Raw genomic sequence first — 72,089 nt, 5'->3', positions numbered from 1 at the left:
ATTTAAAAGAAACGGAAAATAAGTCGTATATAAGGTGCACAAATAAACTCTGATTAAATTTCATATATTTGCTTGTGTGTTTTCCCTCATCGTACCCTTATTTAATAATTATATATACATATGAATAACATCATTTGGGACATTCAAAGCAACATCCCGCATTTTTAAAAGGAAGAGGACAACTGAATGGAGAGAAATAGTGAAGAAAGGCTGATGGACACGTACTTAAACAGTAACTAAAGCATGATACCAACACTCGAATAGGTTAGTGCTCGTGATTTCTAGTTTTAGTTAGACTGTAAGTCTATGGCAAATAGAATTAAACGACTATGATTGATTCAGTTATTGTTATGATTATGATCAATGGTTTACATCAAAATACTGTGCATTTCACTTTTACTGTGTCATTATACATAAGCACAGAAATGCTATGCAGCTATAGTGTATCAACCTTTAGATTACAATCTAATGGCTGATAATAAATTTATATATGTAGATTTTCAATCTGAGGACTTGCATAGCAGACGCATCCGCTATATATATATATATTTATATAAGTTTTTGACATATAAGCGATAGGCACCCCCATTTAAGAGATTATAAAAAAGACAGACAAGTAAAGAGGTATACCAATTACAATATTGGCTTACAACCTCTTAAAAAAATCTCCCTATCTTGCAATCCTGAAGGAATGAAATCACTATTTCTCTCAGGGGTTGTATATATAATTGATATAATATTTTCAAATTATATATTAAAAATTATTTATAAAATTATCATGAATAGATAAGGGATAGTTATATTAATTCTTATAAAAAAAATCAAATATTTGACTCCTTTCAAAATATGTGATGGCTTGTAAATATTATGAAATATATATATATAATAAAAATAAAAATATAGTGAATATGTGATTTTAGAAACTTTTTTCATTAGGATAGAACAAAGTTTTGAGTACTCCCATGTTTATCACTGTGTCTAGTCACAAAATTTTATTAATTGTTTTGGTTGTTAGATTTGGCGGAACTTTGGTCAAACTTAATATCCCATCAAATTCTTTATCATCTTATTATACAACTATTTATTTGTAAAATGAAAAAGTATAAACAACCTCAAAAAATAAATTAGTGAGACATTTGCATATAAGCGATTAAAAAAATTCAACAAAGGTGGATGCTGAATAAATAAGTAATTTGTCCATTCTAGTTATTATTATTATTATTATTATTATTATTATTATTATTATCATTTTACATATCTATAATATATTAAATTATACTGCTATGTTACTTCAATAAATCTAGAGTGTAAACATGCTTAATGGGCAAATTTTTAGTTTTGTTTTAATTAAGTACTTTGGGGTTTTTGGTTCAGATTATTTCAAACTCATTCAAAATATATACTTTTCTTAAAAAAAGGGTAATATTTGGAAAGATAATGAATTTAGTTAGCATGAATTTCTTGAAAATTCAAGAGTAAATAGAATAATGTAAAGTTTTTGAATTTTTTACTATAATATAGTAGTATATAAAAAGCTTTTAGTTGGAGGAATCGCCTTAAATTCTCATTCATCATGTAAACACAACATGACAGCTTTAGGTAAACATTAATTTAGCAATATTTTATGGAATATAATAACTTAATAATTTCAACTTCCAAAAAATCATGATTAAGTAATTCTCATCCACCAACGGGTGAGGAGCCCAGTGGTACTCCGGGTCCCTTCGTGTTGGAGAGACACAAGTTCGATTCCTATAAACCGCGCTCCCGCTTTCCAGAGGGTGAGGACGTGGCGACGATACTCCTGCCCCACATACGCCCCTGACGCTTGTCGCCTTACCTCAAAAAAAATAAATAAAAAAAAAGTAATTCTCATCCTATATTTGTGTAATGTCGCATTTCTATTTAGTTGAAAAGTTTACATATGTTTTTATTTTAAAAATATATTTTTTTGACTAATGATCTATTAAACAGCTTTTTATTATATAATTAAAAAACTTACTTACATATCTTCAAAAGTAAAAAACCTTTATAAAAAATTATTTTTGCTTACACACTCCCTCTTAAATGTTTTCTTAAATGTTTTTATTATTAAAAAATCAACTTATGAATTTTTTGAAATATATATTTTTTAAATTTTGTTTCTCAAAAATGAATAAAGGGAAAGAAGTAAATGTCAGTTTTTTTTTATTTTTTAATTGACTTTTGATTAGAGGGGTGTATAAGTAAATAAGTAAAATATCATTTTTAAAGGAGCATATAAATAATTTCTCAATTTGCAAGGGCATGTAATATCAAATTTATTGCTTTACATCTAATATGTATAGAAAGAATTAGATAGACTCAATTTTATTATCCTAATAGTAATTTTATGAATTTTACTGTATCATCTTTTGAAAAGTGTACCTTTTCTTGTTATTTTATCAACAACCATTGGATGTTGTGCATCGACAATGCTTATCAAAGTACATGTGTTTATATGATTGATTTGAAGCTTCGACTGTTTCCATAATTTGGGGTGAATTTTGTTTTAAAATTTTAAACTCATTTCAACATCAATTTTATTTATATTTTTCACTATCCTAATATCCACATCAAATACATATTTGATATATTCTTATTACCCGAGAATCAGTACTTCATTTTCTTTTCAAAGTGGTATGAGTTTGAATTGATATGTTTTGATTTTTGTGGATATATTTCATAACTATAAAATAATAATAAGGTCAGGTTTCGATCGTATAGCAACATTAAAAACGGGCTCGATTCCATGGAATATTTTGTATGCAAAAATTTTACATGAAAAAAATAAAAATAATAGTCTTGATTGGCGATTATTTTCAAACCTAGATAGAAAAATTCAAATTTTTTGTTGTTTGATTGATCTTATTTTTTTCACTGAAAACGAAACATTTTTCACTAAAAACCCTCATTTGTTGCTTAATCAGATCAATCGGAAAAAGTCACATTTTTCCATGGAATTTTTTTAAAAATTATTAAAAATTATAAAAAGCGCTCACGTGAATTGAATCTTACCATCAAAATGCCATGGATCCGTTCTCATCGATCTAGATAAATTTATTTAAAATATTATCAAGTTATATAATTTATCTTTTTTTAAAAAAAATTTAAATGAAAATGAAAAACTTTTCTTTTAAATTTTTTTAAAAAAAGTTATTTTAAAATTATAACAGCGCTACGTAGAATTGAATCTTACTATCAAAATGTCAAGGTATCTGTTCACTAATCTGGATAAATTTATTTAAAATATTATCAAATTATATAATTTATCTATTTTTTAAAAAATTTGAAAGAAAAGAAAAAACTTTTCTTTTAAATTATTTTTAAAAAAATTATTTTAACTATTTCAATCGCACATTATTTTTTCACATAGCCCTTTACGTTTTCCCTGAAAAACTTTTTTCAGGGTGGAAGCAGGAAAAAATTTTAACTGGTTTGAGGGAAAATAGGGTCACATGACAGAGTTTGTGGAAAAATTTTCTACGAAAAATTTTGGCAAACAAACAACCTATTTAGCTGAAAAATGGCTCGTAGAAAATTTTTTCTAGAGAAAAAAGGCAATCAAACACAACCTAAAAGTTAAAAATTTGAATAAGACATATTTTGATTTTATGCATACATTTCGTGATTCTATAAGAAAAATTAAAGAATTTCTTTTAAATCTGTCACCTCTTTTTAATAGTATTGTTTAATATTTTAAGTGTCAAAATTATTATTAACATAAAAGCTAACTAGTTTAGCATTTAAGTTTGCAATACTATTATATTCAAATTCAAATTTTGTATAAATAAAACAAGTTAAAATAAAATATATAACAACTTTTGAACTAAATTATTTACAAAACCAAACATGGTGTTCTAACGTTCTCATGAATTATATTTTTAAAATTAAATTTACTGGTTGTGTAAAAGTATCTTGCAATCTATGAACCAAACCCTAAGAAAGTCTTAATTATGTTTTAAAAAAACACTTGATGATTTGTTCTAAATTTAGAAATTTTGTTTCAGTTAATTTGGTTTTTCCAAAACCAATTTTTATAAAATCAACCCGAAATGATCAAAGGATATATCACTCAACAATGAAAGGAAGTAAAAGTAAATCTTAAATAACTCAATGTATAATCAAGTTATGATAACCTTATTTTACCCGATTTTTGAAAATAATAAAAAAATTTATTTACAAAACTCTTTGCTTAAGATATTAACATCTTTCTAATATATATATATATTAACATCATATTTTGTTGAGTCATGATTTCCTTTTAATTTTAAAACATAAAAATATTTCAGAACCGGGATGTGATGATTTTTTTAAAAAAGTTGTGTTAAATTATATATATATATATATATATATTATAATATTTTTTTTGACAAGAGGATGAAGTGAGGGCCCGGCTCACACATAGCTACGAACTAACCACCCGACACAACCACCGCTTACATCTCCCGTGAATCGCCTCGACCGAGAATCGAACCTCACCACCGCTGAAGAAATTTATCGTGCGACCCATATACCAATGTAATCATTTTGCTATCGCAGATATATATTATAATTTTTGAAGAGAGAGATAGAAAGAAGAGTGTGAAGAGAGAGAGTGGATAATAAATAGGGATGGCAACGGGTCGGGTCGGGTGCGTGTATTACCATACCCGTGCACTGCACTCGACACCTCCATTAGTATACTCGAACCCGAACCCAACCCAACCCGAACCCGCAGTGTTTTAAAAACCCCAACCCACACCTCGGGACTCGACGGTAATTGGGTACCCATGGGTATACCCGCGCCTACCTAATATTAACAAAATTAATAAATAATATATTATTTTTATAAAAAAATAACTTAAAAGTAATTATAATTTTTTATAAAATAAAATAAAATAATTATAAAATTACAAGATCAAACAAAGAGAAAAAAATAAAAACCCTAAATCAGTTAAGTTGTAGAACATGTTAGATATATATGTGTGTATATATATATATATTATATAAATATTATAGTAATTTTAATTTTGAGATTCGAGACGGGTTCGTGAGTAGAATTCCCATACCCTCACCCGCACCCGTTCATACAAAGTCGGGTTTACCCAAACCCGACCAAACCCGATCAAATCGGTTTACCTCGCCAAACTCGGGTCGGGATCTGACGGGTCGGTATGGATATTATTGCTATCTCTTAATGGGCGTTTTGTCGCCTGTTTGTTAAAAAACAAAATGTTTAGTTTAACTATATATTTTTTAGATAAATGTGGTTAAATAACAAATACTCAAACTCTCATCCATTTCCTTGCGAGAGAGTGGAACCGTAACTTTTAACTTGGGAGAGTAATAAACTACCACTTCTGTTAAAGGGGTAATAAAAAAATTTGTGAATTTATAAACCAAATATTGGCATTTTACATGTACATCAAAACTTTTTCTGTCAAAACATTAATAAGGGGCACTAATCCAAAATGATTCCTGAGACTAATTAACAAGAAACTAAGATAATGACATGATATGAACTTGATATGAATAAGGAACTAATTGGCTGCCAAGTTTGGGAAGTTTAGTCAAAATATTATCATGAAATGGCGGCAAGACATCTCCCTCCACATCAATCCAAGTTTGGACTTTTCTGTTCTTGTCTCTCATGCAGTCAAATTTTCTACCCTGTTATATCTTCAATCAAGGATTTCAACCCGGAATATCCTTTTCTGTTATTATTATTATAATAAAAAATTTTACATTCCTTATGCATGTGAAAATTCATAAATTTTGAAAAAAAAAACTTATTATATATAATTGAGGCAAGTTAACTGTTATTTTCTGGTGTAACTTACTAATCTAATTTATTCTGCCTTTGCATTTGGATGGTTATTTTTTTTTATATATCCTTATTTTATATTTCATCAAACGCTTATCATGTAATTCAAAATTATTGTACTAAATTAATTCACAATTTTATTGGAAGGAAACATTCAAACATATCCCCTCCTATATATATATTGATATTCCAATACATAAAAATCTCATAACAAAAAAAAAATGTGATAAATTATAACGGCATTTTAAGGATTTTGAGGAATATATTAAAGCACGGCAATGAATAAGTTTCAGGGGTATGCTAACATGAATAATACTAATAAGTAGATTATAAAGAAAGTAACAACTTTTGTTTTTTTTAATTTCCCAAAAAAGAAAATTTCAAAGTTATGAAATCCCCAAAATATATTTGGTTTCTAAAATTCTTATTTAAAATTTAAAATAAAATTAAAATTACAAAATTATTCTTAGTTTACCCTCTTAGTGTTTTAGCATTTATTCATCTTTTTTACACTGGCTCGCTGGGTGTTTGCATCAGTGCATTTACACCCAATCTCACTCTACTCCTATTTTTACTGGTCATAATGGCTTACATGTTGTATTTTATTAAAATATCAGTAGCATAAGGCTACATAAAAAATTAAAAAAAAAAGATAAAAATAAATAAATAAGTTAGCAAGAACAATATCATCAAAATGAAAATATATAGCGAATTTTTAATAATTTTCCTATAAATCAATTTATATTATTTTAATTATATAGATGTAATATTAGATGGAGATTTTTGAATTTTTCAGTGCTTGATTTGTAACAAACACCTACGGGTGAAAAATCTCAAAAACAATGTTGGACAGATATCACTTGCTCCTTTCCAAAGGTGAAAAAAAATTACATGTATTTCCTTTCAATATCTACTAATAAAAACTAAAGTAGCAAAAAGAAAAAAATTTTTAATTAATCAAAAAGTTGAAGTATCTTTTGAAAATCAAGTAGCATATCAATGAGACCGTATCATTAAAAACAAAGATATGATATCAAAGAAGAGGAAGAGAGAGAAAGAGAGAAAGAAAGAGAGTCCTACCCAAACCTCTATCTATGATGCAGTGATATTTGTCCTAAGCTTTGACCCTTGTTATCTTTATAACATTACAAAACTGTGTCAATGACTCACTAAAAAGTGTGTATAAAAATGGTGCATGTTTGTATGTGCTTTCCCTTGCCTTTTTGTCTTGTTGGACTACTCACCGCCCAAGGAATGTGTTTTTGAAGTTTGGAACAGAAGCACAGTGTCTTCCTCTTCCTTATTCTCTTCTTGCTTGTTTCTCTTCATTTGTTTTGTTTTGATTTCATCAACTCAACAATGGCTTCTTCACAAGGTAAGCATCACATGTGTCAACTGTCTTCTGCTGTTTTTTTTAACTTGTTTTTGTTATTTTTATGTATGAGAAGTAATTTGGAGATTGATGGTAACATTATGGCTTTGTTGATGAGTTATAAATGTGAGAGTGTTACTCTTTTATTTATGGCTTAGATGATTGTTTGAAGTTTGGGGGAAAGCACTTTCTTGTTCTTCTCTTTCCCTTTCCTTTGCCTTGTTTGGTTTCAAGTCCTGGAAAAATGGTTTCTGTGCAAGGTAATTGAACATCATCCTTGTCAAAAGCTTTTCCCTTTTTTCTTGTTCTTCTTGATTTTGCATAATGTCTCTGTTCTTTGAGTTTTCTTTCTTCTTCTTTTTGTTTTTGTGTTTTTCTTTGATTTTAGATTTTAAAATTAGTGTTTTCAACACATTATGAATTTTTTTGGGGGTTTAGGATGATAAATAGAAAACAATCACAGACTTGTTGTTAATTGAACATTCCTTTGTTTTCAAGAAGCAGAAGCAATAGCACAACAAATCTCTGAAGAAGAAGAAAAGGAGAAGGAAGACGAAGAGGAAGAGGAAGAGGGGAAAGAAGGTAGCTTGATTGAACTATATAAAGTTTGAAATTTGTTTCTTATTCTAACATAGAAAACAATCACAGACTTGTTGTTAATCGAACATTCCAATGTTTTTAAAGAAGCAGAAGCAATAGCTCAACAAATCTCTGAAGAAGAAGAAGAAGAAGAAGAAGAAGAAGAAGAAGAAGAAGAGGAAGAAGAAGAGGAGGATGAAGAGGAGAAAGAAGGTAACTTGATTGAACTATATGAAGTTTGAAATTTGTTTCTTATTCTAACAATCCTTTGTGTTAATCTAGTTGTTAACAATGCTTCAAAGGCAAAAGCTCTTGATGAAATTGTTAGCTCTAATCAGACATCTCCAAGAGGAGTTCTTGAGGTTCCGGTCCCAAATACGGACTCAGACAACAGCAGTAGTAGAAGCGACAGTTGCAGAGCTGAGACAGAACCAACCGATAAACAACGTCCTCCAGCTTCAAATGAACCAGTATTGGTGGCCCAGGGGTTGCAATGGAAGAGCTTGATTACAGGGTTCTTGTTGAGGAGGAAGAGAGCTATGAGAAGGCTAGCAACTTTCCCTTTCACAGAAGAGAAATCAGACTTGAAACAAGAGTTGGTCAAAATTAACTGCTCTGAGGATCACATGGATTTGGAAGGACCACAACAACATGCCAAAAGAGGGAGACCTTCATGGAGGAATTTTGATTATCAAGAACTTGTTCTTGCTACTAATAATTTCAATCCAGGTAATAGCTTTTCACAATGTGTGGTTTTCGTATTGGAACATATTTCAATTCAAACTTGTTGCTATTAATGTTGTTAGAATTGGCCCGTTGTACTATTATTTATGAATAGTATTATTATGATTTTGCATTTATTATGTTTGAACTGTTCCTCAGTTCTGCATTGGCTTTCTATGACATCATTGTTGAACATTGAATTTCGAACTTTCTTAATTCTTCAATTTCAATCATAAGTTTAGTTTTGTGCTTTAAATGCTCACATTAAGATGCGATACTTTTGTCGCATGTGTTTTATATGTATATACTTCAGTTTAATTGCTATAAACCTGATGCCATCTAACATTTTTCAGGTAAGCTTGGGAAGTATCCAAATATCTTTTAGTGACTCTTGCTATTGAATGCATCAAATTAAAAGATAATTTCGATCACGTTGAGACAAGTCATACACGACAAAATAATGCTACTTCGACCCTTTTCTTTCCATCAAAACAAATGAATAATAAATTTTCTTTTCTGTGTTTATGTTTAATTTCCATATTTTGAATGTCTTCATTTGTATTCCCAATTAAACGGTTCTATTGCGGAATTATGGATTGATAAATAAACTTTGATCAACCAACACAGATATGCTGATCGGGAAGGGAGGACATGCGGAAGTGTACAAGGGTTGTCTCAGTGATGGGCAACTTGTAGCTGTGAAAAAGTTGACGAAAGGAAAATCTGAGGAGGAGAGAACTGGAGATTTTTTGACGGAACTTGGTATTATTGCTCACGTTGATCACCCAAATGCAGCACAACTGCTCGGATTTAGTGTGGATGAAGGCTTGCACCTTGTTCTTCAGTTCTCTCCACACGGCAGCCTGGCCACTGTTCTTCATGGTATATCTCCAACTAGTTTATTAGCACATGAATTATAATTTATGGTAAAAAAAGATGGCATAATTATTTCTGCAGCAGGTAAGATTTGTTATGGAAAATGTCAGTTGAATTTGGCAAAACAGTACTATTAACTGTCCTTGCTGTGCAAATTAAATGTACTGTAAATGTTAGGCCATTTTGATAGCGTACTAGGCAGCATTTTAAATTTTTAATCTTCAAGTTCTTGTTTGATGAACAGAATCAAAGTTATGTTGTATAAGTTATGGTTGTGCTGTTTCTGTAGTTGATTTCAATTTTTATAGGTTCGAAGGAGAAACTTGAGTGGGGAGTCAGATTTAACATAGCTCTCGGGGTAGCGAAAGGTTTGCTTTATCTTCATGAAGGTTGTCACCGGCGCATAATTCACAGAGATATAAAGGCTTCTAACATTTTACTCACTGAAGAATACCAACCACAGGTACACATGTCAGTAAATGCTTCTCTTGATTCTGTATTTATTTCACATAATGTTCCTTCTCTCTTTCTTTCTGTAGATCTCTGATTTCGGGCTCGCTAAATGGCTTCCTGACAAATTGCCTCATCATGTTGTATACCCGATCGAAGGCACATTCGGGTGTGTGATCTATATATGCATTATCTTTCAAATCCGCTTATAACTTTAAAAACTTTTCATTGTATGAATGCCAATTGTAGATATATGGCACCAGAGTATTTCATGCACGGCATAGTCAATGAGAAAACCGATGTCTTTGCCTTTGGGGTGTTGCTACTTGAGCTAATAACTGGAAGGCGAGCCGTGGATTCTAGCCAACAGAATCGACAGAGCCTTGTAATGTGGGTAAGGACAATTCCTCGAGCATAAAATTTATGATACTATTTGCTAAATATATGGAATTAACCTTGATACAATCTCTGCAATAGGTTAAACCCTTGCTCACCGACGACAAAATGCAAGAACTCATTGACCCTGCTATCGGCGATGCATACGATTCTAGTGAAATGAAACGAGCAGTGTCAGTGGCTTCTATGTGCATTCACCATCAACCAACTGCCCGTCCTAATATGAGCATGGTAAATTTCTTTTCTCGACATATGCTTATACATTATTCTTTCCCTATTTTAGAAATGAACGACAAACACGATTACATGCCAATGCAGGTAGTTCGTTTATTGATCGGCATAGACGTGTCTCTAGACCTCATGGATGAAGCAGCAAAGCCATTTGCTCGGAGATTGCCGATATTTGATGCATCGGACTTGGACGATTATACATGTTCACGGTATCTCAAAGATCTCAATCGGCACAAACAACTTGCTCTGGAGCAGTGAGAAGAGTTGCTGCTTATGGACATTGTAAATATTGGAGGAGGGATCATTTTAACATCATCTTCCTTTTTGTTGTTAGAAGCTTGGTTTTGCATTTCTAGGACTCTTTTTTTTTTTTTAAAGATTCCAGATGGTTTTGTTTCAATCTTTGTAGTGTTGGTTGATCTTTGAACTTGAATTGGGTTTTTAGATCCTCTTCATTTGGTAATCAATTGAATTGATAATCAATTGAAGGGACAATGTTTTATGGAAAGCTTTTGTTAATTGAAAGACTTTTCTAATTCTTGGTTGTTTATTAGACTAATTAATATTTAAATATAATTTATTAAAAGTTATATTTATTTAATTTATGATTATATATATATTATTTAAAATATTTTAATAAAAAACTTTTTTTTTTTCCGAAAATTTTGGTTTGTTAATTTTGATTTTTAAGTACTTTAATTTAGTTATTTGAAAGTTTATTTCAATTATATTTGAAATAACCCCTTGATTAGGAAATATAAAAATTCAATTGGTTAATATATAGTATATGCATCATTATGCATGATGTATGTATTTTTATTATAGTTTTTCAGTGTAATAAAGTAAATTGATTAAAAATAAAAAAATAAGAGTTATTTAAAAATTATATTATCATGTTGTACATATAAAATAGGGTAAATCACACAAATAGTCACTAAATTATAGTGCTAGTTGATCTTTATTTTTTTAAGGGTCTGCTTGGATGAAGGTTTTGAGAGGTTTTGTAAAGTAAGGTAAAGTTATGTAATGGGAGGTAAAGGAAGTTTTTAAACCCTTCTTTACTTGGGGCAAGGTAAGATAAATAGAGGTTTTGAAACCTTATTGTGTTTGGTTTGAAGTTAATTGGAGGTAAGGTTATATAGTAATATTACCAAATTACCCCTATACTGAAAGACAAAAGTTGATTCACAATTACGGTAATGTTTGTTTTGATACCACATCAAAAAAATATATGTATACACATACACATCAAATATACATACACATGAAATACACATACATGTACATATACATATACATATATACAAATACAAAATTATATATGTATACACATACACACAGGCATACATATATACATATATATACAGAAATATATACATAGACACATACACATATGCATAATGCACACATACATATACTTGTACACATGTATATTTATATAAATATACATAGGTATTTTTACACACATATACATCCATACATGTTTTGTTTCAATCTTTGTAGTGTTGGTTGATCTTTGAAGTTGAATTGGGTTTTAGATCCTCTTCATTTGGGGGTTCATTTCACTGGTGGCCACATAAGTTTCATAAGTATAACGTTATGGCCACAAAAGTTTTTTTTGTAACCCTGTGGCCTTTTATGTTTAATCCGGTCACGTGGGAGCCCACAATAGGCTGTTTCGGGGCTACTTTCTGCGAAATTGATGATGTGGCTGCCAGCGGGGTTTATTTAATTTATAAATCTATCTCGCATGGCAGTCTACCTCAACAGACAACTGGGTAATGCCATGTCAGCTCTACGTCGGCAGCACACGTGGCAGACCAAAGGGTAAAGTTGCCAGTTTAGGGCAGTCCACAGGGTCAATTGGTACCCAGCCTTGTCCGAGAGCACCCCCATTTGCTCTCCACAGTGAGCTTGCCTTCCCACCCGGCCATCTCATCCCTTCCCTTCCATCGATCTCAGCCACATTCTCCTATAAAAATCCCACCAACTAACCCGGTAAGCTTCTATTTTGGTTTTGTTTTAGTTAAACGATAGTGTATTAAAGTTCTTTCTTACATGTAGCTCAATTGAACAACATTCTTACAGGATTTACAAAGTTGAAGCTTTGATCCCACCAATCCTCCTCGGTAAGCTTCTATTTTGGTTTTGTTTGAGTTAATCGACTGTGTATTAAATTTCTTTCTTATATGTAGTTATTTGAACAACATTCTTACACTGTATTAATTGACAGTGTATTTTGGTTTTGTTTAAGTTAATTGACAGTGTATTAGTGTGTGTTTGATTTTTTGCATGCAGCTTAGAAGAATCAGAACAGGATATACAAAGCTGAAGCTTTGATCCTAAAGGTAATGTGTCTATTTTACTTGTATTCGAACTGAAAGAAATTACAAGTAAAGCTAATGTTTTTATCTGATTTTTTTTTTCAGTTGTTGGATTTTGGAAAGAGAGAGGTCCCAACTCTTCAGAGAAGTAATTTGGTGGTTAGTCTGTTAATAAACTTAATTAATCATTATTAGATTTGATAATTTGTACTTTTTTGGGCATGGATAAAGAGAGGTCCCATTATGCTTTAGACTATGATGAATCCCTGAAGTAATTTATTACTACTATAGATTTTGGCAAATTGTTAGTTTTTCATTTTATTGCTACTGTGTTGTGTGATCTAATAAAGTGTGAGAGTTTTTCATTTTATTCTTTTTTTGAAGGGTTTATTTTGCTGTTGAGGAAAACATAAAAAAATAATCATATGATTTATTGTGTATGAGAGTTTTATGTACATAAGTTGGTTATGAAAATAGGTTTGGAGTAAGTATAATGCTTGTTTCATTATATTAATATGTTGGTAATGTGCTGGTTTGTAGATTTTAATAATCTAAATCCTGATTTGTTATTTTATTCCCAAGTGATAGCGAGCAGCAAGTGTGCTATGGAAGATGATTTGAGTACTGGCTTGGTTGATGAAACAACATCTGAAAAAGAGGATTTCACAGATCCTGACTATGATATCTTAGATGGTGATGATGATTATGAGCAGGTCATGGGTGAACGAAGACAGTGGGACACTGACATCTACTCTTCTTCATAATTCAACAGTGCAAAAGAAAACCTTGATGCTGGTGGTGAACCAGATACTAGTGATGAAGAAAGTGACTTAGAAAATTGCAATTTTGAAGACTTGTTAACAGTGAAAGAACTAGATGATGATGGTGAAAGTAGATTTTTGGAGTTTAATGAAGAGCAGGATCTCTACAGCCCAAAATTAAGAGTTGGAATGGTGTTTAGGGACTTTGACCAATTGAAGAAAGCTTGTAGAAATTGGGGAATCAAGCAAAGATTCCAGATTTGGTTCCACAGAATGATAAGAAGAGGGTTATTTGTGCATGTCATAACAAGCAATGCTCCTTCAAGATATATGCAGCTCACATGAAGAAAGATGATCCATCAATGTAGATTAAAAGTGCCAACCTTGATCACAGCTTTGGGAAAGTCTTCAATAATTTTCATGTAACTTCAAAGTGGCTAGCCAACAAATACCTTGACTAATACAAGGTTGATCCAAATTGGAGTTGTAATGGTTTAATTAAACAAGTCAAGGATGACCATGGCCTCACAATTTCTGCTATGAAAGCTTGGAGAACCAAAAACTTGGCAATGAAGTGGGTCAATGGAGATGCATCTAAGTAATACACAAAATTGTGTAGGTATGCAGCTGAACTTAAACAAAGTAATCCAGGGAGCACAGTGATTTTGTGGAGAGATAAACAACACTTCAAAGGATTTTATGTCTGTTTGAAGCCATTAACGGATGTCTTTGGGTAAGGTTGTAGGCCATTTATAGGACTGGATGGTTGTTTCCTGAAAGGCCTCTATGCTGGCCAGTTACTATCAGCAGTGGGAATTGACCCGAATGACTGTATATTTCTCATTGCATATGCAGTAGTATTAGTGGAGAACACAGAAACATGGACATGGTTTATAGAGCTATTAAGGGATGATTTAGAGATTTGAAACAACAGATATGTCACCATAATGAGTTATCGGCAAAAGTTTAGTTTTCTGTCCTTAAACTACATTATAGTTATGGTAACTATGATTTAATTTATCCATTGTAACTTCAGGGCTTGAAAAGGGTTGTTCAAGAGATATTCCCAAATGCTAAACAAAGAAATTGTGTCAGGCATATCTACACAGATTTCAGGGAGAAGTTCAAAGGGAAGGCCCTAAAAGATTACTTATGAAATGCTACAAGGGCTTCATATGTTCAAAAGTTTAATTACTGGCTTGGAGAAATAGAGAAAGAAAACCCATATGCAAAAAGATGGCTTGTTTGGAGGATAGACCACATGCAAGCTGGACTAGGGCAATGTTTGGAACTTCATGCGAGTGTGACATCCTATTAAACAATATTTGTGAGTGCTTCAACAGGTATATACTTGATACAAGGGATAAGGGAATTATCACAATGCTTGAGATGATCAAAGTCAAATTGATGAGGAGGATGAAGAGGAAAAGAGATCAGATGCTGAAATATAAGGGAATTATATGCCCAAAGATCCAAAAAGGCTTGACCAAATGAAGGAAAAGGCTCAGTGCTACACGCCAGATTTTCAGGTGGACCCAAGGTTCAGGTCATAGGGATTGGAGGTTCCTTCGTTGTTGATATGATTGAGCATACTTGCACATATAGGAGGTGGGGATTAACAGGTTTCCTATGCCCTCGTGCAATCAGTGCCATATATGGCAATAATCAGCAACTAGAGGAGTTTGTACATGCTGCTTACTTGGTGTCCACATATCTAAGGGTCTATGAGTATTACATAAACCCCACCAACAGTGAAAAACTTTGGCCAGAGGTGAATGATGGCACAAGAGTGATCCCACCTCCAATAGGGAGAAGAAAAAGGGGAAGGAAAGCAACTGCAAGGAGAAAAGAGCCTGAGGAAATTGAAAAACCCTTGAAGAAATCAAATCAGATTCCAACACTTCTGGCAAAGGCAAACAAAAATTGGCAAGGAAGGGTTTAAGCACAATAAAATGTAGCATTTTCCATGCAATAGGCCACAATAAAAGGCACCATTATAAAGTAAGGGGTTTATGTCTTAATTCAGTTCCATTTCAACAAAAATTAATTTGTTTTAATTCTAATGCTATTAACATTATTTTTGTAATGCATTGCAAGGCAAAGGGGACACACCTTCAAATCTTGGCTTGAAAAGACAGAAATTACTTCGTATATTGTTTCTATATATATATTTGCATTTTTGATGAGTTGCAAAGATGCATTAATTATTTTATCTATGTTTTCTTTACAGAGGAGAAAGGTTGCTGCACCAGAAAATGCTTCAAAAGGCAGTGCTGCACCTCCTGATGTCATTGGTACCCAGCAGTCTCAGTCCATTCAACCTAGTGATATTACAAGCCAAGGACAAACTCTAAATGTGAGAATCAATAGGTGAAGCAATGTCAATGTTGCTAACTTGGGGAATGCCATGTACTGCACAAGTGCAACTCAATCTCCACTTGCAAACATGGCTTCTTCCCCAGTCAGAGCTGATCTTAATGCTAACCTAAGTCAAGTGTGAAGCTACAGATTGCCAATGTTTTAATATAAGCTGCTAATATTTTTCTTTAATGTAAAATGGGAAATGAATAGTTGGGAATTGTGTCAGTTTTCCAACTTTAATTTGGTTGTTATTTTGTGTTGTTTAATGTCTGAAATTCTATTATAAGCATTGTTATGTATTGACTAACTGTTTAATTTGGATATGTGTTGTTTAATTGTTCTGTGTTCTGTCTTCTTTAAATATTGTGTATTGTTAGTATTTGATAGGTTCATAATTTTCTGCAGCTCTTCCAAATTTCTGCAGATTTCTATTGTGCAGAATTTTTGTATTGCTTGTATTGTGTAGAATTTCTGCAGGTTTCTTCCAGATTTCTATTGTGCAGAATTTTTATATTGCTTATATTGTGCAAAATTTTTGCAGGTTTCTTCCAAATTTTCTGCATCTCTTTCCCAGATTTCTGTATTGTTTGTAATGTTTGTATTGTGTATAGGTTTTGCCAGGTTTAGTAGCCCTTCCCAGATTTCAGATGATCAGCAGATTTTGTATTGTGCAGTTTTTTCCCCAGATTTTTCCCCAAGTTTTAAGCTTTGCATGCAAATTAGGTTTTAGCTTTCCCAGATTTTAGTAACTCTTTCCCCAGGTTTCATGTCTAGCTTTTTTCCTATATTCTTTCCCCAGGTTTTATACAAATTATTGAACAAATTATTGTACAAATTGGTACAATAATTCTGCAGATTTTGAAGATTCTACAGATTTGATCTTCATTCAATTACACAACTGAAAATTGTACAATAATTTTGAGAAATTCTTAGGTGAAGGTTGCCAAGAATAATTCTCAGGTGAAAATTGCACAATTGAAATAATAATTTAAATGAAGAAACAAATGAAAAATAATAACTCAAATTAAGTTGCACAATAGAACTAATAACTAATACAAACACTGGAGAATTTCTCACGTTGAAGTAAATTAGGCTGTGAAGTAAATTTAACTTCTCACAATCTTGTAAGCATTCATTCAAAACAAAATTAAATTTGAATCTCACAATACAATACAAAGAGACAATCTCGACTGGTTGACAAACAGATTTAACTTCTCACAATCTTGACTCCTTTTACAAACAGACTAGGCGGAATCATGCTAGAGTCTGTCCAGAGTGATGCCGGGTTCTAGCCGGAATGGTGCCCGATTCTTGCCGAAGTGATGCCCTAGTTTGGCTGAGAGAAAAAAAGGGTTGGGAGTGAGGTTGTGAGACTCGAACTAGAGCTAGGGCATCATTTCGACATTGGGTATGGCCTTGTGGGAGGGGGAGAGAAGAAGATTGTCTACAGGGATGTCTACCACGTGTGCTGCCGACGTGGAGCTGACATGGCATTACCCAGCCATCTGTTGAGGTGGACTGCCACACTGGATAGAGTTATGAATTAAATAAACCTCGCTGGCAGCCACATCATCAATTTCGCTGGAAGTAGCCCCGAAACAGCCTGTTGTGGCCTCCCCTGTGACCGTAGTAAACATAAATGACCATAGTGTTACAAAAAAGACTTTTGTGGCCATAGCATTATACTTATGAAACTTATGTGGGCACAAGTGAAATGAACCCCTTCATTTGGTAATCAATTTAAGGGAAAATGTTTTATGGAATAGTTAGCAGGGAATTGTTAATTGAAAGACTTTTCTAGTTCTTGGTTGTTTACTAGCCTAATTAATATTTAAAAATAATTTATCAAAATTTATATTTATTTAATTTATGATAATATATATGTATATATATTACTTAAAATATTTTAATATTTTTTTTTCAAAAATTTTGGTTTGTTGATTTTGATTTTTAACTACTTTGATTTAGTTATTTGAAAGTTTAGTTCAATTATATTTGAAATAACCCCTTGATTAGGAAATATAAAATTTCAATTTATTAATATATAGTTATGCATCATTATGTATGATGTATGTATTTTTATTATAGTTTTTCAGTGAAATAAAGTAAATTGATTAAAAAAAAAAAAATAAGAGTTATTTAAGAATTATATTATCATGTTGTACATATAAAATAATATTTTATATATATATATATATATATGAGCATCGATCCTCTATGCACGTTCACATATTCGTAATCCGTGAACGTTGCTCTGGGCCGTTGGATTTCAATCCAATGGTTCTGCACTATTTCAATAAATAGTAATACCGTGCTTATAAACAGTGATACAGTAAAAAGTGGGATGAACAGTATTTTCCAAAATTAGACTAATTAACCCAATTAACATAAAATTAGCTCTCACTGTGCATTATCTTAATTTTACTGTTGCTGTCTGTGGACGTCGTCCATAGAAACCCTTTTCTCTCTCTCTATATATATATATATATATAACAAAAATATATAAATAAAATCATTGGATCAAAAGAACTACTCTATTCCAGCCACTATTTAACCGGGCTAGGTGATTAAAGTGGGATTCTACTTATAAGATATTATTCAATTCATATATATATATATATATATATATACATATGTATGTATAAATTATACCACCCACTTTCGTTTCTTCTGATTAAATTTTGTATTTTTTTTTTATTAAACGAGGTTGCTCAAAGTTTAGGTATTGTATTTCCTTGCACGCCTAGCCTTTTATACTTAAACATACTTAATTTACTTGAGAGAATAGGTTGTAGAAAGTATCATTTAGACAGAATATAAAAAGTTAATCAATTTTAGTCAAATCATGAACCATTAATTAGTACCATCATTAAATTAGATTAATACATATTGAAATTTAAAAGTACTTATTTTTTTATTTTTTTACTGTCAGCTAAAATTGTAAAGACTAATATATCATAATACCTCATTTTTGTTTTGTTTCAAAAAACCAGTTAGTTTAGTTTCAATGGATATTATAAATAATCTTCAAATTACCAATCACCAACAGCCAAAAAGAATAAAAAACAAAAACAAAGATACAAAAAAATTAGTAATGCAGCTTGACACAAAATACTTATGTTAGAGGGGTCAAAGCCCAAAGAATTGATTCATTTATAGAAATTATCTCACACAAATTTTTAAAGATAACTTCTTCAAAATTTGTTGCCCCTGACTTTTTAGTCATAACGGTGATCAATAAACGAGATCTCTCACACAAGTTCTGCCTAAACCAATCTCTTGTCAGTCTCAGTCGATGTTGATGATTTCATCATGATCTTGAAATACAATCACCATAAATAACAATCTTTCTCTTTCTCAAGATCAAACTGTGCTTTCGCCGTATTTTCTTGACCTAGAGCACAAAATTCTTAAGAAATGATTTATATAGAAGTCCAATTAATTAGTATGCTAAAATATCCTTTCTATCGTAATTTTCTATCGAACTCAGATTTGGAGTTATAACACAAGTTATGATTTAAGTTAAGACTTAGCCCAGGCCAGACAATATCATTTGGAAGGATGAGACAAATTTCAGGCAATGACTTACGCATCACCAACTAGTCATTAGTTAAATCTACAGTCAATCTTACCTGAATCTCAATTACCTACTATCAACTAAACCTAATAGCAATTGTGCTTCCAAAAACATTAGGAGAAACCAAACAATGACTAATAAATCAAGGAATTCTAAACAACCAGAATTAGCTTTCAATAGACCAAAGATAGCTCCAAATCAACTCAAATTGGCTCCTAATCAATCAATGTGGACAAACAAGGAATGCCAACTCTAATCTCTATCAAATATGCTTAAAAGGTCATATATATAATGCCAATGTCATAAAATATAATAATGAAACTATCTTATTCAAAACATAATCAGAAACTTTTTAAATAATTTAAAAATACAATATAAAATCATCATAGGAAAAATTATTTATAAGTCTTTGAGAAATTTCAAACTTTCCTTTTAGTCCCTCTGACTTTTCCATATTCCATTAGGTCTCTCATTTTTCAGCCAAATTCTTTTTGGTCTACGGTGTTAATTCCGTCAGTTAAGTGGATAGGAAATGCCACAAATGCCCATATGAAATGAAAAAGCAAAAATGTCTGATGGAGTTTTCTCTTCAAGTCATGTCACATCAAATGTGATATATGGCCATATTTTGTTTGAAACTTCTCTGTCGAGAACTTTTGTCTATTTCATTCCTTTTTATTCTTCTTTAGCTTCTTCTTTTTCATCTTTTGTTTGGGTTACCGATGGAAAATATCAACACTTCAACTTATCATTTTCCATCTTGATTTGGGTTGCCAGTGGAGAATATCAACACATAAGTTTGTTCTTTTATTTCTTCTTCTTCATGCTTTCGTGGATGTGGAATCTTACAAGCTTTTTCAAATTTCATGCAAGTGGAGAATAACTCCTTTTTAATCTTGTTTGTGTTGCTTGTGGAGAAAATCAACATGTGAGTTTGTTCTTTTATTTCTTCTTCTTCTTCTTCTTCTTCATGCTTTCGTGGATGTGGAATCTTACAAGCTTTTTGAAATTTCATGTAGGTGTCATCAACAATGGAAACTTTCTGTGCTATGGAGCGATTCAAATGAGAAGGACGTGTGCTTCAATTCACTGTCTTTAGCTCATGGGAGACAATCATGGGTGAGATATGTGCATGTTGGACCCTAGATGTTTCTCAGGTGAGAGTGAAGTTCGTGATGAAACTCATACAAAATGCTTTGCCCAATTGAGTCTGATGTGTGCTTTCAACGCATATGTCATATATACCATACTTTCAACAAATTTGTCGTGGACATCACCATCGAGAAAATGAGTGGGTCTATAGATGGAAATTCGGGCTCCTTGATTCCATCATAATACAACAATGACTGCTAATACTGGTTACTTTTCTTTTATGTGTTCTTGTGTATTAGACTCCTTTTCCATGTATTACAATCATTCCTTGTGTATTATTAGCTTTTCCTATGTTTTATTATTGTTTCCTGTGATTATTAGTTCTTACTGTGTATTAAGTAATGTTCATGTGTATTTTATGCAATTTTTGTTTATTACCACTCAAGGAGTCTTTCTCGGACAGCATGAACCCTAATGGTGATACTTTTCTCTTCCAACATCCTCCTTCTGGGGTGCTTAGTATTGCTGGGTGTTCCCAAACATATGATGGGTCGGCATTAAAAATATGCCAACGGTTTAAGAATGCATATCACTTCAAAGATTGCCTGCGAAGTATTGCTATAAGACAAACTTTTGACTTTGCTTTGGGGCTTGTTTGTTGGGGTTCAAGTATAGGTGCATGCAATTACTTTTTATTGACGAAACTCATTTGTTAGGCAAGTATGGTAGGATTTTTCTAAGGGCAACAACCGAATATGGCAACGAGGGTATGTTTCATGTAGCATTTGCTATAGTCAACAACGAAACTAATGAGAACTAGACTTGTTTTCTTGCTACTCTTAGACTGCCTTGTATGGTTAAGACGACTACGATAAAATTATGACATTTATCTCAGTTCAATCCAAGGGTCTAATCAACGTTGTGGCATGAATCTTCCCGTCATCACCTCATGGTTATTGCTTACGACAGTTGGAGGCAAACTTTATGAAGATTAACGCTAGACTCAGGAAATCGTTGAGAGAGCAGTGCTGGTCAATAATCGTTAAAGTTGCGTATGTGTATACATCGAAAGATCATGTAATGTAGTCATAGCTGACTGAGCGGGGTACGCATAATGTGAGTGGATGTTATTTGTTTTTATTTTTGCCACGAACTGTGTATGTTTTGATGTTGTTGTGTAGTTGACTAGGTACCTGTGTACTAATTCCTTTCCTTTTTATTGTTTCTGTCTAGTGTGTAATAATTCCATTTCCTGTGTATTATTTATGGTGAGAGTGTAGTAGTTTCATTTCCTATGTATTATTTTCATTTCGTGTGTTTTATTTCCGTTTACTGTGTATTAAGTCTCTTTCTTATGTATTAACTTCATTTGGTGTGTATTATTTATGTTCTTGTGTATTGTCCATATTTTCCTGTTTAGCATTCCATTTGATGTGCATCATTTGTTGAGTACATTTTAGATTTATGACCGATTTTGTAATTATAAACAGCAATGTTAGTCACTTACAAACAACAAAAAAATGACAAGTAATAATATGGATACTAAAGTTTCTTGCAATGTTAATGTTTTACATTAGTAATTGATGTTAAAGCCCTGCAGATTTATCTTAGGTTTAGTGTTTAAGTATACCATTGCCTTCTTCCATCATGTATAGCACTTGATCCTCAACGAATTGTAATTTTTGCAAAGCGAGCGTCAGGGGCTATGTGACAACAACACGCTTCTTGAAAGCTAGGGGATTTGTCAACAATTCTTCGTGGATCGTCAGGACGAGGGCCTCTACAACATCATTGGGGACATGTTGTTTTCCTTTGAGAAGGACGAAGAGGTTGTCACGGGTGGTATACCCATACTTATCCCTCCAAATGACATAATTGTATAAAATTATTACATCGAAATCGATCAGAATACATATGAAACAGATATGGTACACATGAAATGTATATTGTATACATGAACTGTATATGTTACACATGAAATAATAAATATTCGCAGGAAATTCATAAGGTTACATAGGAATAGATAATCATTACACAATAAAAGTTAAATTTACACATGTTTCATAAATACAGCTTACTATTAAAAATCCATAACACACAAAAAAAAAGTGCCTTCTTTGCCGGTTTATCCTTTCCTCAAACCGCCAAGAGACTGAAGTAGTATATCAACAACACACAATGCATCCTCTTCCTCTTTGACATGTCTAGTTGAGCGGGATGCTTTTTCTGCAGGGTTTTTCTTCTGTGGAGTAACCCTCTTCCTTGGGGCTTAATTCGATGCAGCTTTAAATTAATTATGATCCTGTTGATGCCTTCTTTGAAAATGATTCCTGTTAATTAATTATGAAATAATAATAATTAACTATTATTTAAACCCATCTCAATTTTTAGAAAAATAAAGCACTTTAAATTTGGACAAATAAATTCACATTTACTACCATCAAACTTAAGAAAAAAATCTTAATTTATACAGTTAGTAAAATTACTATTTTTTTTGCATTTACCAATTCTTGAAAATTATAAAAAAATAAAACAAAATTAAAAATTTGATTATTCTTCAAAATTTTAGAAAAGCTTCATACATATTTTGAATTTTTTTTATGAATAACGGATTGGTTAGATATGAAACAAAGTTGAAGAAATCATAATCTCATTAATAAAAATTACAACAAGAAAGGTAGAAAAAAAACAACAAGGTAGCATGACAAGAAAGAAGCAAAGAAATTGAGATAGATCATTAATAGTGATTGGTATTCTTAGAAAATAAAATAAATTTTATTTAAAAATATCTAAAAAAAATACAGCAAGGTAGATTGACAAGAAAGAAGCAAAGAAATTGAGATAGATCATTAAAAGTTATTGGTCTTCTTATAAAATAAAATAATTTTTTATTTTAAATTTTTTGAAACAATTTGAAATGGAAAAAATCCCTACGTATGCACAAATCGACAAAATGCATATAAATTAAAAAAAAGCTTCTAAAAGACGATCATATCATCTATCAAATTGTGATGCCAAAATTTTTTTTATTTTAAATAGTTTTAATTAATTTAAATAACTTTATTTTATAATTATAAAAGAATTATTATTTATAACATAAGTGTTGTACAAGATATTAACCAACTTAAAAACAACTCCATTAATTAATTATAAAATAATATTTAAACATTATTTAAAACTATCTTAATCTTTAAACAAAATTAAAATACTATAAATTTAGTAAAAAAATAAAATTTTAAATTTATTATCTTCAAAATAAAAAAACAAAGTTTCAAATTCAATTTTTAACATGACAACTTGCAATGTACTTTGAGGTAATTTCCTTTTTAGAATGAGGTTGAGAAGACGGGAAAAGGATCAAGGGCATTGAGGTCGTTTTTTGACCCATATAACGGGTTCACAACCTCCATTACCAACAAATGGGCTAAAAAAGAAAAAAAATAAAAAGGAGGGACCTCTAAGGGATCCCATTATTTACAAGGATTTATTGAAGATTATGCAAACTATAGAGCGATTTTTGGGTACTTTCCTGATTTTTCATATATTTTAGTTTTTTTCTTTATTTTACATGGAAAAACTCTTACAATTGAAATTTTAGCTTAAAAAAAGAAAGATAATTAACAATTTTATAATATAAAATTGACATAACTAAATCTTAGCAAAAATATTTATGTTCATCAAAATAAATTTAGTGATACATAAATGAAAAATATATTTTTTAAATTAAATTTAAAATTTTTGGCAAGAGGTTTATCAATTTCAATGTTTATAGATCAAAAATAATAAATCACAAATTATTATTTTATTTGTTTAAGTTTTCAATTGAGTAGAAGTATGTGGCGTTCTTTTAGCAAGAATATTTAAGTCTATCAGTATAAAACAAATAACAAATTATTTTTTTAAAAAAATTTGTAGAGTGCATATTTCTCTCTTTAAAGAATAATTCATAGATTTGGAGTAAATTTTTTGAGTGGGTATCAAACTTTATCCTTATTTCATTTTGAGCACTAACTTTTAATTTATATCAAAATGAACATTTACCTATGATTTCATTTCACTGGTGGCGTAATTGGGGATTTATGGTGAAATTTTGGTAGCATGGATGCCCATAGTCCACAACATCCATTTGCATGGACCGTGCCACATCAATGACTACTACACGTGTCTCAGAACTTCACCACATAGGATGACACATCATTGTCTCCTATCCCTCACTTCTTTTCCCAATGTTGTAGCCCTAAAACCTCGTCGGTGCATTAATTGAGCCAACATCGTCTGGTGGAGGCTAATAATGCTCGTGTTTGTGCGCAGTTTGAGGAGTTATATCTAGGGATTTGGGGAGAGTTCCACTTTTTTCACTACTTTGTGTTTAGAGTTTTAACTTTAATTGTTTATTTCAATGTAATTCTATAGATTTAAGAATAAAATGAAGGTAATAAAATGCTAAAAAAAAATAACAAAATCAAACTAGACAAACTTTGTGAGGTCGCTATTTAGTTCAATTTACAATTAAAAAATTTAAATTTCTAACCCACAATCATTGTAAATTCTGTGTTAATACAGAGATATAGAGACACACCTTTACCATCTATAAATACAACTTACAAATTATACATACATTATAGGATGAACACGATTCTTCCAATTAACAATTCATTCATATTTATTTAGTTCATTCATGCAAATCATCTAAGCACAGAGATAACAAATGAAGAAAAAACAAAATGATTCATTCAATTAATTGAGACAACATAGCAAGTTCTAAGAACTGTACAAAAATTTGTAAAATTACATACAACATATGCTGCAGAAATATAGAGAGTTACAAAATTGCATAGATCATATGGATTCCTGCGTTAATTACCTTCATTTACAACACTGCAGAAATACCGAGATTTGTAAAATTACATAGACCATATGCAATTCATTGTTAATATACAATGCTACAGAAAGACAGAATTACATAGAGCAAATGCTACATTATTACATTGACACAGCTTGAACACCCATAAATACAACTTACAAATTACAGATACACCATATAAGCACGGACACAATCCTTCCAACTCTTCCAATTAACAATTAATTTAATTTATTGTTATAATTCGTTCATATTCCTTTAGTTCATTCATACAAATCATACAAACATAGAGTTAACAAATAAATAAATAAATAAATAAATAAACAAATAAATAAATAAATGAATGAATAAATAAATAAATAAATAAATGATTCATTCAATTTATTGGGACAACATAGTATGTTGTAACAATACAAAAATCCCAACAAAATAACATGTCTTTTGATTCTATTTTTCAAGCTACACAAACATACAGTTAAACTCAATCATTTGACTTTTCACCAGCCCACTAAAAAAAAAAAAAATTTAGCTTGCCAATATGTCTCAATATGTCCTCTCAGGTGTAGGGGCACTAAATCTTCCATGACATGGAGAAATCCATATTTTTTTTTTTACCTACAACTCCTTTTTTCTCCCTTCCTTCCAATGACTTGCTCTTCATTTGGGACCTCAGTCCCTGGGATTCTCGAGACCTTATGTTTCTTACTTGTTATCATTTAGTTCTTGTCTTATTCCATAGGTATATGTTCTTTTTTTCTCATTGGTGGGCAATTGCATCACAACTGAAGTTGTTGCATTTTGCTTCTCCCCCTTTATAATAATTTTTTTCTTCTATCCCTCCTTTGAATGGTACTTGATGAGCTGTGCAGACCATGCTGATTTTGAGTCAATCACTTGCTGAGATGTATCAATGACATGCAAGGATTGGAACCTTAGTTAGATAATTAATTGATGTATGCAAATGACCTAATGATGTAAATAAAATTAAATTGACCTTTGATGAAAGCTCTGCTTGATTCTATGAAGGTGTTCCTTGTTCTGCACTGACTTGGTCTCCACTTATAAGATCAAATTTACATTGCTAACATATATATAATTCAACATCTAAGATTGGGGAAAAAAATAAATACATCCAACACATACATGTTGAAAATGTTCTTCCAGAACCTGAGGATTAATTATAGCCATGGGGTCATTTCCAAAAAAAAATGTAAAAAATCAAGGAATTAATGTAGGCACTCACCTCATTGTCCAGGGAATTAAGGGGGCTTATTTCGATATAAGTGGGGGAAGTGGGTTCACTTCCCCCACTTCCAATGTTCATTTCCATTGAAGTGGGGGAAGTGGTCACTTCCCCACTTCAGAACTTCCCTCATTTTGTATTACAAGCACTTCAGTGAAATTTCCACCAAAGTGGGGGAAGTCAACCTCATATAAAAAGCTCATTTCCATCATTTCCATCATTTCCATAACTACCAAGAAGAACTAGATCTTGCCCTCGAACTCCTGAGACCTTCGTCACCGTCGAAGTTCTTAAGACCATCATCACTATCGCCATCGAAAGGCATCAATATCTTGTAAAAAAAGCTGATAGATCACTTCACTCTCTCAGGCATTGCCGCCATTGCTGTGCATAGCTTCTTCTGGCCGCCACTGCCCTTAATCCCCCTTATCGGTAGTAGTACTTGTCCCCCTTTCCTCATCTTTTTTTTATCATTCTCGTTCCTCTTTTAGGATTTGATCTGCTTTTGCTCTTCGTTTGATTGATTCGGATGGTGTATTCTATTCGAGGTGATTGGAATTGCTGAATTTGAGGCTCTATCTTGCTTGTTTTAATTAATGGTTAGTGGAAAATTTTTGTTTTAGTCTTGTTTTTTTATATATATATATATATATATATTTGAGGAATGGATCTAGAGTTTATTTCATAGATCCATCTCTTTTTTGACAAATTTCAGCCTATAAATCCCTGTTTTCATGGTTTTTTTGTTAGGAATTTGATTTCCTCGTGTTTAGCTTCATCTCATTTCAAGCTCTCTATTTGATTCACAATTGCTGCATCTTCATTGAATATATTTGTGAATTTTTTTTTTTTTCCTTTTTTTTGTTTGCCGGATTTCGTCTATCAAACAGAGAAAAAGCACTAGAAATTTTATTTTTCTTACTTTTCGAGTAAATAATGCCTCAATAATTGAAAACTCGTGAACATGTCACTCTCCAGTCCAAAAATCTTTTTTCCATTTCTCATTGGTGACATCTCCACTAACTCCAATTTTATATATTCCCACTATATTTTGTTTTCATTTTTTTAATGACATGGGCTTCTATCCGAAGTCCTCGAATGGTTCTAATAAAATTTAAAAATGGACGGCTATTATTCATGAATTAAATGTTGTCATATTTTTTGTATTGATTTAAGTACTTGTTCAACTTCATTGACATGGTTTCTTGTTTGGTTCTCTATGTCATGTTTCAATATTGCTTCAAATTGCATATCCTTTATCCTGCCATTAGTTTTGTGATGGTTAAAAGCATCAATCTTATCTTATCTATACTTTTTAATTGGGTATGAGGTTAAAAGCATCAATCTTATCTGCACGAGTTCAACTAGAATAAGCTAGAAACTGTCTAGTCCATTTTTTTAAGGGGAAATTCATAGGTTTTTTATCATCCTTGTTGATAGTAGTGATCATGAGTGTTCTAATTAATGGCCTTATTTTTAACCGTATGGATTCATAATGCTGTGTTTCATTTATTTGTGTTCATTTTGAATGAAGTACTCAACTAAAATTAATATACAATTGAAATTTTCTATTCTAATCATGTATAGGTCTCCAATGGTTAATAACAATCTAGACAGTCTCTTTTACATTGAAACACCGGCATATGTAACCATCGCAGTGATTTAACTTATTTTGGGTAATCGATGACAATGACAAATCTTACCTTGAGAGCCCTCATTGATTTGCAATATTCATCAGAAGGAGCACATGATTCGAATATTAGATGGAGGAGTACATAATTGTGTCGACTACATATAGATGACGAAGGACACTTTTCTCAAACTCTGCGCTATATTAAGATTACGTGGTTATCTGAGGGGTACCATTCACATTGATGTACAGGAACAAGTGGCATTATTCCTACATATAGTCGGCCACCATGAAAAAATAGGGCAATGAAAATTGATTTTATTAGATCAGGTGCAATAGTTATCAAGTATTTTAATGATGTGCTCGAAGCTATTTGCAATATTTGGGATTTGTTTGTTAAACAACCATCCGGATCACTACATCCGGATAGAGAATACAATCCAAATTACTATCATTTTTTTAAGGTACGACACATTTATTGATATTTTCATTAGGGATGTCCATATATTAGAAGAGAAAACTAATTGATTTTTGGGTCGATAGGATTATGTTGGGTTTGTTGATGGGACCCATATAGATGCAAGAGGTAGTACAGATCTAAGTAGTAGATTTCGGAAACACAAAGGCATTACACAAAATGTGCTTTGCTACATGTGATTTTGACTTGAAGTTTATTTATGTTCTCGCTGGTTGGGCAATGACTATCTAGTCCTAAATAATGCATTGTCAAGACTACTAAATTTTTCATTAATGATACAAATTTTAAAAAAAAAAGTAAAAAACCCTCGTCTTTTTTAATTCAAGAAAATACTACATTGTTGATGCTGGTTACATAACAACTCTTGGATTTTTATCTCCTTATTGAAAAGTTAGGTACCATCCATGAGAACAAGTAGGCCGGAGACCCCAAAATGCGAAAGAGTTATTCAATTTTCATCATTCACAACTAAGATCACGAGTTAAGAGAGCATTTGGAATTTTAAAAAATCAGTCTAGGATTTCAGACTCAAGACCATTTTATCCTTTTACAATTCAAATTGTTCTCATTCTTGCATGTTGTGTATTGCACAATTTCGTATGTGAAATAGACCCATATGATATAATATCACATGAAGGTGTTCCTAATGAAGAAGAGCCTACAAATAAGAGACCTATCACTCTAGGTCAACGCCGTGAGACACAGATGTGTTGGAGAGAACTTTGTGAAAAAATCACGAAATGATATGTGGCATGATTATGTTTTTCGATAACCAATTTAGAAGACTTGCAACAAAAATGAAAATGTTTTGCTTTTCAATTTCAACTTTTGTAATTTTGCATTAGTTTGGATGTAATTTGTCATTTTGTGTTTCGTTTCTTTACTAATGAAAATTTTCCTTGTTAATGTTTAATCAATAAGGCAATTGCATTGTTTATTAAAGGGTAATTCTTTTTGTTATTTTTTGGATTGTTAATGTGACAGGTAATATGGCTTCATCATGTATCAATATCAATGGAGCACTTATAAGTGCTAAACTAATCATATTTTTCTATATCAGTTACACTGCATTTAGCATGGAGTTTTACATGTTTAGCACCAAAATAACACGAAATTTCATTCTTTTGTTTACCACTACCGTTATTTCTATTTTAGGGAAAAAGAAGCAAAATTAAGGGTGTTTTGAAGCGAAATGAACCAAGTTGCTGAATCAAGGTTTCACCACGGCTCACAATAGGCATGATGACAAGTTACCATGCCCGTTGTCTACATTTACCACTGTAGTGATCAAGCCATGGTAGCATGAACCCACCAATAGCAACACAAAAGCCATAAAGGCCTCACAACGACCATTGTGAATACCATCACGATCGTTATTAAGATACAAAAAACCTAGAGGACCGTGCCAAGACATGACTTGGAGCGCAAGAAATAAATTACTCACCACGGGATATCACAACGTCCGTGGTGAGGCTGTGGCATAACCCGACTCTAAAGAAACCCTAGGGTTTCTCTGAACTCAAAGATACTTTTTTACCGAATAAGGTAGGATGACTGGAATTATGGAGATCTGAGTGGTGGGAGATGGAGTTTCTTCCATATTCCAGTGTATCACGGCAGATTTCTCAAGAGTATGTCAGTGAGCATCATCAGAGAAGATCGTGTGTGATAGGCATCTTCAAGGATCTTCATCAGAGGGACGCTGAGTGACACGCGTCATCCGGACAAACCTTGGGATCCTCTAATCCCCAACCTTCGGAGAACTATTTGAGGGAGTTAGTCTAGGAATATATTAAATGCTTATTTATTCTTTATTTGGTCTTGTGGCTCTCTTGTGCTTTGATGCTTTGTTATTTTATGATTCATAAGAACCTAATTCGAGGGTGAATTATATGTTTAGATCCCTTGGTTATTATTTGTGAATCTTGATTGATTAATATATATTGTTCTAGTTTTCATAATCATTGCATGTTCTTAATAAATTATTATTGTTGATTTGGATGAGGAGGTTATGCCCCCATGTTGATGACGCCTATGGCATCATAGATCTATACATGTTCTAAGAGGTTAGTCATAACTAGGTTTCCGGATTAGACATTGATTACCCTTTAGGCTTAGGGTTTGATTGGTTTCTTCTCGTGGGATTCCCGCACTTAAAGCTAAACATAGGAGGCTAGGGTGGAAGATATTTCATCTTAAATTCATTTAGGTCTAGTTGACAAGGGATTTGGGGCTAGTAGACCTTTGAATTCTCCCGGTTCAATCCTAGAACACAATTGACACTTAACGTCTATTATAATTAATAATTAAGATAACTATAGTACATACTCCCAACTCCTTCTAAGTGTGTTTAACGACGTCTCCAATTGTATTATTCAATAGTGTTGTACAAGTAAACTAAAGAAAGACCGTAAATGATTAAGCTATTGATTAAGTAAAAAGAAAGTAATAGGAGCCTCTCGCTATTCCTGGGGAAATATGACCTCGTGCTCACCCACGAGGTATTACTTGATGACCAATACACTTACGGTATTACGGACCAATTGTAGTACTAAATTCATACTTGCATGTTTATATATTTGCATAATTTACATACCCCATAAGTGTTCATCAAGAACCAAGTAATAAGGAAAAGGGACACTAAACAAAAGATGGATAAAAGAGATGGATAATGTTTTAATACCATTTCTTATAGATATGGCAAGAAGTGGCATGAAAGTTAACAAGCCCTTCAAAAGGTAGGAATTTATTGAGGCAGCTAACCTTGTCAATGGAAGATTCCCTACTGCCTCTATGGATGCTAATGGTAAGCATGCGACACGCTAGAAAATGAGCACACGACTTCCTGGCCGTAAGTGCACGGGTCGTTAAGTAATAAACCTCCCATGCAAGCACGAGAGGGTCGTATTTCCAAGGGTTGAAGATCTGCTATTACTTCCTCCTAGGTATCACTATCTAATCAATCAAACAAGGATTGTTGTTCCAAAATACAAATATGAAAAGTAAATAAAATAAAGAACTATAAACAAAATGGACTAAGGTACACCATACAAGCAATCTAAGGAGCAAGTAGCAATGAGAACTAAAGGCCTCGAGTGAGGATCCCCTCGGGAAAAGAACAAGTTAGGATGGATTTGGGAATTTAAGCACAAGGTTGGCTAGAGTTGGTCCGCTAGACTCGGATGTCGACTACCTTGGAACCTCTATAGTGTAGCCCTAATCCAATACAGGTTCCTCTATCCGAAAGATACCCTTACGATGTCTTTGGGAACATGGAGCATTGATTAGGCTAATTCTAATGTTAACTTTCAGCTAAAATTACCCTAACCTCGTAGGGAGCTACAAGCACCCGGAACCTCCAGTGTACCGGCACATTGAATCCCCCTTTAATCATTGTGCGACCTAATACATGCAAGCATCCCGCCATACATATATAATTCATGAATCAAAACATATGAAATTCATCCATTGTAGGTTGAACATCAAAATAATAAATTGAAACAACAAATATGCCAACATTCGATTAAAACTAACAATGATCATCCATCCATGCAAACAAGTTATTCTCCCAAGGTTTATTGGATGTCCCGGACACCTTGGGAGGCTAGTTCCACATCAAAGGAGAGAATACACAAAATAATCAATAAAAATACTCATAAGAAACTCCCTCAAATGTAGGCTAGAAGGTGGTGACGAAAACTCACCGGATCCGGTGCCGTCGAGCTCCTTGATATGTTCCTTGAGTATAACCTTCTTCTCCCCTTGAGTTCTTACTCTTCAAATTGTCTTCCAATCTGGTGATGGTGGAGGAGAATGATGGAGATGGTGGTGGAGAATGGTGAAAGAGATGGTGGCCAAAATCTCTTTCTTTTTAAAAGCCCTAGGTTCCATTTAAAACCTCCAAACAAGTGTTCTACCTGTGTGTGTGCGGGGTGGTGTGCGGCGGCACACCAGCCCGCACACCTCTCTGTCTCCTCTGTGCGGGCTGCACATTGGCCGCACACTGCTTACAATAACTACTGCTGCAGTGATCGATGCCTGAAAATCCACTCTTTTCTTGCCCAGAGCTTGAGGATGTGTGTGAGCTTTCGATAAATTCTTCGATTTATTTTAAACGAAGCTCAATAATGCTCTTGATGATCCTCCGATGCCCTGAAACAATAATAACAAATAAAAAGCATAAAGGGCATCAGAGTCATAGGAATATGCATGAAAGTGCATAACATATATATAATAAAAGTGATGTATTTAACACTTATCAGATGCATATAATGTCAAGAACCACATGCATACCCTGAAGCAAAAATACCAAGAAATTAAGAAACTTATGAACCTTAGTGGTGTGGGTTAGAATGACACAGAGAAAATGCTAGTTCTTGAAGATGAAACATACCGAACTTACGTAGAGGTATAATACTTACATTTATTTACTATTTATTTAAAGAAATATGTAATTCTTTTTTACATTTAATAAGTATTTTATGTTTCAATAAAATGCAGGGATAACCAAAAGCTAAAGAATATCTAAAGAAACCTATATCTTTCTTTGAGAAGCTTCAATTGGTTGCGGGGGATGATCATGTGACAGGTGATCAAGCACGTTCCATCTACCAACAATTTATTGGTACAAATGAAGAAGATAAAAATCCACCTACTCCTGATGTATCAATGGAACATGAACCCTTAGAGACAAATGTCCACTGACAAGAAGAGGCAAGATTATCTACATATAGGAGTACTGCTTGAACTAGCCACATAGCAAGGTCTAGTAATGAAAATATTGCATCTGACAACCTTACCGATAAGCTTAGTGAGTTGGCGGCATCAATTAAAGAGAAAAAAAAAAGACATGGAAAGAGAAATTATTAGATGCTTTATGGAGCATAGAAGGCTATAGTGATACAGACATGGATATGGTCTTTGAAAAATTGCGTGTCAACAAAAATCTTGCTGAGGCCTTTTATTTGAGGAAGCCATCCTTCCGCAAGTTGTGGCTTGATAATTTTATTGCCTCCATTAAAGATTTTGGGATATAAGAATGTTGTTTATCACACCCACCCCTTCTACCGAGGTAAATATCGCACCTATCAGTTAAAAATCCATTTTAACTGGAAAATTGACACCCCTGAAAAAACCAAATCAGACTTATAGAATACGATTAACAACTTTTAAACAAACTACCGGTTTAAATACACGAATACAACAAACATAATTACTCCAACATACGGGTACAACTGCTACAAAATCATGATACCAACAATAGAAAGAAAAGAGACCCACTGGTCCCTGCACTCAACCCTGACTGGCTCTATACTCGCATAGGCGATCTAATAAGGTCCTGCTCCTGCAATTACAACACATTTCAGTTGGTCGATAGTGGCTCAATAATTTCAAAATAATTTAATATAGCGTATATAAAGTATACCAAAATCAATTTCTCAAATAATTTCCCAACTTTCCCAAATACCAGAATTTTGATAAAATACAACTTTAAAGAGCTTTTAAAACATAAACTCATCATGAATCATCACCAAATAAATTTTTCAAGAAAATACAATTTTTATGAGAGACTGCCCTCCTAAGAGTGACAGTTGGCTTTCGCCTCACCACAATCCTAAAATAACAGGTAAAGTAAAACCACCCTCAATTCCTTGGCCTAAAAACACTCCCCGACTTAGCTGTTGTCGTGACTAGGTTGAGAGCCATCAAGGTCTTCATAACCTTGACGTTGGGCATTGAGATCTCCGTGTGGTGACCCCGGGTTTATCACATAAAAGTCCCCTTGTTAATGGCTCCGTACACCTCTTGACCAGGGTAAACTCAGGATTGACTACGCCGCCTCCCATCAGGCCGGACCGTGGAACCCTACACTGCAGTGTCGGACTAAAGTCCGTAGTCACCATCAAAATCCAATGCAACAATGGAATTCTTTCCAATTTCCAACTCGAGGAAATCATCACACATATGTCCAAATCCAGGACACCATTCTTATACCAAGAATGCAAACCAAATCTACAAGCATTGACAGTAAAAACATTTTAATATGCACACATGATTTCACAAATCATCTCAAAATCAAGGTACACATAACCATTAAAATCAATACCTGAAAATAATAATTCAAACATATGCATGTATTTTCCACATTTGAAATAACGTATAATTGTACAATACTGGATATACAAATAAGATTGCTATGGTATAGCAAACTGCAAATTAAAATAAGTAACCTTTAACAATATAAATCATTAAATAATATAAAATGAAATAATTAAACAATTATCTCCAAATAGTAGCCATTAAATAATTATTTCAAAATAATTGCAATTAATCAAGTATTAAAAATAGTAGCCACTACCAACTCACCTGGTCTCCCTTAGGTTTCTTTTCTAGACCTGGACTCTCTTTTACGCATGAACAACACCAAACAAGAGAACGGAAATAAATAAATAAATAAATACGACAAACTAAGGACATAATTGAACCCAAAACAAAATACAAGAAACAAGTAACTGACTCTCTAATTAGGCCCACTCACTCCAATCGATTCAAACCCGACCTTGCATAATCAAATTAGTCTCCAATTACACTTAAACCAAACTCAATTTGGGTTAAACCATTCTGAACCAACCTGAACCAACCTCAATTTTGTTGAACCAAGTTCAATTTCACTAACCAGCATTGAACCAATTCCAAGCATTATACAAAATCTCTTGAACCAGCTTGGTTCAACTGAACTCAATTCCCCTTGAATTGGTTCATCACTAAAGTCATTAGTCCAAAATCTAAACCAAGCCCAAATCAACTTCAACCAACTTAACCTAAATTCAACCCAACTCAATTACACATTGGGTCCAAACCAAATCAATCCTCAATTGGTTGCACCAAACCAATTCTTTACTCTCATTCAACCGCAAATGAACCTAATCTACTCCAACTTGGCTAGCCAAACCAAACTCCAACCCAATTGAATAAAGTTGACAATTCAAATCAAGCCCACTTCATTTTATTTGATCAAGCCCAACCCAACAAATTTGGCTAAGCCCAACCACTTAGCCTCCACCCATTATCATCACCATCTTAATCATCATTACCCACTTAATTAATCAAAACAAACCCTAATTCCCGGTTATTACAGTAATCTACAGTAATCCCAAAAATTCATCCTCCATTCGAGCAAAATCCCACTCAAATACAATGGTTTTTCCACACAAAATCATCTCATAACAACCCCTTCATCCTCTCCATCAATACTTCTTCAAAAATCCACCCTTCTCTTCAACAAATCACCAACATACACACACATCCATACATGTCAACCAAAATAAAATTATTTAAAATCCTTACCAAAGGATGCTTCATCTCATCCGCCCCTCCATCGAACACTAAGCTTCTTCTCTCCCAAAATCTCCAAATCTTTTTTTTCTTTTATCTTCTCTCTTGTCATTTCTTTCACCGGTTTAGAAGCCCCTTGATGAAGATGATGGAGAATAAAGCTTCATCTTATCCAAAACTTATCTAAAACCTTCTTATCTCTTTAACTTATTTTCTGCCGATATTCATCTTCAGTCCCTGAAAATAAAATTTCTTACAAAAAGGTTCCTGAAAAGTCACCAATGGTCCCTGAATCATGAAATAGTATTTTCAAAAGGGCCATGCAAACTTATCTCTCAGTCCTTGGTTTCTAGAAACACTTTAAATCAAACCTTCTTATTACTTGTGAACCCAAAATTTCTATAAACTTTCACATTTAGGTCCTAATTCTTCCCACTTGGGTTCCTCAACAAAACTGCACAGGAAAATCTTACTGTAACTGTGATATGATAATACCCTGAATATATTTTTCAAAAGGTATCCAAAGGTTCAGAGTATTACATTGTCATAGTAAGACTATATTCTCTTTACATTTACTAACTTCTCTTGTTTTTACCATGGAGTTGCAGATGTCATGTTAGAGGGCTCTGACATCCGAGGTATATGTTTTTTTATTGAAATTTTTGTTTGTTTTTACGTATTTATTTTGATGTTATTTTTAAAAATGATTACATGCTCTAATGGGTTGATGTTCAGGTTGTAGTTGTGTTGCCTTTGTAGTGGATCCAAAGTGGCATCATAGTGCAGCTAGACGCAATTGTTATTCATCTAGTTTATGATCATGTCAAGTAGAAGTTTGTATGAATCTTTTATTTCTTATGCATGTGCCTTAATCATATTTGAACATGAACTAGTTAACTTTGTCCGATTTCTTTTAATTGCTAGATATTATTAATGTATGAGTTTGAAATGTGATAGGTTGATATGAGTCGATGACATTCTCTCAATTTGTGAGTTGTTTGTGAGTTCGAGAGTTTGTGAGATGATGACTTTCTTTTTTAGCATGACATAATGGTAATTTGATGTGGTTGACTTGAATTGTTTGGACAATTAAAGTTTCACTTGTTGTTTGTTATTCCTTTTATTAGGGATTTTGGTTTTGAATGTTGGGTGTGCTTTACTTTAGTATGTCTTTTTCTTTAGTTTAGTATGCTATGCTTAACTTTAGTACGGTTTGAGAGTTATTGTCACGCCCTGGCTCTAGCCGGGCATTTGGCAACCGCCACGACAACAAGGAGTGGACCCTACCGCATCCTACCTCCTAGTCATCGTAAGGCTCAAAACAAACTTGCTACCACAATGAACTGAAGAGGGAAACAACCTCCACTATAGAACCAGCCAAGGTTCCCAATACAACCAGAAAATACAAATACACAAAAGTTGAGTCTAGTGGATCCATAAATTTTACATGCATACTGCACTAACCTAAACAAGGAGAAAAAGAGTAAGTCACCCTACTGCCTACCCAGCACAACCCAGTCCAACGTCGCAGCCTGAGGAAGAAGAACAGAGTGTACTGAGTAACAGATGTTACCCAGTGAGTGGTGACAGTATAGATATAACAGAGTAGTAAAGCATTCCAAATAGTAATTACCATAATAAGAATAACATATAAGAGTATATCAAGGTATTCAACAGATTAACAGTTAACACAATAATTCGAAAATAATACATATAAACAATATTTTCCAACACATTGAGCACCGCTCAAAATACATACTGGCCTCAAACAATTCCCAAGCTAATCATGGCCGCGACTAGCTATAGGACCACCAAGGTGTTTTAAAATTTTTAAAATTCACAATACTGCTTTCCTTGGTGTTGGCCACTAAGATTCCCGTGTGGTGACCCCGAGTTTCTCACATAAAAGACCCCCCTGTCAATGGCTCCGCGCACCTCTTGACCAGGGTAAACTCAGGGTTGACCACGCCGTCTCCCATCAGGCCGGACCGTGGAACCCCACACTGCAGTGTCGGACCTAAGTCCGTTGTCACCATCAAAATCCGAATGCCACAATGCAATTCTTTCCAATTCCAACTCGAGGAATCAAGCATACGATGCTTAAATATGGAAATATACATCAATCCATATTGCCTTTGCATGTAAAATACGTATAAATATACACGTAAACATGCATCTTTCAAAATACATATGTATAAGTATACTAGAATCATCTTTGCCAAAATAACTCCATACTCAAAATATCCATATACATATATAGCAAATGAAATCTGGTTTAGCATCAAATTCATGATATAAAACATATAAAGAAATACTATCATACTCTTGAGACGCGCTCACAGGTCGGCAATTTCCTTCCCCTGGGAGGAAGCTTCGCCACCTAGAGTCAAACAAAGAATCCAATAACTAATGAACACCAGAACAGAAACTAAAATACATGCGAATGCAAGGTTACATGTCGAACATGTAACTCTAAGTGTTAGCGGATAATGGCGTCATTTTGGACCCAAATGACCTCAGATCAAAGTAAAACAAGTTCCAATGAGTTCCTAGGAAGAAGGGCTTCGATTTGGACCAAAGAAATACAAGAAAATGCCAAGGTTTTCCGGTGCCACAGGGCTTTCAGAACCGCTATAGTAATCCGCGAATTTGCTACAATAAAACCGGCCTTAATCGATGGTTTATCGACGATTTACAACTCCAAATCACGAAATTTCATCACAAACATACACACAAATGAATCACAAGATAAAGGGCTTCGATTTGAGTTCGAAAACAACTCAAACCAAGGTTGATTTCTAGGGTTTAAAGGATTTTCGAAAATAATTAAATACGAGGAAAATACAAAAAAATAACCTTGAATCGAAGCCTTACCAAGCTCCAGAGTGTGGGAGGAAGGGAATAGGGGTATTGATTTGTTGAACAACTCGACGATAAATTTTTTTTTTTTCAAAATCAAGGGTTCGGCCGAATGAATGAAAACAAGAGGAAAAACAAATGAGAGAAAGAAATGAGAGAAAGATGAGAGAGCCACGTTGCTCTCTTATCTTTAAATTCAGACTTTTCAGTTTTTTTTTTCAAAACTAAAATTACCAAAATGCCCCTCTAAAAGAAAATAAAAAAGAATGAGTCCAGAAGACCGTTTTGCCCTTGTTTTCGGCTGGTTTTCACACACAACCTATTGTGCAGTCATGCAAAGATGCCACTAGTGCAAAATGACCATTTTGCCCCTAATGCATGCACAAAAATAAAAAAAGAGGCAAGATGTCCAAAAATTAGGACAGGGTACAACATTTATGTAAAAGATCTTGTGATAAACTTGGTTTTGTTAGATTATTTCCAAAGGAAAAAAAGAGATTTCGAAGTTTAATACAGTGAATTTAGGTTGGTGTGAACCTCCACTGTAGCAATTTTTATTTTATTTATTAATAAAATTTTGAATTTTTGTGGAGTAATGTTATGGTTAATATATACAATTTAATAGGCTTCTATCAAGTCACAGTAGGAACGACACAATGCTTTTGTATGTTTTGTAGTAGACTTGTTTTCTGGGCATACTGTCTCATCCTCATCCAGATAATTGAAATTTTTTTTACAGCTAGTTTGATTATGGCCCCATTTCCTTATTGTTTTTTGTGAAAAAAACCATTTTGAATGTTAGAAAAAGGCTCAAAGATCCTGGCACTCAACTCTTTTTGGGAACATTGATGCCTTGTTCTGATTCCATGCAATTGTTGCCACTTGCTTTTGGATGATATCTTTATTATCTCGTAACATCGTGTTCAAATGAGAGATCATTGGTAATTTATAATGGGTGTTTATTTCACCTCAACAAAGTTGATGCCCAACAATTCAATAAAATTTTAAAAAATATAAACATCAAAAATTAAATTTGATGGTGTAAAAGATAAATAAACTTTTATTTAAAATTAAAATATATGAATTTGTATTAAAATAAAATAAAATAAAAATATTTAAAAAGAGGGGAATATATTAAAAGTTAAAAATTTTTGTTTAATATTAAAATTTTTCAATGTGTATACTTATGTAAACTTGTTTATTTAAAAGTTAAAATAAAATATGAAAACATAAAAAATTATTTAAATTCAAAATATTTGAGATGGTAAAAATATAGAGTTTTAATCCTTATTAATTATGATTTTATTAGAATATTTTTATTTTTTGGCAATTCCCCCATTTTCGTTGAAATAAACATGTTTGGAAATCATTGCAGAAGTAACACCACTTACACTGCAATGATTGAAAATGAACACCAAAAGTGGGAAACTAAGCACTTTATGGAAGTGACATTTCTTGCAAAATGAACACAAGAAGTGGTGGAATTTATATCACTTCCACCACTTCAGGGAAGTGGCACTTCCCCCATTTCCTAACTTCCCCTAAAATGAGATGAACACCCCCTAAACCTTGAACACTCATCAATATGGTGGAGTTATATGAACCATGTAACAATTACCTCATTGTTAAAGGTTTAGATGCACTTTTTGTCATGTATGCATTGGTAAGCATCTACATTGCATCATATATAATTAAAAACTATTAATTCGCACATCACTCAATACTTATGACCCATGAAATATTTTGTTGTGGACCACAACACCACAAATACTATAAGTAATCTTAAGTCTTTTCTAACTTGCCCTCCTTGGTAAATCCAACCTTCTCACCTGCCTCCCTTCTCCTATGCATTGTCTTCCTCCCCCTCTTATTATTGACAGGTTCAAGTGGAGTCATAGGACTTTCATCACTCCTAGGCCAGCAGTCCCTGCCTTGTATAAGGAATAGGATATGCTTATATGTCCCCAGAAACTTGGAAACCTTATAACAATCATCTATATGGTTCTCAGGTTTATCTTGGTAATAATATACGGGCGAAATAGCATGACAACATGGAATTCTAGCCAACTGCCATTTTTCCATGGTGCATGTTCTCTGATTATTATCAGTAGTAAATTGCCCATCAGAGCCCATAACTTGATATTGATGACCCCTTGCCCAGGTTGTCCTACAAGACCAACTCAAAGCCTTTGTGTTCTCTTATGTTTTTTAGCATCTTGGGACAGTGAGATGTTTCACATCTTTCCATAGCATATTTATTTTTTTCTTTTTTATGTATCCTGATCATTAGCCTTGTTTAAATAATCTCATTTGTTGTAATAATCCTTTTGGTTCTAGCTTCTAGAATTATACTATTAAAACATTCACATAGATTATTCAATAGCATGTTACATTTGAATTGAGTCTTGAAATGTGACCTTGTCCAGTGGTGAGAGTATTTTTTTAAGTAATCACAAGCTTCTAAGGACATCATGTTTAGGACCTCTACTTCTTTGTTAAATGCATGTATGTAAGAAGCCTTGGCACATTTCCACATCTGGTCTTTGAGGGGTTTTCCTCTAAAATTTTTCCTAAAGTTGGTGGGTATGTGTCTAACGCAAAACCTATGCTCATTATAGGGGAACAACTCCTCTATTGCAAGTATTAAAACCTAAAGATTGGAATCCGGATAATACATACATACCCAAAAAATAGATGCATAGAAGAAAAAGACATGGAAATAATGAATCAGGAAACAAAAGATCATTAACATGATTGAATTTCAAATAAATTACTTTACAAAATATACACTTACTTTTTCTTGTCTGTCATAAAAACCTAGTAGTTGTTGTTGGTGATTTTCAAATCCTCAGTAAGCAGCTATAAGAACCATACCTAATTGTAATGGTTCTCTTTCTCCACCATAGCCCATGCTATGATATAGATGCAATCATTTGCATAAATTCCCATAGTTTTGAGAAGTTTTCCTCCAAACAATCCTTTGAAAAAGCAACCATTTAGGGAGATAATTTTTCTACAACCTACTAGGATCCCTGCCTTCAATGGGGTCAAACAAACGTACATACCTTCAAATTTTCCTTCAGTGCACGTAAACATCACAATGGATGTTGGATGTGCTCGCAACAGTTCAAATCTGTAATGAAATAGCCTTTTGATTAGTTCATGTTCATGACCATCTAGCAAACTTTGTGCAAGAGGCATGAAAACAATTGAACAAACATACAAAAAAAGCTTAAGTCAATCACATGTAAACAATTGAACAAACATAAAAAAAAAGTTGTCTATCAATATAAAAGATGCATCATTATTATAAAAAAAGATACAAATTACCTTCTTGCAATAAACCTTACCGTCCAAGCTTTTAGCCGACTTATGTCAACATCGTGGTTGTCCTTAATTGCCTGAATGATGGCAGCAATAGACCATAAAGGATTTCCCTTGAATTGTTCAAAATACTTCTTTGCAAGCCATTTTGAATTCACATGTCTTATGTTGTGGTCCCTACCACACTCATGGTTGAGATACCTTGACTTGATTTGAATAGTATTCTTGTCTTTCACCATAGGAGAAGCCCAAAAATTATTAAAAAAAAAAGGCAACTGACTTAGCCAAATAATTATTAGCTAACTCACTTAAACATAGTACAATAAAGTCTAAAAATTCTTAAATTACATAAAAATGATAATCAACATGACTATGAAGAATAAATACCAACTAGAACTAAAAATTCCAAAATTAAATAGAGAATTTAGAGCTACAACTTATAATTTTAAACTACCGTAAATGAAATACAAACATATTACTGAAGATTAACTAGAACTTAGAATTATAAAATTGTGAACATGAACACACAAACATATTTCATAGGAAATATGGTTGTAATTGTTCCATGTAACAAATATGGTTCCATCATATAACAGCAAACATATCTTCAGTACTTATTGAGTAGCCATTTTCAAGAGTATATTTGTCACTCTTCACATCTTAAAATGCAATGTACTATTTTCCCTCTCATTTGTTAATTGAATAGTAAATATAATGTATGCATATTTCTAGAAAAATATTTCCTCCACCATAACTTTTTAAATATTAAATCTGAACATTTATTTCCAACATCAATAATTTTAAACATCCGAAAAATTTCAATAAGAAAATTTGAACATTTATTCCCACAATGCATAATTTTTAAAATCTGAAAAGAAAATTCAATATGAAAATTTGACAATTTGTTCCCATTAACCATAATTTTTAAAATTACAAGAGATTTAAAAAAAAATTTTAAACTTGATGAAGAAGGTTAAAGATTCATTTTTTAATCCAATTGTACTTGTAAGTTTTTATTGTAAACAACCTATTTTTGGTTGGAGTCATTATTGGTTTAGTTATGATATGCATTTGCATGACTCATTTAAGTCTTTTACTCTCTTGTTATTTTAAAAAAATGTCGGATAGTGTAACTCAATCATTTATGGGAGAAGATGCCAAATTTAGAAAATAATAATAATAATAATAGTGTTTTCTTGGTTATTTAAAGTGACAAATACAAAAGAAAACAAAACATCTAAAAAGTGATGATTAAATAATAATAATAGAGTGAGTAACAAAAATAAGATTGGGATTTAACTTAGTTTTTAAATAAATAATTTTCATTTATATCCCATAAATATAGAATTTATGCAGTTTACTTTATTTTTCAATATATATATATATATAATGCCACTTTGGCTATTTTGCTAGTTAAGACAAATGAACTTCTTCTACAACATAGAATTCAAAATATATAGGTAATTTTATCATTTAAAACTTTATAAAATCAACTCTCTTCAACTAAATTGTGTGAATATAATATAAATTGAACTCTATCTATTTTTATGCATATATATATATATATTGATAAATGTTCACATTTTCATTACTTCTCACCTCCAAAAGTCATTCCCCACCAACATGGCCACCTCTACAATAACAAAACTCACGAAACTCAATAATCCAAAATAAATAAATAAAAAAATAAAATAAAATAATTAAAAAAAAAACCCTGATAAATTAGTATGTCACAAAAATAAAATTAAGTAATGTCTTAAAAGAAAATGGGAATATATACAAGAATGGTATGTTGTCATTTTCCCCTCCAAAGCAAACGTACAAGATTTGATTAATTACTTTAAAATTAATATTATCACCCAACTATATAAATATATTAATTTTGACTCAACTGAAGACCACTCATTTCACATCCAAACATTTAAATCCAACTGCTTACTATCCCAAGCCTTTATTCTCCAACGCCACCCACCACATCTGCATTAAAAACATATCGGTCTTGATTGTCACTTAAGCATCATAAATTTGAATATGCTATTACAAATCATGGTTCGGTTTGGTTTGGTTTGATTTGTATCTAGTTCATTTGATTTGGTTTTTTTTTTTAAAAAAAAACACACTTCAATTAAATAGATTAATTTTATTGTTTTGAAATAGTAATTCAAACAAAAAAGCTTTTTTTTTAGAAAATTAATAATTATCAAAATAATAGTACGTGATAGGAGGAATAGTAACAATAATTATGAGAAGGATTCAAGAAAATTAAAGAATTTAATTTATCAAACCAATACAATGATAATGGAGGCAAGAATTTGAAAATAGCAAAATGATGTTAATAAATTCAGTTAAATACGTATATAATACCTAATTTGATAACATTAAAAAAATGATAAATAAGAACTAATACAAAGAAAACATAATCAACTATGTATAACAAAACCAATATCCATGTTGTACACACCATTGTTGACGCTTAAAAATAAAATTTCAATAGTTGAAGTAAATTTTTTTAATGAAAATAACATCTCTTCTCTTGTAAAATAATTTATTCTTCAATTTTCTGATTAAAATAAGTAAGAATTGTTAGAAAATTTAATAGAAACATCTACCTAAACAATCCTTACAACATAAATAATATGCAGAAATCAGGATACATACCTTCTTATGTTATAATAATTTAAATAAATAGAATGAAAACCACAATGGCCTAATCTAACTCAACTTTTAAATTTTAAAATAAATCAATAACTAAAAGTCCATTAAAATAATATTTAAATTAACAATAACATATATTGATTTATTTAAAAAAAATTACTTTTATAAAAAATAAGCATTTTTGAAAACACAAAAACGCTCGCGCACAAACATATATATATATATATATGTGTGTGTGTGTGTTTTTTCAAAAATATTTATTTTTATAAAAGAATTAATTTTAGCACCAGCCTATAAACTTACGTGTCTCATATAAACACTAATAATAATCATAACAACAACAACAATAAAAGCGTTTTTTATTTTATTTTTCAAAACATAACTTAAAGCATGCAAGTAATCCAACCAAATCCTTGTTTTACATAACACAAACCCTTCCTTCCAACTTTCCTACAAATCAAAGAAAATGATAAACCACCAAACCAACTTTAAAAAACCAAACCAAACCGAACCTAACACTTTATCTCTATATAAACACATCTAGATATCTAACACCTAAACAAATCACTCATTGATAGTTTCATTCAAAGTATTCACAAGGCCAAAATGGTGTCCACCTTGGAAGTACACAGCCACAAGCTCTCATCGGTGGTCCCCGGAGCTGTCACCGGCGACGAGGTCATCCATGAGCTAACCAACATGGACTTAGCAATGAAGCTCCACTATCTCCGAACAGTGTACTTCTTCAAAGCCAATGAAGTTATTGAAGGACTAAGCATCTTCAATCTCAAAGAACCCATGTTTCTCATGCTCAATGTCTTTTACCCGGTCGCCGGGAGGATACGAAGGACAGACTCCGGCCGTCCGTTCATTAGGTGTAATGACAGTGGAGTGAGGATCATCGAAGCCCAGTGCGATAAGACGATCGATGAATGGTTGCAGAGCGAGCATTCGTCTCTTGATGATCAATTTGCCGCGGACAAAGGTTCTTGGTCCTGATTTGGCTTTCTCTCCCCTCGCTTATATTCAGGTTTGAGCTTTGATACTATGTTAGATGTTAATTTAATAGTAAATTAATAAATTTATAGTTTTTTTTAAATAATATCAAATTATGGTTTACCCTTAGATATATTAGTTATTTTTCACTTTTTCTATGAAATTTGAGTTAGGTTTGATAGGATTATATAAATAAATAGGAATATTAATTATATAAGGATGTATAAATAGATCTAATCTTAGAAAACATATTAGCAATCATCCACTCTATTGTAAGGGTATTCAAGTAATTTTCCCTTAATTAGTTAAACATATTTTGGATTGCCATTTGTATTTATTGGGATCATATATATGCTTTGAATTATTAGACAGAACATTAGTTTCTATAAGGAATCTAAAGAATATATATATATATATATATATATTAATGTCTGAAGTTAAGTTAAGATAAACAGATATTTATATGTCCAGATTTATTTTAAATATCCAACATAAAACTTTTTTTCTCTCTCTCTCTCAATTTGTTTATTTACCAATAACCTTATGAAGGGAGTTATTTTAGAGAATTTTGCTTAAACTTTTGAAGGTATTTCAAAGTCTCAAACCAAATATTTAAGTAATTCATAATCTAAAATTTATTACAAAATTTAATCATTTATATAAATATAATTAATAGTTAATTTTAAAAATATTGATACGAATGAACAATCATTATTAGTTAGGAAAAAGATTATGTTATTTTTAAATCAGTTTTAATTAATTTTAAATTTAAGTAACTCTGCATTAAAAATAATTTCAAATTTTAAATCTGAACTCTTGACCTTTGATTTTTAGTGTCCATAAGTTTTCATTTTTGGGCTCATAAATGAAAATAACCAAAAATATCTATCATAAAAAAACATCCCATAAAATCAATTTATAGGTTCATATAGCTTATTGAAAATATTAACAATAAAAATAATAATTTCACTAATCTTTTCTTTGATTATTCAAAGTAGGGGTATAGAAAAGGGATTTTATGTTTCCAAAGAATGCTTATACTGGGTATGATGAAATGTGTAATAATAAAAAAAAATATCTCTTTAAAAAAAAATAAATATATATATATATATCTCGAAATTTTTTAGTTGTTATTTCTATGTTCACTTACAAATTCTAGATCATTTTTCAGGGAAGTTTTGGAATTTTAGTTTTTGTCTCATTATATATATATATATATTTTTATTTTTTTGAAATCTTTAAGTTCATTATATTTAAAAACTTTCAAAACCAAATTAATTATTCTTGTTTTCAATTCCCTTATATAACCCTGTACATGTACAAGAAAATTGTTCACATTTATCAATAATAGTACTATAAAACAAATTAAAAACAAAATGTATAAATTCAACTAATTATACGAAAGTTTTTATCACTTTATATATTAGTTGAGACTAAGAAAAATTACTCTAATAAAAAAAAAATTAATTTAAGTGATAAAGAATTGAATTGCTTATTCAATAGTTTTGAATTTAAAACCTTATATATATATATATATATAACACGAATTGGGAATGTTCTATTTTTTTATATGGCTATAAGTATTTTGCCTTGAATTAGTTTACACCGTATGACTTTCAGGAGACTGGTGGACCAAACACACAAATATATATATATATATTAATTAAATTGGCGTATATTAGTATCTTAAAAATTTAGATTGAATCTTGTCCATAAGTTGTCCAAAAGTACTAAAGATTCACCACCTGTTGTACTGGCAGATCACTAGATTCAAATGTGGAGGAATGTCAGTAGGTTTGAGTTGGGCACACATCCTTGGAGATGCCATCTCAGCTACAAACAGCATCAACATGTGGGGACAATTCCTCACAAAAAACAAGTCACCAACTGATCAAAACATCCCAAAAATCCAACCAAAAAGCATCAACAACCTCTCAGCAAAATTAACACCTGCAACTCCAAATAGACTCATCAAACAAGTCCCACCAGTTGAAGATCACTGGATTTGTCCCACTAATCATCACCAAATGGCCACATTTTCCTTCCAGATTTCATCACCATCATTATCATCTTTTGAGTCCCTCTCTGCTCTCATTTGGAAGTGTTTGGCAAAGATTAGACAAGGGAGGGAGCCACATTTGGTCACAGTCTGCAGGTCTACCTCTGCAGAAAAGAAAACTGGATTTGTTTTAAGCAATGATCAATTCATCACCAGTGTTCATTGTGAGTCTTCTCTTTCAAAGATTGATGTTTCAGAACTAGCACAATTGATAGCTGAAGCAAGAGTGGATAAAAAGAAGGAAATTGAGGAATTAATTGACAGTGAGAGTGGAGAACCAAGCTTCATTTTTTATGGAGCAAACCTCACTTTTGTTGATTTAGAGAATGTGGAGTTTTATGGGTTGGAGATTAAAGGACAAAAGCCTGTTCATGTGAGCTTTAAGATTGATGGAGTGGGTGATGAAGGTCTTGTGCTTGTTCTTCCTGCTGGGGATGGTGAAGGGAAAAATGTGACAGTCATTTTACCAGAAGATGAGATTTTAAAGCTCAGGGAAGTGCTTGAGATTGAATGGAATGTTGTTGTGTGGTAAACAAAATTGCAAATCATATTACTGCAGAATTAAACATGTTTCTGTGTTGCTATAGTTGTTGCTATTGTTGTTTATGATCATAAAGTTGCTCGATACAAGATCAGTCACTATTTAATAGTGTTCTGTATATTTATGTTGGTAGTTTTGCTTGAAATTGTGCCATGTAATCACTCAATCAAACAGTGACGCTGAATATGTAATTTAATTGTTTAATTAAACGGTGATTATGACGATAAAGTTGTTTGACATTGTTTTCATACTCTCCTTATTGCAATTTTACTTTAATTTTTTTTCAATTTTCATTCCCAGAAGTGAAAATAGTTTAATATGACTGATCAAGATTAGTACCACATTAACTTTATATCTAAAAGCGAACATATATACAGATTGGAAAAATTAAATCAAAGTTAATATTGTCCATGTCATGATATTGAATTTTAGCATGTCTACAAACTAGAGAAATGAAACACAAGTCCAAAAGTTTGAAAAAAGAAGCAATGGAACTTTGAATGCAGAAAAAGTCTCACATTGGACAATTGAATTGAAGACATGCCATATTTACTCTCATACAGATACAAGCAAAACCTCAGATACAATCCAAACCACCTCAACACTACTTTGGAAAGCAATGGCCTCCACCAAGTTCTCCATTTTTCTGCTTCTTATATTATCAGGTAAATTCTCTTTCCTTTGTCACTTAAAACTGTTGTTCATTCATGGCAGGTAGAGAATAGAAGAATTATTGGTTTTATTGATATTTAATTATATATATATATATATATCTTAATTAAATCAGCCATGTTGGTTTTATTTTAATATCTATCTTATGAAAATAATAATGGTTGAAAAGAAAAGAACTTGAGAAAGATTATTCTTGTTTTAAGTTTTGAGAAGATAGGTCTCTTTTATGATCAATTATAACAAAAAAGATTGATGATCATCTCTTCTATTTTAGAGCAATAGCAAGAATTAAGTTTATTGATATTCTCGGTATATATAATAGCTAGATGCTATCACACATAGAATCATACTCAATTCAAAGAAATGGTTTGATCATAAAGGAGATCTTCTCTAATAAAAAAAAGATTAATGGTCTCTTCTGTCTTAGAAGAGTTATTAGTCAGCAAGGAGACAAGTTCTTTTACCAATTTAATCATCTTAATTAGCAAAAGATTGAATCTTATTTATAGGGTTTTGTTCTCAATTAATTTTAAACAAGAAATAATACTATCATGCATGAACTTCTATAAATTTCTTATTATTTATAGTAGATATGGTGTTTGTATCCCTACATGAACATAAACCAAAGTTGAGTGAAACACATGTACGATCATATTTTGTTTTTGTGTCAATTGTTTAAATTGTTCTGCTGCTACATATATTTATGTGCCTTTGAATAAAACTCTTTGGTTGTTTTTTTGTCAAAGAGATGAGCTAATCTTTATCTTTGGTTGATTGTTATCAAAGTGATGATTTTGTTCCAAGACAACAAGAGTGGTTGTATGGGAGTGACTGCATGTCCTCAGTATTGCCTTGATGTTGCTTACATGACCTGCACTTCTTCTGGGAACCAACAGCTTACTGGCAAGTGCAACTGCTGTCTTGCTCCAAAGGATTGCACACTCCATCTCAGTGATGGTTCTCAAGTTAATTGTGCATCCTAAGATGCTATTTCTGTATCTTTTGCTGTTAAACAAGTTAAACTAATTAAGTTCCTTCATGCTTAATTAATTTGCAGTAAAATAAATAAGTCTGGTTTTATTCTTGTTATACTTGCTTATGCAGTTGAAGAATTAAGATTGGGTCTTGTTGTCCTTTTTAGATGTATGTACATATTATCATGTGTGTGTATGTATATATATATAGGTATATTTGTATCATTGTATTATTAGTTCCTATATGTAGACCAAAGGTCATACATGAATTGTTGTTCAATGAATGATGATTTCTGTTATATGTATATATGTTATGTATGTTATATATTTGTATGTATGTAGGCCATGGGGTACATTGGTATCATTGGCTTCTATATGTAAACCTATAATCACACTTGTTTTGATGCAATGTAGATTGATTCTTTCTCTTCTATCTTTCATATCATGGTATCAGAGCTAGGTTAGGTTATTTTTTTTCCGGCCAACTACTCCGGCCAGTTATTATCTATTTATCGCTCCTTTTCCACTATGGTCCACACCCAGTTCTCTACCTCTATTAAGACTTTTCGGTCTAACTCTGGCGGTGAGTACACCTCTCACGCCTTTCGTGCCTTTTTATCTTCTGAAGGCACCTTGCCTCACTTATCTTGTCCTGGAGCTCATCCTCAGAATGGGGTTGCTGAACATAAGCATCGTAACGTCTTAGAGACGACACATGCTCTTCTTCTAGGTGCTTTTCTTCCCCCTCATTTTTTTGGGTCAAGTCGCCAGACTACCGTCTATCTCATTAACCTACAACCCTCCTCTTATCTTAATGGTCGTAGTCCAGGTGAGTATCTTCATGGGACACCTCCCAGATATGATCATCTTCGTGTTTTTGGTTGTCGCTGCTTTGTTTTGCTATCACCTCGGGAGAGAACAAAGCTAACAGCCCAGTCTGTTTCATGTGTTTTCCTAGGATATAGCCTTGAGCATAAAGGTTATCGTTGTTATGATCCAGTCACTTGTCGTATTCGCATCTCCCGTGATGTCACGTTTGATGAGTCCACACCTTTCTATGCTTCTCCCTCTTCCATTGAGTAGTCATCTCCCTCTGTCCCTCTGTCCTTCCTTTTTCCTACCCCTTCGGCTGAGCATACTCCTCCTGTATCTTGCTCTCCTCCACCATCCAACCCTCCTGCCGAGTTTCTTTCTCACTCCTCTCTTGATCCCTCTCCTCCTTTATCTGTTGACTCTCCTAAAGTGTCATCCCCTCATTTATCTGTTGAGTCTCCTGTAGTGTCTTCCCCTCCTCCCTCGCTTCCTCTTGCTCACCCACCTATTTGTTTCACATACCACCGTCGGGATCCCGCAGAGCCTCCATCTCGGTCGGTCATCTCTGACACCTCTCCTACTATCAATCTAGCTCCTGAGGTACACTCTCACACTTATTCTTTACGCGATCGCTCCACTTTGCATCCCCCTGTCCGTTTTGCTTCTGCTAGCACCAATGTTTCAGATGTCTTTGAGCTAGGTACCTACAGGGAAGCAGTTTGATTACCTGAGTGGCGGACTGCCATGGCAGAGGAGCTTGATGCTTTGACTCGGACTCATACGTGGGATCTTGTTCCCCTTCCTTCTCATGCCGTTCCTATCACTTGTCGTTGGATCTACCGTGTGAAGACTCATTCTGATGGGTCTCTCGAGCGCTATAAAGCGCGTTTGGTTGCTCGTGGCTTTCAGCAGGAGTATGGCCGCGACTATGAGGAGACTTTTGCCCCAGTAGTCCATATGCACACTGTGTGCACTTTGGTTGCTGTTGCTGTTGTTCGTGGTTGGGTTCTTCATCAGCTTGATGTGAAGAACGCGTTTCTTCATGGGGACTTGAAGGAGGAGGTTTACATGACTCCTCCCCCTGGCCTTCCGGTACCTCCGGGGTCTGTTTGTCGTCTTCGGCGAGCTCTTTATGGTCTCAAACAGGCTCCACGGGCCTGGTTTGAGCGGTTCAATATAGTGGTTGAGGCTGCTGGTTTCACTCCGAGCATACATGACCCGGCAATCTTCATTCACTCTTCTTCTCGTGGGCAGACCATTCTTCTTCTATATGTCGATGATATGATCCTTACCGGTGATGACTCTGCTCACATTACCTTTGTGAAACAGAAGTTATGTGAAACTTTCTTGATGACTGATTTAGGTCCGCTTCGTTACTTCTTGGGTATCGAGATTACTTCTCATCCTGATGGTTACCGTCTCTCTCAGCAGCATTATACTCACGATCTACTTGCTCGCTCTGGTTTGACTGATACCCGTATTGCTGCTACACCGATGGAGTTGCATTTGCAGCTTCGTGCCTCTGATGGGATTCCCTTATCTGATCCTTCTCGCTATCGACATTTGGTTGGCAGTTTAGTCTACTTAGCCGTCACCCGTCCAGACATTTCCCATGCAGTTCACATCCTCAGTCAGTTCGTTGCGGCACCCACTTCTGTTCATTATGCTCATCTTCTTCGGGTACTGCGAATGCTTCGTGGCACTGTATCTCGTGGTCTGTTCTACTCACGTCAGTCCACCCTTCAGTTGCATGCCTATTCTGATGCTACTTGGGCCAGCTCTCCTGATGATCGAGTCTCTGTTACTGGTTACTGTATCTTTCTTGGGTCTTCAGTTGTTGTTTGGAAGACTAAGAAACAGCAGACTTTTGTCAAGTCCAGTGCTGAGGCTGAGGTTCGTGCTTTAGCCTCTACCCTACAGGAGGTGCTTTGGATTCGTTCGATTCTGCAGGATTTTGGTATATCGATCCATTTGCCTATTCCCATTCACTGCGACAGTACGGGAGCTCTTCAGATTGCTACTGATCCGGTCAAGCATGAACTGACCAAACACATTGGTGTGGATGCACACTTCACTCGCTGTCATGTCCGCGCTCATACTGTGTCACTTCATTATCTTCCTACCGAGGTCTAGGTAGCTAATTTTTTCACTAAGGCGCAGACGCGTGATCAGCATCACTTCATGTTATCCAAACTCAAGACGTATGATCCGCCTTGAGTTTGAGGGGGGGGGGTGTTATATGTATATATGTTATGTATGTTATATATTTGTATGTATGTAGGCCATGGGATACATTGGTATCATTGGCTTCTATCATCCAATAATCACACTTGTTTTGATGCCATGGGGTACATTGGTACATTGCATACGACCTATAATCACACTTGGTAGATTGATTCTTTCTCTTCTATCTTTCATATCAATTTCATCCACCTTCTATCATCCTCTTTCTATCAGTTCTAACTGTAATGTTCTTGTTTTAGAAGTAAACTTGTCCTAAGTCCTCCTAGGGACTCTATGCTTGACAAATGGCCGTATGTGCACCGCAAGAACCGTGTGAACATGCAAGGTCTCAGAACCTGTTTAACACTTAAGCAAATAACAAAATTCGAATAGAATACATAATATAAGAAGGGTTTAAAAATCCACACAAAACATCCACAAGTTTACAACACTCATTCAACCAAAATATATAAAAAAAAAAAAAAATTTAATAAATCCACAAAACTAATGACAAAAATTCAATATTTAGCATTAATCTTGAGCCTGCCAACTTGCTAGCTGCTGTCTACTACTTGAACAATTATCAATAATTAAGAATTCATGAGCTTCATAAGAGTAGCTCAGACACAGAAGATTCTGGCTTCAACCCGCTCTGCAAGAAAGAGAAAAAAATTTAATCAGCAAATTGTCAAAGAAAATGGCCATCAATTTGGAGAATAAGACAGATGTTACATATGAGTACCATTCAATGTCATAAGCTTGAATTCATTAATACGAAGGAAAACTTATCTATAAATTTGAGTAAAAATTTGTTATTCCAAGTTGGTGGTTGGTTGGGAGGCTCAACTAAACGCAATTAAAGATCTAATAATGTCACATGAATTCATTTATTACTTCCATTTTTCTTCCTGTCATCTTAAATTCTTAGATTTAATCAAATATAACAAATTCATATCTTAAAAAAACATATTAGAGAAAATAAAGACATACTCTGAACAATCTATCTATATTGACAGATTAAAGATCCTAACAGTATAACATGGATATATAGTTTTATGAACATGAAAAAGGAGTTATTGAAATATATATATATATATATGTGTGTGTGTGTGTGTGTGTGTGTGTGTATTACTGGTGAAGTTTCTCATTTATAAAATATGTATGGACAATGAGCTTTTATAAATAGATATACCATCAAATTATGTATTATAATTTAACAATAGGCAGAACATAGGTGAAATGTCTCAAGATCACTAGCTAGTTTTTATTATATTATCGTTGTCACATTTTAGATCTAAAATAAATTCAAGGCTATCATATTTTTTATTGGATCAAATTGTATTCAATTAAGAGCAAGAAGCTCTGTTATTCTATGTATTTTTCTCTTCAGTGTCATTGGTTTGCCATTTGAGAAATTCTTTTACTTGATTTTCATTAAGTCTTTCCCAAAATTCTCTTTCCTTATGTTTCTTATATTTCAAATATATATTATCACATTTGCATGCGACCATTTTATAAAGCTTTCTTAACCAAATGATGCATTGATAGTCAGGTCTCTATTAAAATCTTTCATAAGTGGTGAGAGTTTTAATCATAGTTAAAGGTACATTTTTAGGAGCGTGAATAGTGATTATGTGCGGGTGATCCCAGCACCTATATGTGCTCGAGCCCCGCCCCCACTCAGTTCCGCCGAAGCTTGTGCACGCCCTACTTTTCTTAACTAGTTTAAAACTTGATTTTAATGAAACATCCGCGGGATGGGTTACATGAGTGGTTCCTTCTTAATCAAACAAGATTGGTAAAAGATGATCAACAAGAACATGATAATCAATGTTTGGATTCTCATGTTGATCACCAACTTCACTGTATTAGAAATCAAACAAGTTTTGTAAAAGATGAGCAAGTACAAGAACATGAAAACAAGTGTTTTGTATAAAGTTTAGTTTTGATTTGTATTAATTGGTTTATTTACAACTCTTAGTTAACTTAAAGAAACTTTCATCAATTAATTTGTTATGCCTGACTATAATAATGCAAAATATTATTGTCATCTAAGTCAACACGTTCTGTAAAGAACTTTTGACTCAAATATCATGAATAAATCTTGTTCATACAAAAATATTTCACTGAGAGATACAACTATAATTACAAATGAGAGTAAACACATACTATCCAATCTAGGATTAAATAATATATTTGCAAAGAGTTACTATTAAAAATTAATTTTATTAAATTATTAAAAATTCTAGAATGCAAACAGATGTTTCTGTCTCAAAAATTCAGAACTATCATGAATCAGCATCATTCAAATGTTTTCATTTCATTTGCTTGTTGATCTTAATGACCTGATTCTGTTTTTGCATCCCTTGGATGTGCAGAAGACTCACCAGAAGCAAAAGTTGCAAATCCTCACAATAAACCCCTTCATTTTGCTGAACAATTTTCTCATCATCCACTGGCAAAGATTGACCAGAGGTTACCTGCTTCCATTCTGCATTGTTTTCACCTTCCGATGACATTCTACCTCTGACTTTCTTCAGTGGAAGAAATACCGATTCCTTAGCCATTGTTCTCCTTTTTTTGTAACTCAATTCTTTCAATTGTTTCCAATTCCATGCCTGGATCACTGGAGAGTAGTTATTCCTTGGCGAGTGATTAAATCATTTGTGTGAAGAAACCTCTTCAAAAATCTCATGGCCAGAAGGTTTATATTCATTACATCATCATCTTCTTTGTTTTCCTTCTGCTGTAATTGTATTGCTTCAATCATTCCCTTATCATCACTACAGAGAGTACCCACTGCTCTTTTGTCTATGTCTGGGTTTACATGCTCTGTGTCACCATAGAGATTATTTGTTGTTTCTTCTCTTTGTCTGGGATTACATGCTTTGCATCACTGGAAAGAGTATTTACTGCTCTTTCATCTATGCCTGAGTTACATGCTTTGAGCTATAGAGAGTATTTGTGAGAGGATTTTAAAAATGAAAAGACATTAATGTAATAAACACCACTTGTAATACAACTAATGAGAGCTTATCATTTGTAATTTCATTAATTAATGAATGATTATTTTATTTTATTTGAAAAGATGTCTAATTAATGAAATAGTTTCTCATTAGTAAGGTGGTGTGTCTATTTAATGAAGTGGTGTCTTATTAATAAAATAATGTGTCTGAAATGATATGTCTTTTTAAATGACACTCATTATTGAAGTGGTGTGTCTTTTTACTAAACACCACTTCATTCCTATAAAAATAATCTCCTATCATCATTCAAGTTAATTGAATGACAAACAAACTCCTCACAAGTTCATTTGCTTTGTTCTTTGAGTGCACAATTGTAAAAGCCATTGTTGTCTTTGCTTGAGTTTGGAAGTGCAAACCATACTCAAGGGTTTTCATTGTATCCTAAAGGAAATTCGCCATTCAATCCATTTTGCATCCAAGGTTTGAAATTAGGTGGAGGGCAAATTAAGCCTAAAGGAAAGTGTTCCCCACGCCTTGAAGACTTATGCACTACTTTCTTTCTAATCTCTTACTCTTTATTCCTCAAAGAACCATCCCCACCAACAGTATTCTCCGTCATCAAATGTCAGTGTGTTTACATGGTCTACATCACTAGAGAGGGTATTTTTATCTCTTTTGTTTATGCCTCTGCCATAACCAATCTCGTCTATGTCTGAGTTTACATGCTTTGTATCAAAAAAGAAAGGTGTCCATTCCATCATCTACGTCTTACGTCTGAACCAACCTCAACATGTAGCTCTAATGTGGAGACAGCCGTGTCATTAGCAGGCAAAAAACCGGAATGTGTCCCAATCATCATCATCTAGCATCCCTCACTTCAATATTTGTAGCTTCTATACTACTATATTCAATCATCATCATCATCAGACTCTGATGTAAATTGTTCCAAATGAACTGCAGCATAAATTTGAGGACAATCATATTGTTATCACTAAGTGCCTACTGAAAAATGTAAGAGAAGTACCAAGAGTTTCTATGCCTCCCTTGAATTGATACCATCACATCTTTAGTTTGCATCGCAAATGAAAGAGTTTGAACAAGATGAGAAACCAGTTTCTTTGCAGTATATTGACCACATTAGCTTCCTAAAAATAGTTGTATATTGCAAGATGAGCATGACTGAGGATGACTAAAGTCAAGATTATAATAATAAGTGGAGGATTTTTTTTAAAAAATATTTACCAGAGATTAGAATGTGTTACCTGAGAATGACTTTCATCAGCTATGGAGATGAGTGTGACGTGGTCTTCCAAAAGCAGTGTTGCAACAGCTTGGTGAACCTCACTACCCTGGGAAATAATATGAATAAGGAAACTAACCTCAAGCACTCATTAGCGACAACCTTTACATAAAGATAAAATTGCCATAACATTTCTTTCACACACCTGGAAGAGCAACTACGAGTTCCATGTGACTATTAAAATAATGAGAAATATGACACCAAAAAGTTCTGAAGCAAAAGCTCAAAAGGACCTATTTTCCATGTCTGGGCCATCCGCAACTTCTCTCTGAGCAGCATGTGGAGTCCAATTGTCTACACCTATTCAAACCTTCAAAGTTTTAGGGTCGTGTAATTTTTGATGCAGTTCCAAGAGGAAAAATAAAAAGCACCAACCTGCATGTCCACATCACAAACAATATCTTCACACGGTGTTTGTATACAGAATGATGGAGCATGTTGATGTATTTGTCCTCTCCAAGAGCTTTGATTTCACAAACTAGTCTGGCTAGGGCCACAACTTCCTCCATACATGAAATAAGTATCTTTACTCACTATAAGTTTGGACGAATCATTCACGCCATTTGTTTAAATTGTGAATCCTCCAAGTGCAATCTTGAGAAACAAATGTGAGCATACTCATCCATGCTCCAAAAATAATATTTTTATCAGTAAAACCCTCATTATTCTCCTGACAATCAATAAAACAAATCAAAACTTCAGCATCACCACATTCACACCTTGAGCATGTGTTACAAATAAAATAAGGTGCAACTAAAACACCATTTTAAAAAGACAAATAAGACACCAAAAAAGAAGAAGAAAAAAAAAAGAGAGAGCAGATAATGTCACTTTTCAGCTTTTTTTTGACAAAATTCAGTGTAAGAATTTATTATATCCTACATAAAACAGTTTATAAAACACTACAAAATTTGCTTGCAATGAAGGAAGCATCTTAAACAACAACCAATGGAAGCTACAAAGCATGTGCCTGGAAACTTAACTTTAGGCTTTCAACATTTATGATAATAAAAATTTAACAAGTGATTCCCTATGCAAACAAGATTTGAATTGTTAAAAAGAACTTCAATGTGCTTAATATAGCAACATTCCTTGGAGATATTGCAGAAAGATTAAACCAAGTAGACTTTTGGAGCTGGTGCAAAGTCTGAAATAAATTAAGAAAGGCAAGACGATGCAAAACATCCCTTAATCAACTCAAATTCCATGGAATCAACAATTGGGTTGTAGCCCCATGTTGGAGAGAATCAGGAAAACCATGAGGAGATATTCTTTAGACCAACCTAAAGTCTATTCCAGGAAGAATAAAAGGAGCATATATAGCATGCAGAATGTATCAATCTTATATGGCAAAAATGGGTTAAAGATAGCATGATTAAAGTTGAACAGAACAAAGAAAAAAATGGCATTTATTCAAAATGAATTAACTTACTTTTTTTTGGGTTGCAAATGGATTATAGGCTGTTGAGAACAGGTAAAATGCCAGCAAGCAATGTGGATCACCGAACAATAAGAAGGAAAGGGTGCTTGCCAAGATAAAGTAGAGATGCTGATTCAAGTCTAAATTTAGCATGTCCCCACCACATCTATCAAAGTGCAGTCTCTATTCAAACTTCACCATGCCATTGATTATGCAACAAGTTTGATAGGTGAACATGTGGGAGGCAGCCATATCATTCAATAACCATTGAGCCAAACTCTCTCAGCAGCATTGCCACTTCTACAATGAATTTATCGTCAACAATAGATACTCCCCTCTAAAACAAAATCATCTTGGATAACATAACCTTCTCCTCTCATCAAACCAACCAATCCCTCCATCAGCACATACAACTCTTTTGAATGACTGTTTGATGTATCTCGAGCCACAAACACATGCAATCCATCATTCATCTCTATCCAACTGCAGCCAGGAATCTTTGTCAATCCTACATCTCTCATTTTTTCTCTCACCACCTTGGCTTCCTTCCACCTCCCAGATTTTGAATACAAGTTAGCCATGACTATATAATTACCGGTGTTCTCTGGCTCAATCTCGAACAACTGGTTGAAAGCAAATTCCCCCAGATCTACATCACCAAAAACTGCAGCACCATTAAGCAATGCTCCCCACACCTTTGCATTTGGCTCAAGCTGCATTCTGCTAATGAACTTGAAAGCTTCTTGAAGTTGACCAGCACGGCTGAGGACCCCAACAATGCAAGCATGATGCTCAAGCCCTGGAGATGCCCCATATTCTGGTAACATATGATTAAAGATTTCCAGTGCCTCATTGACAGCCCCAGCATGAGCACAGGCAGTGAGGACTGCAGTGATAGTTACAGCATCCGGTTGAACACAAGCATCAAGCATCTTGGAAAATAGAGAGAGTGCAGCATCAGCATCACCATGAGCTGCATGAGCTGATATGATTGCTGTCCACACAATGACACTTCCAGCCCCATTACCATCAAACACTCTATTCGCCAAACTGAGTGAACCTGCTTTAGCATATGCATCAATAAGAGCAGTTGTGACATATATATTATTATCAAAGTCATTCCGAATCGCATAGGCATGAACTTGCTTAGCACCTAAAAGAGTTGAATAGAATGAGAGTGCAGGCAGAACACTGGAAAGAGTAACTGAATTAGGTTGGAACCCTGAATTCTGCATCTCATGGAGCATTGCCAGAACATCAGGATGGCGGTTGTTCTGAGACAGACCAGAAATCACTGCATTCCATACGCTAAGAACTGGGTTTGGGATTCGCTGAAAGAGGATCATAGCCTGGTCAACAACTCCATAGTTCATGTACCCGGTTATCATCGCGCTGTAGCTCACTCCATCCCTCATGGGCATCCCTTCAAACAATCTACGAGCATAGTCCAAGCTACCACATTTGGCATAAAACCCGACAATCGAGTTCCACACAACAAGATCCATCTCAACATCCTTTTCCACAGCAAACTGATGCACATCCATTCCAAAGGCAAGATCTTTAATCTGAGCGCAAGAATGCAGCACACTAGCCACCGTGATACCATTAGGCACCAACCCATCCAATCCATGTTTCATCTCTGAATACAGTCTCAAGCATTCATCATGGTAGCCTGCCTGAGAATACCCAGAAATGATAGAGTTCCAGGAAATGATATCTCTCATCGGCATTTCATCAAACACCTTTCTGGCAGAAACTAAATCATCAAACTTAGAGTAAACCGTAATCAACCCATTTGACACAAAGAGATCTGCATCAAATCCACGTCGCACTATGAAACAATGGATAGCGTCCACAGCCAACCAAGGGAGAGACGAGATCAAGCAAGAAGACAGAGATTTCAGCACTGCAGAAACAGAGATAGCATCAGGACAAAGCGAGGAGCCAACGAGGGAGGAGAAGAGATTGAGAGCATGCAAGTGGTAGGCGCCATGAAGGGCGTAGCCAAGTAGCATGGCGTTCCATGCGAAGAGGTTCTTCTGGGAAATATCGTCGAACACCTTGCGAGCATCACGAAGACAACGGATACGGGAGTAGAAAGTTAGGAGCTTGGAGCCAAGGTAGTTGTCCGGGATGACGGAGTGAAGAACGAGGCGAGCGTGAAGCTGTTGGCCTTGGAGGTTGAGGCCATGGTTGGCACAGTGCTGGATGAGTTGGCCGAACGCGCGGAAGTCGAGCACGCAGCCATGCGATACTCGCGCAAGCGCTTCGCGCAGCTCGCCGATGACGGGTACTCTCATTCATTCAGTAGAGCGCTGCCTTGGAATGATACCTTTTTTAATGAACCTAAATTTCATTTAAATCTATATTAGATTAAGTAAAAACTAGATAAATTAGTCTTTGCTTAGATGAGGTGAAGGAAGTTTTGTAAGATAGGGTTGTGTAGGGTAAAGTATGGTAAATTAAGGTAAAAAAAAAGGTTTTAAATTATACTTTATTTGGATTGAAGGTAAGGTAAATGGAGGTTATCAAACTTTTAGTGTTTGAATTGAAAGGTAATAGAAAATAAAGTTTTATATGTATATTACTAAAATGCCCTTGAATGTATAAATTGTATTTTATACTAATTTTATACATATAATATTATTTTTGTAAATTAAATGTTCTTATTTCAACAATTTGCAATATTTTACTAATTTATTAAAAAAAAAGCTATACATATTATGACTTTACAAAACATATTCATAAAAACCCTATAAAATTACACATCGTAAAAAATGAAAATACACATCAACATAACAAAACAATGAAAAAATTGGTTGTAACCATCAATATCACAACACTCTCCATAACAAAACAAAAGAAAAAAACACAAACCAATAAGAAACACAACAACAATAACATCCTTTCGCTATTTTTTTTAGTGGATGTAAAAACCCAAAACAATTATGAAGCATTATTTATAAAAAAAAAAACTAAAGTAAAAGAAAAACATGAAGCATAATCATTTCCAACATAGATACCTGATCCCATAAATATCACTAATTTCATCTTAATGTTCGAATAAAAAACATCTACCGGATTTTTGTCTAACATATTAGCATTCCAACATTGAAAGTTAAACAACTTCAACATAAAAAAATTTTCCAAAAACTTGAAAACATATTGCAACACCATCTCCAAAAAGTAACATTGTTTATAAGTAACATATTTCAAAAAACTTCCATCGTTGCTTTTGGGTACCCTTGTATAATTTGTTCACCATGTTTAGTCACCCAGTACATAAGAAAAACATATTTATAAGATTTAATTAATCATGAACCAAAAAGTATAAAACATACCAAACACCAAACCTAGTAGGATGCAAATGCAAGCCGCTACACATGGCCCCAATATTTTGTTTAGCCTGCAAAAATAACCAAAGTATCCATAATCTTACATAAGTATACTCCAAATTATTCAATGTCTGCAATGAAGAGAATGTTAACCTTTCACTTCATTCATGTGGGCCATCGCCATAGCCCAACTAATTCAACAATAGAGGTTTACATTCCTCGGCTGTACATCTAATTAACCCTTCCAACAACTTGGGATCTTTAATGAGAAACATGTAAGCTCTGCTCAAAATAGGATGTGAGAGCCCTAAATCTTTAAGCATGCCCCACACATCATAATCCTTCATAGGATCAGTGGTAGATGCTTGAACTAAAATATTGGTTGATTGAAGAATAGCATTAGCTACTGCACCAAGAGCTGTAGACAAATCCCGAAAGTTGTCATCATGATTATTAGATCTTTTAATCTTCTTGGACCTAGATGAACTTGGAACTTTCAAATTGTGATTGTTGATTTGTATCCATTGGTGATGCATCAATTCCCTCTTCGATGTCATTTTCAACTGTATTTTCATTTTCACCCAAATTCTCTAAGTTCACAGTGTTTTAGGAAACCAACAAATCAATTTCATCTATTGTGTTTCCCGATGTATTTCTTTCATTTTGCACCCTTCGTCGGCTCATTTTTGATGCAGTTTCAGCTTCTTGCCCAGTTGCCCTGTCTTGTCCATATAGTTGAACCATCTTCTCATAATTTCTATCTGTTTTGTTCATCCATTCAACAACTTTTGGTTTGGCCTATATATGAAATAATATTGTTAACAAATGTACATTAAAATAAATTTCACCATTATTTCAAAGAAACCTACCTCAATTAAATGTTGTCATACTGCTAGCTCAGTGTCTCACATTTTTGTAGTTGGATTCCATGCGAATCCACTCATTCCATTCTTGAAAATATCATAGCACTTTATAAATGCTCTCTTTAAATTTTTCATGCGGTTTTGAGCTCTTTCTTTGTTTATTGGCTTGCCAAAAAATTTACCTTTCAGTTCATTTACTATGTTGTCTAATGCGTGTATAGTAAATGTTCCACCAACTCTATTACCCATTGCTTGTTGATGTAAGTATGCATCAATGAAAGCGTCATCCATATTCAAAGTCCATGTACATGAGCTACTTCCACCGTCAACATTTGAATTTGTTTTCCTCTTTGACATATTTTAAACTACATCAACAATAATACACCAAATTGTTAATATTATAAATGTACATTACATTAGTAAAATACAAAAAATGCAACAATGAATATAAATGGCTCACAGTTCATTAAGTTTCTAAATATTATGTACATAACCAAAATCCTATGACATGTCTCAATAACTTTATTATACACTGGAAATGGAAACATGCACTATCAGCATTATGTTTTATTTAATTCATTGAAATATAGCATTCTATATATTCGTACAACGAATTAATGCCCAACATCACAACCCCAACCAATCCACCATAACATAGCATAATTGACAATAATAACAAATTTTAGAAAACATTCAAACCTTCACCAAACATGAGAACAAACACTAGCAACTATCAAAGTTATTACAAACCAAAAACAAGAGAATCCCTTTAACAACACCAACAACTCATTCAATGTAATTAAGCCACATTTCAGTTGTTATAGCATCCCTAATGATCTCTCCTTCAATGGTTTCTTCATCTTGTACTTCATCTTTGAGTTCATTGTCAACTTGAGCAATTAAGTTATCATTAGGGTCCACACCCATTAAATAATTGTGCAAAATAAAACAAGCAAAAATAATTGCCTTCTATGTTTCTAAACCATAATGCATCTCTGTTGAGCTCCCTAAAATAGGAAAACACTTCTTGAGAACACCAAATGCTTGTTCGATAGCATTTTGTAGAGATGTATGGCGAAGGTTAAATAATTCACGTGGATTCCGTAGCGGGTTCCTTGAATACTCCTTCAAGTGATATCAGTCCCCTCTATATGGTATAATAAGCCCTCTTCTTAACATGAATCCATCATCAACAAGATAATATTTTCCTAAACATTAAATGGACAATGTTATTTCATCATCTAAGTATATATGGTCTTTAATAAAATATTAGAGCTTATAAAAAATTACCTTAAGGATTTTTTAGTGGAGAAGCTCTACTTAACGCATTTTTCATAATTCTTGAATCAAAGGCTGTACCTTCCCATCCAAGTAATACATACGAGAATTTTAAATCGAATGTACATGCAGCCAAAATATTTTGTGTTGGGTATTCCTTCCTTCCACGATACCTAGGGGCGTCAGAAATGGAAAATTTTTACCCGAATATGGATTCCATCAATTGCACCAATACAATCCTAAGATAAATTTAATATTTCATTCACATCACACATAATTTTGATACAATTATAATTCAATGGAGAGTCAATTATCTTAAAATATGGATAGAATCTACCGCTGCTGAAAAATTTCGAAGAAATTTGTGAGCCATCCAGTTGTACTAGGTATTTTTCCTTTATCTCCATTATAGCTTCAGGATGGAAGAAGAAAGATATTTTAGAATGGAAGACATTATGACCTAGTAAATAGAGTGTTTTTGCAACTTGTTCCTCCATGGACATATGTAAAGTTGATCGGAGACCTCCGTCTCTAACTAATATTTCACATGATCCTTGGAAAGCTCTAGGACTCATTCTTATCATGTTATGACATAGATCACTTGTAAGAAAATGTGACATTAGTTCATCACTTACTTGGTCTCCTTGAAGCCATAATTCATGGGTCATTTGATTAGTAACATATTTATGTTCCTTCTTGCACCTTGCAATCCAACTAATTACTAGAATTATAACTTGAATTGCCGCTAAATGGTGCAACCGTCGCAATTTTATGAAAAAATTGGCCAGCAACCAATTTTTATCGGTCATTTAATAAAAATTAATTATCAATATTTGCAAAAAAAAAAAAATAGAAGGGAAAAAATGATAGCAAATTAATTATCAATGTTCGCATGCATATATGCAACATCATTTATATATGTAATAACATACAGTAAACAAATCAATGAGATGAACATCATTTATTATCATTATTTGTTTATGTGTGAGTTTTGTGAACCTCCAATATGATTTGTGAAATTAAATCATAAATCATGCATGCTCTATAGAAAATAAACACATAAACACACACACACAACACAATCAGGAGTGTGTTTCTGTTGAGAAGTCTTTCTGTGTCTAGATCTTTTTTTTTTCTTGTTTTTGTGCTACAGAATTCTTTTTTTTTTATTTTTTTAATATTTTTTTGTGTGTGTATACATATATGTGAATAAAACTTTAAATAGAACATGCAAATAACTAATTCCATGACCTACTTTCCCCTAACTTCCAAACCTCATCTCATAAATGCCCTCCAAAAAATAGATCCAGTCATTAATAATTCAAGATGAAAAAATATGATAATATTATTTTTATGGAAGGTTTAACATGCATTGAATTTAGACAAATGTTTAACACTCTAAACCTTCCAATCATTAATAGATTAGAAAATAATTCAAGGCAGTATATATATATGGAGAAGTGAACATCAGCTAAGTAAATAATAAGATGAAAATATGATAATATTATTTTTATGGAAGGTCAACTTACATTTAATCTAGACAAATGTTTAATACTCTAGACCTTTCCACTCATTTGAACCTTTGTTCTTTTTTTTAATTGATTAGTGCACTATTCACATTCTTATTGCTGTACTAGTCCATACAATTACAATAATTCTGACTTAATTATGTTTTGTTTGTAAGTAGTCAATCACATCAATCTAGTTAATCGCAAAAAATACCAATAGGAATTGTTTTTAATACAATAATACAACGTGATTCATTAGTTTTTTTTTAATGTTTTTTTAATATTATCATGTTTGTGATGGAAGTAGAGGACATGGGTCTATAAAAGCAAAGGACTAATAAGAAAACCAAATTGTGTGTCTATATATATATATATATAGATTTAGCATAACAGATATTGTTTATATGGCACATCTTACTATTTGTTTGCAAATATGAACATAAGAGCATTACGTTGTCACAATCTAGGCATGTGGACTAGAAAAAAGAGTTGAAGATAAACAAATAAAAGACTCAAAGAAATCAAGGGTAAATATTAAAAGAGATTAAATAGTGACAGAAGATAAACCAACAACATTGAAGGACACTGAGAGGAAATTCTTTTAATAGAAAAATAGGTCTACTATCTTCAAGTCAGAAAAGGAAAAAGAAAAAGAAAAAAAACATACCATAAGAACAGTAAAAGAACAATTTCATAAATCAAAAGCACACTCATATCATTTAGTTGAGGATGATGAATCTGCACAATCCCAATAATGAGAACAAGAAATCTGATAAAATTAATCAAAATTTACACTAACAAAAACAGATCACACCACAGAAATACAACACCAAGAGCATTACCTATAAACCACTGAGATCTACAAATCCTCCAACAACATATTAGGGCTTAAATTGACAAAAGATAGCGATTCTACACATTATACCATCAAATTCACATAATCCTAGATGATGTGATCACACATTATATGGGATTGGAACACCAGAACACTAGAACAATCAAAACACTGGTGTGATGAAGGCCAATGATAATAATGGAAAACAATCAAAATAATCAAGAGATCCAACACTCTTTTTTCCATTTATTTCAAACAAAAAATAATCAACAGATTCATATCATCAATTCAAAAGCTTTCTTTTATTCTAGAAATCGAGATGCAACTACATCAAACTGATCCATCACTAACCTAACAACAAAGAGTGGAGATAACTCCACCTACTAACCCGATCACCTTCGAAACTTCGGATGAAAACCATAGAAAAATGAGAAGAAATGAGAAGAAGAAGCATAAGAAGAAGAAGAAGAAGGAGAAGAAAAAGAAGAAGAAGAAGAAGAAGAAGAAGAACCAATAACAATGAGGAAGACAATACCTTTGAACGGACAACAACCACCGGCGAGCAAATCCACGCCAATCTCTCGAAGAGCAAATTGATCGCAACCTCATAGATCCAATGCTCAGAAAAACCAAAACCTAATTTTTTTTATAGGAAAATGTATGTAATTAGCTAAATTTAGGAGGGGTATTTTGGTTAAGGAAAATATTCAACCTTCCTAAACCCCCCGATTTGGAGGGTTGAAAAAGTGGGTTAAATGGAGGTTTTTCAACCCTCCATTTAACCCCCAAATACCTTACCCTTCATTTTACCATGGATCTAAAACATGGGTTAGTCTATAACCCTACCCTCAAAAACCCCCGAAAACCTTCTCCCAAGTAAGCCCTAGTGGCATTTCCATGTATACAATTTCTGGGTTAAGCACTGGAGTTAGATATTTCATTTTGCTCCCAACTTGGGGCTTGTTTAGCTGAATATTATTAAGAGTGTTAGAGTAAGATTTTTTAGAAAATTGTATTTGCATGTTGAGAAAGAAGGGTTTGTAAAAATCAAGGTTTTAAAATGTACCCTCATTCGTGGGGAGGCTTTATCATTTTAATAGGCACAAATACCTATCGTTGTTCCCCACCTAATTGTATCTAATGTTTATTATCTAATTAAACTATTAATTTTTTTCTTACTCATATCAAATTATGTTTAATTTTCTTCTTTTTTTATTTTTTTTATAAACAAACTTTCAACTTTGATTCTAAAATAAATTATGGATAAAAACCCCTTATGAATAAAAGTTATGAAATTATCAATAATATTTTATATGAACCAAATGTCATTAACACACAGCAATAACAAGACAAAATCTTTTTGTTCGAACCTCTTGATATATGCACAAGGATCGGAATTGAGTCTGCTATATCCAAGGCTTATGATAAAGGAATCAAATCTCTTGTACCAGCATCTTGGCGCCTGTTTTAGACCTTACAGAAATTTGTTCAACCTGCAAACCAAGTTCTCTCTACCTTTTTCTTCAAATCCCTCTAGTTGGAGCATGTAAATCTCTTCTTCGAGATCTCCATGAAGAAATGCATTTTTGACATCTAACTGCTCAAGCTGCAAGTCGAATGTAGTACAACCACAGGTGAAAATATTTCGTTGAAGTCAATTCCTTCCTTTTGAGCATATCTTTTCACCGCCAATCTAGCATGATAATGATCTACTTGATCACCACTATTGTTCTTGATCTTGTATACCCATTTGTTACCAATGGGCTTTCAGCCTTGTGGTAGTGACACCAGGTCCCATATCCTACTTTTATGAAGAGGTTCAATTTTTTTCTTTCATTGCTGTTATTCACTGATATGCATCTGAATTATTCAGTGCTTCTTGAAGAGTTGATGGCTCTCCATTTTCAGTTAGAAGACAATATGCAATGTTACCCTCCATAATATAGTCAAAATGCCAACTTGGTGTCTTTCTTGTACGAGATGACTGCTGAACTTCTGGAACTTCATATTCAGTTGGTACTTGTAACTTAGGCTCTAGTGTAGCTTCAGCTTCTTTTTCTACTTGTACTATTATAGTCTTTGTGTTTTCTTTTGAAATACTTTCACCATCTGCTTGCTCTTATTCTTTGTCTTTTATGAAAATAACAACTCTATAGATTACAACCTTGTGGGCAGTAAGATCCCACAGGTGGTATCCCTTAACTCCATCAACAAAACCTGAAAACATACATTTTTTGGATTTTGGATCCATCTTTATAGTTTCTTGGGTATTGTACATTACATATACATGACTTCCAAATATATGAAGGTTTGAATAGTCTAATGGCTTACCGGGGCACATTTCCATCGATGTTTTCAAATCAATTACAGTTGATGGAGCCTCATTTACCAAATAACAGGCGGGGCTCACTGCTTATGCCCAAAACTTCTTGTCTAGGCCTTCGGTAGCTATCATTGCTTTTTTTATTTCCAACAGTCCTGTTCATATGCTTTGTCACTCTATTTTGTTACGGAGTGTATGTTGTAGTGAATTGCCTTTCGATGCCTTCTTGCTTGCAGAATTCATCAAATTCTTTGCTAGTGTATTCTCCTTCATTATCAGTTTTCAATCACTTGATTTTCTCACCAAATTCAAGTTCCCCACTGCTTTTCTATAATTTGAAGACTTGAAACACATCTGCCTTCCTCTTGATAGGATACATCCAACATCTCTTAGAATAGGCATCAATAAATGACATAAATTAATTTGCTCCTCCTAGGAACATAACTGGTGCTTGCCATACATCAAAATTAATCAATTCTAGAATTGCTTTGCTCCTAGAATTAGATGTGTTGAACTTCAGCCAATGCTGCTTTCTCACAATGCAATGTTCACAAAAGGGTAGTGTTACCTTTGTAAGACCTTGAAGTAGATTTTCTCTGTAAAAATCTTCATTCTTTGCTCTGACATATGTCCAAGTTTTCTGTACCATGTCATTGTGCTTCTTTCACTTGGACTACTTGTGGCAACATAAGTTTTTTCTTCTTGTAAAGTTTCTCCCTTCAGCATGTATAAATTTGCAGTTATCTTGTCTCCCTTCATGCATACAAGTTCTCCTCGATTTACCTTCGTGATCTTGTTCTGGACTTCAAATTTGCACCCAAGATCATCAATTTGTTCTATATACAACAAGTTCTTCTTCAGGGCCTTATACATGTCTGATTTCTTGTATAGTCCGAACCGTGCCATCTTACACCTTCAATTTGATGATGCCAATGCCAATGATCTTCAAGGCTTAAATGTTGCAGTTGTACCATTCTCTTCTGGAGGTTATGTGAAAAGTGGCTACTAAATCAAGAAGCCATACATCAGCAAATCTTGAACCTGTTGTTATTGCTGCTTCACACACTATGGCATCTCTATCGTCTGAAGTGTTTGCAACATTTCCTTAAAGATTGAAATCTTTCTTATTTAAACTCCAACAATCCTTCTTCAAATGACCTTTCTTACCATAGTGGTAATACTTGAAAGTCTTCTTACTCTTTGACTTTGATCTACCATGATTGTAGCTCCCACTAGGGCCATGTTCTGTTGGTCTTCCTAACATCATTGTCAAGGCCTTCGCTTGTTATGAACTTGCCAATCTATCTTGTTCTTGCGCCGACTCTCTTCCTCCATAATAGAAGCTTGAATATCTTCAAAGACTAGAACGTCCGTGGAGACATGCAAGGGAAGCATTCTTCAAGTAAGGGAAAATTTCAACACCAAATAAGAAAAATCAATGCTCTAGCTAAAAACTCGAATAAAAAAGGACAACAAACCCAAAATCATGTAAGTGTGTAAAACTCACTCAAGTCAACCCAACGTGTACTCCTCAAAGTTCTAACTGCAAGGAACTTATTTATGAACAAAAAGAAAGAAAAAGAGATGGTAGTAACTTCACATATCCTCTAAGGTAGCCCTTTCCTAAGCGGCCGCAAAGGTGGCTTCCACACTTTCGAGGTGGTAGCTCTTTCAACCGGGGTGGTAGCTTTTACTCATCCCATGAGATAGCTCTTTCTCTCATTAGGGCAAAACTAGTATCCGACTTATGAGAGTAGCTTCATACTTCATAGGTGGTAGCTCTTTCCACCCCCAATGCACAAAGAAAAACAATATAATTTTTTTTTCTTTTTTTTCATTCCACCAATTATTTTTTGAAGAAATTAAAACATGAAACAACTAAACTAGTCCCTTAAACATCGAGAGCAAGTAGTGCAACAAATGTCAATCGGGCAAAAATTCCTAATAACTCAAGTAGAAACTAGAGCATGAGAATATTCAATGTTAAAAATTCTCTTAAACTTAGGAATATAACCATTGCAACTAAGGTGAAACGCCATTGGCTACATAAGCATGTATAATGAAAGCATAAGTATAGAACATGTAAAATGTGAACTCCCCCACACACACACACACACACACACACACACTTATGATGTACATTGCCCTCAATGTACGCATGCAAGCTCAATAAACGATAAAGCAATCAAAAACATATGTGGAGGTGGGAAATTGAAACAATACTAACCTGAACTCCTAATGATACATTTGATGGAGCAATAATCATTGAAAATTGAGTTCCAATGGGTTGTGGAGCACACACGGTCATGTGAATGTCACATTGACCGTGTCCATGACTATTCCTCAAATTCCAGACTCACAAGACCATCTGCATGCATACACAAGGGGGTTCAGTGAAGCTCAACAAAAACAAAATAAACTTGAGTATATAAATATATGGAAGTGAAATACAACTCGAAACAACTGAAAATAAAAGATAAGCTCAGAAGGAGGATCCTTTCTAAATAGTACAAGTCCAAAATAAATGCAAAAATAAAGATATGAAAACATAAAAAAAAACTAAAATAAAGATGCATCAAGCGTCGGTGTCGTGTCTCGGGCCCTCTTCGCTACTCGCTAAAGAAGTAGGTGGTCGTGGAGATGCTGCGCCGCTTGAACCGAGTGACGATGGTGCTGGTGATCCGAGGGGCTCGGTGGAGCTCCTGGGTCTAGTAATCGCCGAGAGTGTGTCGAGACACACCATCACCTCTATATGGTTCGCGGCCTGTATCACGCGAACCTAAGCCAAATCACTATGTAACACTCCCACAGCACTCTTGAACCTCTCAAAACGATCATGGGCTCGAGTCGGACAAAAAACCCTAACTAGTGGTGGCTCCTGTACTGTGGATGGTGCCTCTGTGTGTACCTGCTCCGGCTGTGGCTCCCGCGCAGACTGAGATCCCCCTGCTGCGTCTCCCTCCCCCTCGGCTGTCTCTGGTGGCGGCATGATCATGATATAGAATCCATCTCTGTACCATCGGATCATGGCA

The 72,089-nt window shown here is 33.5% G+C and overlaps 3 protein-coding genes across 17 annotated transcripts; 2 read left to right on the top strand and 1 right to left on the bottom strand.

Annotated features, from left to right (window-relative positions):
• Positions 1 to 7,041: 7,041 nt before the first annotated feature.
• On the top strand, positions 7,042 to 10,976 carry LOC120268243 (receptor-like cytosolic serine/threonine-protein kinase RBK1). 7 transcript variants are annotated; one of them, XM_039275685.1, is made up of 10 exons: positions 7,042 to 7,199; positions 7,701 to 7,778; positions 7,881 to 7,988; positions 8,058 to 8,504; positions 9,126 to 9,380; positions 9,683 to 9,837; positions 9,914 to 9,993; positions 10,074 to 10,218; positions 10,302 to 10,451; positions 10,539 to 10,976. In XM_039275685.1, the coding sequence occupies exons 1-10, from the start codon at positions 7,184 to 7,186 to the stop codon at positions 10,707 to 10,709; spliced, it is 1,605 nt and encodes a 534-aa protein (XP_039131619.1). In that variant the 5' UTR covers positions 7,042 to 7,183; the 3' UTR covers positions 10,710 to 10,976. The 7 variants fall into 7 exon arrangements, with proteins under 7 accessions (XP_039131619.1, XP_039131615.1, XP_039131617.1 ...); XM_039275681.1 differs by having other exon boundaries at positions 7,845 to 7,988; XM_039275683.1 differs by having other exon boundaries at positions 7,698 to 7,778.
• A 34,542-nt stretch (positions 10,977 to 45,518) lies between these two features.
• LOC120269510 (protein ECERIFERUM 26-like) lies at positions 45,519 to 48,784 on the top strand. The gene is given in 3 exon segments (XM_039276847.1): positions 45,519 to 45,932; positions 45,934 to 45,981; positions 47,708 to 48,784. Coding segments are annotated over 3 exon segments (1,254 nt in total). The 5' UTR covers positions 45,519 to 45,557; the 3' UTR covers positions 48,539 to 48,784.
• Positions 48,785 to 53,657: 4,873 nt separating this feature from the next.
• LOC120269134 (pentatricopeptide repeat-containing protein At2g37310) lies at positions 53,658 to 61,222 on the bottom strand. 9 transcript variants are annotated; one of them, XM_039276437.1, is made up of 6 exons: positions 58,928 to 61,222; positions 57,871 to 58,165; positions 57,641 to 57,795; positions 57,458 to 57,544; positions 57,220 to 57,340; positions 53,658 to 53,881 (listed from the first exon to the last, which is right to left on the bottom strand). In XM_039276437.1, exon 1 carries the CDS (start codon positions 61,213 to 61,215, stop codon positions 59,233 to 59,235), a length of 1,983 nt encoding a protein of 660 aa, XP_039132371.1. In that variant the 5' UTR covers positions 61,216 to 61,222; the 3' UTR covers positions 53,658 to 53,881; positions 57,220 to 57,340; positions 57,458 to 57,544; positions 57,641 to 57,795; positions 57,871 to 58,165; positions 58,928 to 59,232. The 9 variants fall into 9 exon arrangements, with proteins under 9 accessions (XP_039132371.1, XP_039132373.1, XP_039132370.1 ...); XM_039276436.1 differs by lacking the exon at positions 53,658 to 53,881 and adding an exon at positions 55,413 to 56,178; XM_039276435.1 differs by lacking the exon at positions 53,658 to 53,881 and adding an exon at positions 56,619 to 57,149.
• Positions 61,223 to 72,089: the final 10,867 nt, after the last annotated feature.

Source organism: Dioscorea cayenensis, chromosome 9 (assembly GCF_009730915.1).
Source record: "Dioscorea cayenensis subsp. rotundata cultivar TDr96_F1 chromosome 9, TDr96_F1_v2_PseudoChromosome.rev07_lg8_w22 25.fasta, whole genome shotgun sequence".
Taxonomy (NCBI): domain Eukaryota; kingdom Viridiplantae; phylum Streptophyta; class Magnoliopsida; order Dioscoreales; family Dioscoreaceae; genus Dioscorea; species Dioscorea cayenensis.
Note: the sequence above shows the minus strand (reverse complement) of the source record. Positions and strands in the feature narration are given on the sequence as shown.

Coding starts and splice junctions, on each gene's coding strand:
- LOC120269134 (XM_039276437.1), bottom strand. CDS start 61,215: ATGAGAGTACCCGTCATCGGCGAGCTGCGCGAAGCGCTTGCGCGAGTA.
- LOC120268243 (XM_039275679.1), top strand. Junction 7,989..8,057: donor GGATGAAGAGGAGAAAGAAG/GTAACTTGATTG, acceptor GTGTTAATCTAG/TTGTTAACAATGCTTCAAAG. Junction 8,505..9,125: donor TACTAATAATTTCAATCCAG/GTAATAGCTTTT, acceptor CAACCAACACAG/ATATGCTGATCGGGAAGGGA.